The following is a 56,623-nucleotide window of genomic DNA, read 5'->3' on the forward strand; positions in this document are numbered from 1 at the left end:
CTTAGCAGAAGTTCATATCTGTAGTGATTCCTACTGCATGGCAGAGGATCTGCAGGCACATTTCCAGGAAGATCAGATGAAAATTCCAATCAATCGGAATCTCAATGGAATGGATCTTTGCCAGAGTCTCCCACCTTGCTTTACATGGGTATTAAAATGTCAGGCCTACCACCACATCAAATCTGCAGCTAATTGTGGAATGGGTATCTTTTTCTTCATCTTCTTACCCGCACGTATGAGTGCAGTGTCTTTATCTGGATGAATATTTTAGCAGGGCAGACCCATCCAACCAGTAATTCCCTTTTTGAGTCTGGTTCATCTACAAAGTTGAATAAGGCTGTTGCCTTAGGCAGTGGATTGGTGGGGGCACTAACCACCCACTGGCCTCCATTGCTCCTCACTATCATCCCACTCCCTCTTCCTTTTCCACTTCAGGGCATGCATGGGAGGAGCAGAGGCTGTCCGTCGGGGGAGGGGGGCAGCATTTGGTCCAATGCCTCAGGTCCTGAGGTGTTGGGCCAACCCTGTTCCCTTTCTCTATGCCATTCCAGTCATTTATGCAGAGGATGAGACACGGTTTGAACCATCTGCTTTGCCTTCAGAACTCACAGGCTTCTGAATTATTTCCATAGTAGGGGGCTGTCTCTGGAGGCTGTCAGCTCCATGGGTATGACCCTGCTTATTAAAGTCTTCATGAGGCAAAGATGTTAGCTACGTATTTTTCTTACCCAGGAGTGGTTCCAGGCTGCAATAGGCCTCTGGTCAAGTTACTCACTTCTAATTTGGGTTACATTGTACGTTCTGTCTCCATTCCCTGTTTCTCTTCCTTCAGATTGTCACCCTTCTCTGCTTGGAGGTTCCAGTACACATAAGCCTCCTTGCTCCTGACTGCAGTCAATCACTATTCAAGCCTATTGCATGCTCATGGCCCATGGGCAGACCAATTCTAATGCAATGTCGTGCCACTGCAGGCCTCCCTGCACTGGCTCCGAGTGTCACAAATGTGCTGTAAAGCATGTTTGCAGCTACTCGTGCACTGGCCTGCTGGTGCCAGAACAAGTCCCTGTGCTAGCCAGCACAGGTAAGTGTGTGCTGGGCAGTGCAAGTGGTGGGAAAGTTGATGGGAGGGCAGTGTGGAGGTGAGGAGGGGGCATTTATGGGTGGGGGAGGGTGGAACGGGGAAGATCAGGCCTGGGAAGAGTGGGATCAGCGGCAGAGTGCACACCATAACCTAACCCCCCACTCTTGGACCAGGCAGCCTACATGGGCTTCTTGGATGTGCACCAGCTAAGTAGCTGGCACAGATCCAAGTAGCCCCATAGGGCTGGCTGGGCATTAGGGGAAGGGGAAAAATATCTTGAGGTGACATCCTGCCTGCTCCTAACCTTCCTTGGGTACAATGCAGGATATGTAGTATTCTCATGTGTGTACCCACACTGCCCTCCCAGAGGAGATTGGACACCCATCTCTCAGTGCTGCCAGGGCACAGAAAAAGGACCTTGAGAGGTGCATGTAAATTGTTCTTCTAACCTTTCCCAGATGCCCAGAACTGGTTAAGGAGTCCTCTGAAGGAGGATCATTCAACTGCCATCCTTACAGCCAGGAAAGGAACAAGGATCTCTCTGACTGCTCCGGTCTCAGCACTGAGACAGGTATTGAAACAGGACAACTGGCAAGGTAAGAAGGGGTGGTTCAGATGCTCCTATGACAGCACTGCTTTCTTTTACCTTACTGGTAGGTAGTAAAGGGTAGCCAGGTAGTAAAGGGCAGCAGTCTTTCTGGATGCTTCTTCCTCATTAAAATTCAAAAACTGCAAAATACTGCAGTTTGGTAATACCAATAATACATAGAAACAAATAGATTTTTGAAACTGCAAAATGTGTTTTGGCCTATGGTTAACTGTACTGTTAAAGCAACCTAGAGACAGCTCTGATGTCTGTAGATGCAATTCTCATCTGATACCTGTAGCAAGCTATAAGGGCAATCCTCAGCTGTTATCTGTATACCATGAAGAAGAGAAACACCAAAATAAACATCTTGCTGCATTTAGCAATGCAATGTTTGATAAGCATACATAGTAACCAGAAATAGAGATTACACAGAAGTACACAAATTATACATATGTTTTTGCGTATGTATATGGCCGTATTGGCCATAAACTGTATTGGCCTCTGCCTTTCCATTGGACCATTTCAGCGACGTGGAGAGGGGGGATTTGCTGCATGGGTAACAGCCTATCCTCCATACCTACTTTACCCAGGCTTCGCGCACTGGAGAGGACACTCTGTTCCAGAACCACCATTCAGAGCGTGACACCATAGTCTTCCGAGACTGAAGGATGCCAACTACTATGTATATGCAACTGCATCTGTGCATATGTCATAAGAGTACATTAAATTACAATTCCAGTCCTGTTGGCTCATTACTGGTTGGTTCATACTTTGGAATCCCGGAGCAGGCACAAGGGCAGTGGATTCCCCTTACTCTGGCACATCTTCTGGTGCAAACTAGCAGCAGACATCAGTAGGGAGAATTTCCTTAAGTGGATCAGGGAAACACCTTTCACTTTTATTGATTCTGATTGGAAATCAGGAAAAAATTCCTGATGGTAAGGATGGTTCGGCAGTGAAACAGATTGCCAAAGGAGGTGGTGGGTTCTCCTTCACTGGAAATCTTCAAGCAGAGGCTCAGCAAACACCTGCAGGAGATGTCCTAGGATTTCCTGCTATAGGCGGGATGGACTAGATGACCTTTTAGGTCACTTCCAACTTTATGTTTCTATGATTCTATGATTCTGTTGAGGTGGGATGAGAGTGAGGAAGGTGAGGAAACAATATCCTTAGCTCCTGCTTTGACATGCTAAAGCCACTGGGGACAGTGCTGGCATAATGGAGAAATGACAGTGGGTGGGTTATTTTTAGGGCAAAAATGACAGATTTGCCTAGCTATGCCCAATGGCTTAGAATAGGTAGGCTACTACATTGCCCCAGGTACCACACCTTGAGGGGGTGCCAACCCCACCCTTGATGGTGGATCAGAGGCGAAAAAGTGACCTTCTGATGCTCAGGAAGGCTGTGTACGGCTTCTCTGGGCCTCAGAAGACCTCCTGGAGGCTTTAGAAAGGGACCTCAGACCACCTCCTGGACACCCCCAGGGAGTATTCTGAACATCTGGCCCCCGGGTAGGTTAATTAAAAAATTTTGTGCTAAGCATGCCAGATCCCTTGGCTATGCCACTGACAAACCTCCTTTAACTTCTAAACTAGGAAATAGACACTAGAACTATGAGACACCAACTATGTGCCAAAGAAAAAAGGAGGCAACTCCCATGCATACCAGGTGACAACAGTAGAAAAGTAAAAATGACACCTCAATTAATGAGCACCTGACAATCACCTTCACTTCCTCTTTCATCTCATGCAAACTGGCTGCGTCAGGATTTATGTCACACAGTGAACTGTGGAAGAATGACACCTTTTCCAAGTAAGGGAGACAAGGTCAATTTGGACTTCTGGAAATGGGACAAAGTGTTTTATAACAGTGATCTTAAATCATCAGAGTATACTCTTATAAGTATTTCGTTTAAAAATTCATTCATGAGAGATTGTAGACTTTAAATATTAAAAGTGGAGTATAATAGCGTCTGTCTGTGTAAATGCAGTGTAATATGTTAGACAGGCTGCTTTTTTAAAAATCCAAGAGTTGATTGGAAAAGGAAACAAGATAACTTACAGTACTTGTCAGTCTCTCTTCAACATATCTCAACTGGAGCCCTTCTTCTCCCCTGCTTCAGCGATTCGTCTTCCTACTACATCTCAGAACCTGAATGGACCACATCATTGGGAAGCCTATTGACCTTCAGCGCAGCATGCTGACTTTAATCCCCAACGGCAGGACTTCACTGCAGAAAGTAAACCGGAAATTCTTCTTTGTCAGCTGAGAAACCAGACTGATTGGAATGGCTTTGGTTAGCCCCACCTCAGGTAGTAAACTATGTACCTTTTCATAAAAAGAAAACAAATCAGGACACTCCCCGAGAGCGGACCCACGCAACACTGGAACAAAACTTCAACATTTTAATGGGCATCAGTCAATGGACATCTGCGCACATGTGCCAGTTTATGTCAGTAGGGGCTGCTGGAGTGGCATGATTGATTTAGGGTGCAAAACTTTCCTGCATTTCCACTGATTTTAGTAAAGGCACCTATGAGCTGTCATCTATCTCTGTCTAGAACTGCTTGCAAATGAAGTAAATGTGAGATCTCAAAAACCTTGTCTCATTTTCAACAGATCATTAAAATGGAATCCAGTTTGAAAAACCTCAAGGGGAGACCCAGTATTCCATGCTGTTTACTTTGCCATAGAGAAAAAGAACCCTCCTTAGCATACCCCTCATCTTAGACCCCCAACCTTTCATCAGCTGTATGTGATATCTGGTATATATGTGGCTGTTTTGTGTCTGAGATATAAAAGCTCTGGTAATGGCGTTTTCTCTTATCTGGGATGCCTATGTCAAGTATGCCAATTGTCCTCTGATGCTGTGCTCAGTGAGTGCTGAACATGCATGTGTGAACTTATACTAGGAGCGAGACAAGAGGAAGCATGCAGCACTGCCCCTGCAGCTGTTTGCCCTGCTTCCCTCCCAATCTCATATTATTGCATCTGTATCCCACCACTACTATTGCTGCCACTTCCTTCTCCTTTTCCCCCTCCTCCTCTTTCATCTGGTTGCTTAGAAAAACAGTCAGGTGGGCAAGGAAAAGGGGGCTGGGTGAGATGAGGTGAGGCTGAGCATGGCAGGGTGCGGTAACCCAGAGCTCACACCCTCACCTTGCACTCCAGTGCCACCTCCTTCCCCTATGCTGTCCTGTTTGGGAGCTCCTAGCAGGTGTATCTATTTCAGGCCTATCTATTTCAAAGATGACAGCATGGAGGAATGAGGTGGTGCTGCTGGAATTCAGGGCAAGGGCGGACTCTGGTGGACTCCAGGTTGCTGCACTTTCCCCTCTTCTTGCTTAACCAAAGGTGGTGGCAGCTGCAGCTTTTGTTTTCTTCCTCCAGCTGTCAGAAAAAGAGATGGGCTGCTGCTGGCTCAGTCAGAGAACCGACTGAAGTGGATTGGTGAGCAGTGAGCCAAAGGGGGGCAGTTGGTGGATGTGGGGTGCAGGGCACTCACCGCTTGAAGTGAGCCCAATCCTGAGCTCACACCTCCAGCACTCTGCCAGCAGTGAGTGCTGGCAAACATGCCGTAAAGCATGTTGATGGCCCTCTGCACCGGTCCAGTGCCGATGCTAGCTCAGCACCAGCCAGCACTGGGCTAGCGCCAGTGGATCACCAGTGCTCCGCTGCCTGGTGGTCATGCGGATCACTGGGTGGTGGAGAGGTGAGTGGAGGCGTGGGGGGAGATGGGAAGGAGTGGGGAGAGGCAGGGAGAGGGTGGGGAGGAGGCGTGCCGGGGGAGGGAGCGGGGCAGGTGGGAGACAGGACCAGCAGAGCTGAGCTCTGCCACATCCAGATCCTCCGTGTTGGGCTGTGGGCCCGACACGGAGGCTCTCGATTTTATGGCAGCCAAGGGTCTGCCAATGCAGAATCAAGTAGCCCCATTGCAGGGCTACTTACCTTACCTGGAGGAAGGGGACGAAAGTCCCCTTCTCCAAAGGAGCTGCCAACGCTACCTGGTTAGCGCTCAGGATGCCATGGCAACAATTTTTGGTGCCTCGCTCTGGGCAGCATAGGATTGGGCTGTCAGCCTCATCGCTAGGATGGCCCTGACTCATACTAATATCAAGGCTCTGAACACATCTGAGTGCATTTTTCTGGCGCAAGAGATACATGCCTCCAAATAAGTTTCCCCAGATATAAGGCAAGTCATCTCCCCACCCCAGATCCATAAACTGGCCGAATGGCTTCTGTACGTCAGCCAGCCAGTGAAGGTGTAACTTTTTCAAATTTGATTTGTGTAGTGCTCCACCCCATTGTTCTCTTTCCACTCATGGAGTTCAGCGATAGAATCTGTTACTAAAAGAACAATTTAATCATTAACTCCTTGCCATAATATTCTGTGCTTGAGGCACACCCTTTAACAATCAATAGCCAGTAGTGAGGTACAGAAGATGATTTGGGGGGAAAAGCAAAGCACAGACTGTTTTCTTCAGTAGTGCTTGTGCTGTAGGTGGTCCGATTTCAGTACAAATGTGCAGGGAATCAACACAAAAATGGCTGATGAGAGGAAGGGCAGCAACTACAATTTTTCATGCAAGATTAGGGTCAGTTTACCTACCTAGTAGTGCCACTAAATTCCCTCCAGGGCTGGCTTTAAGCCAAGTGGACCAATTTTTCCCAACTGGAGCCTGTGCCTAAGGGGACCCTGCACTAGGGTAAGATAGCGGGGGAGGCAGGACAGGGTGGGAGTTGGGAGGAACAGGGTGAGGGAGAGCAGAATGAGGTGGCTGAGGAGGGCAGCTGCCAAATCCTAACCTCCTTCCTGGGCCCAATCCTACAGCATCAGTTCATGCGGATCTGCGCCAGTGATTTCATTAACATAGGTCTGAGTAGACCCCCAAGCTGTGGAGGCTTACCCCCAGGTAAGGAAACAATTGTTCCCTTACCCAGAGGAGATCTCTGCAACTCCCCCCCCCCATTGCAGTGGTGGCCATTTTGGTGCTGCTGTATGGGGGGGGGGGAGAATAGGATTGGACTGCTAAGGAAGTAACCAGAGTTTCTGGAAATGTGAGACTGGCCACCTGTGCACTCAATCCTTTACCTTTCCTGGTTGACAAAAACAGCTACAGTATTTAGGTGGAAGAGGTGATTTATTGTCCTCTAACTGTGCTTAAGACTGCAGCCTATATGTCCCAGGAACGATTCCTAGCATTAAAAACCAAATCTCCAGACTGAAACTACAGTATATGACAACTTTGTTCAGATCAAGCCATTGGTATTTAGTCCACAGCATCTTCTATAGAAGTGTCTGATACAAACCTAGTTCCAAATGTGTTTGTATGAACTCAACGTCAAAGTAAATTAAATCAAAAAATGTCTATGATGTTTGCTTATCTGCTGTTTGGGTGATTTTCTCGTTGATGTTGTGCCTTTGTATGCAGAGGCTTACAAAGTGTGCCTTTGTATATTTTTCCTCCAGTGCTCCAACTGTGCCTGAAAAACATAGGTTGCACCATCAAATTAAAAATATTTATGGATATATATTTTTTAAAAGACAGTTTTGTTGTCCTGTGTGATTTCATAGGAACCATAAATAATGAACAGCTGGGGGGGGGAATACAAAATGCAGCCTGGTAGACAATAGAAACCAGGAAGGATGGAAGTATAAACAAGGAACATGGTACTTCAATAGCCCATGTTTGTTGCCTTCAGTGGAGATATGTTAGGTGACAATCTGGTTCACAGTACAGTCATAGGAATGGCTCAGAAGGAAGGAGTTTACATATTAATCTTAAAAATGGAGAAGCATCTCCTATAATTATTGTGTACAAATTAGGGATCTCCTAATTAGGGATCTCCTAATTTGTACATAGTAATTATAAAACTGTTCTGCATGGGAACAGATCCATCTTGGCACAGTGAAGCAGTTTGGGAACAAGGGGTATGACAACCTACATATATTTTGCTTCCACAAACGTATATACATGCGTACATAAACATCATGTAGTCATCTTTATTTTCACAGTTGTGACAAAAGCATCAACATCAAAGAAACGAGAAGCACCACCATGTGGTTGTGAGGTTTCTTGAGTTTGCCTGTATGTATCCACAGCAAATAGGTGTTCTTCTGCCTCCTCAGGAGCAGGTTTGCCCTGTTTCTATTTGGCAATGACTGCAAAGTGTCAGGCAAAAGGGGAAAGCCCTCAGGGGATTGTTGCTTGAGAAGTACCAACAGAGGGACAAACAAAACTTGAAGAGCCTCAGAGTGGCAGAGAAACACCTTCATGAGTTAAATGTGTGTCATATCCTTTGCTTCAGTATCAGCACCTGCTGATTTCACACTAAAGGTCTTCCCAAACAAACAACTTACAGCATATGAAATCCTTGCTTGTTGCTCGTTGGTTGCACAGGATCCAGCAGCAAGTTAGTGCTTCTGTTGCCAGTGGTTCTGCATTTCCCTAGAGCAGTGGTTCTCAAACTGTGGGTCAGGACCCACTAGGGTGGGTTGCGAGCCAATTTTGGGTGGGTCCCCTTAATTTCAATATTTTATTGTTAATTTATTCAACTTGATGCTACCATGATATGTGACTGCATTTGGGGAAATGTGACAGATCTGTACTTTTACCAGGCTACTATGTATATGCTTTTAACAATGATAGTAAATGGGACTTACTCCTGGATAAGTGTGGGTAGGATTTCAGCCTAGAATTGTTAAAAACTTTTCCTGCTTGATGATGTCACTTCCGGTCATGACATCACTTCTGGTAGGTCCCACTTCTGGTAGGTTCTTATTCTAAAAAGTGGCTTCCGGTGCTAGAAGTATAAGAACTACTGCCCTAGAGCTCAAAAGTGCAATGTCCTGTTACTGGGGGAAATGCAATGCAGTCCACAACTGGTGTGTCCTTTGCTGTTGTATGTTCACTGTGGAATTTGGTTATCCAAACATCTTACACCCATCTCCTGGCAAATCCCTGTGACATCAGCCTCCTCCTAGACACAATGCTGTGAACTTGAATGAAAAGAAAAGAAAATGAAACTTGGCTTCATATGTGCCACTCAGTGCTATCTTCTTTAAAAGTTGAGGAAGCAACAGTGGTCTGCCCCTCCACCTACCCCTTCACTAGTCAATGCAGACTTGAGCCAGCAACATCGCTGGCTCAGGTCTGAGTTGACCCATAGTGAACATAAGAACATAAGAACATAAGAACATAAGAACAGCCCCACTGGATCAGGCCATAGGCCCATCTAGTCCAGCTTCCTGTATCTCACAGCGGCCCACCAAATGCCCCAGGGAGCACACCAGATAACAAGAGACCTCATCCTGGTGCTCTCCCCTACATCTGGCATTCTGACTTAACCTAGTGGCTGTTGGGGCTTACCCTGGGGCAAGGGGACAAATGCCCTTACCCCAAGGAGACCTCCAGCAGATGAAAATCCCCTATGGGATACAGCAGTAACCACACCAGTGCCACTGCATCTCTGCGCAGGCTTTAGGTAGGATTGGACTGTCAGTAATTTAGTTTTTAATGGCTACTCCTTTGCGACAACCAAACATTTTAAGTATCTCACCAATGTAGCTGAATTAAAGCACAACAATACCCATCCAGTTTAGCTCCTTTTGAATGTACAGAAAATATAAACAAGGTGAGGGGAGTAGAGTACTGCTTTAGTAAAGAGCTTAAATAGGGTTGCTACAGTTCTGACCCAAACCAAGTTCTCTTGGTCATCCTCCTGGCCAAGAGAATGAAAACACTGTTTGCACTATTGCCCTTGAAATATTTTTAAACCTTTTTTTTATCAAAAGAGAAATGCACTTGACACATGCTCAGAGGTGCTTAATCTTTCCTTTTAAAAACAGTTTGTCCCTTTCAGGGATAGGTGTACTCTTACCATGGCCAGAGGCCCACAGCTTGATGTGCTTGATTTTTTGAGAACAAAAGGTGGCAATTGTAAGTCTAAACAAAAATATTTACACAAAAGAAAATCACAATGAATGGAAATACTAAGGAAATCCATTTTAATGAACTCTGGTACTATTTTGTGGGGGCTCTTTTTGAATCATCATAAGTCTGCATTTCCATGTGGTTTGGGGCATAGTTAAATTTAATAGTTGCATTTATAGCTCATGAAATTAAAGGCAAGGGAAAATTACAAGCTATCTCTGTCAGTGCCTAAAAATATTGCTGCCTTCGGTAGGCTTTAGGGCAGATGAATACTTAGCCTATCCAAAAATGAAAGGATAGCCTTCAGAAACTCTGAAATTTAACTCTGGAGTTACTCTGGTTAGGGACCAGAGCATGGATAAAAGTAAAAAATGGATCAATATCAAATCAGAGCCTTATTTAGCTTGCAAATTTACTTTGGCCAGCGAAAAGCATAAATCACTAGATAACATGCCAGTGCATGCAAAACTTAAATAAACAGAAATAAAAGCAAAACAAACAGAACGTTGTTGTGGAAGGTTGAATGGAATGGGACCAGAGAGGAAAGCGCGTGGACGAAATGTGAAATGTGGTTATAGTTGAAAACAGCTGAAAAAGCCGATGAAAGTCAAAGTGGATGAAAGTCCAGATGTTGCTGTCTTTGCACAGGGTGGGGAAGAGATCCCAGCCCAGTCATCACAGTATACAGTCATTAGGCTCAACAGATCATCACCCCACCTAACCTCAACCCACATCCACTGGCAATTTGACAGCCTGTCAGTGCAAGGCAGGCTGGGAAAGTGAGTGTGCGCTTCCTTCTTCCTTTGTAAGAAGGAAAGGGATCTGCCAAATAAATGGACTACACGCCCCAGAATGCCAGGCGATCTCAACCACAGGCTGCTTCCTGTTGGGAATAGAAAATATAGGCAGCATCTTTTTCAAAAACGGACTGATCTGGATGCTGCTGCTGTGGCTGCACTGAGGAGTGGAAAGCTGGTGAGTTTGGGACTTTGGGATCTCTTGGTTGTCCACGCTTGTCTCATGATGAGCTGCTCCCCTCTCCCTGCTAAGTCTGCAACAAAGTCTGGAACAATGTGGCAGCTGTCAAAACTGGGAGAGTCCTTCTCTTCCTAGTCTGTTAGCGCTCAGCCCATAAAAGGAGATGCAAAACCCAGAAGTAATCCAAGTAATCCCCCCTTTGCAAAGGCTAAACTTCTGATCCCCCCCCCCCGCAAATGGATTTCTGAGTTTCTCTCCCCCTCCCCCCAAACATTCTTCTATTAAAGAAAAAAATGAGACCCAGTGGCAATACATCCACTGCACTCTGCAGTCATGGGTGATTGCAGTTCGATGCTGGGAACACTGGGCAAAATTTTGTTGTGGAAACCGGTCTGTATACTTCTTGTTGAAAAGTGGTACAGGTGGCCCCTTCTAGGAGCTTGGGCTGGGCACTGGAAAGCATGGATTTATTGCAAAATACTGTATAAAGGTGAATTTTCCCCCACAAGAAATAACGTAACTAGAGGATTATGAGGACTGTACATACATCCTTGCCCTACATTGGAGTTAAAGAAAGGAATTTTCTCCCATAAGAAAGAATAGAATAAAGTAGTACTAGGGGCTGGAGAGAGTGGCAATTGTCCTCAACACATATAAACTGGTACACCTTAGTATGCATTTGTTAGAACCCAGAATACAGCATCTACCTAAACTCATTTTGAACCTGTAATGATTTTAATTACCCTCATAAAGAATTTTGTATTATTGTAAGCATTCTTAAAACATTTCCACTTAAAATGAATGCTTAAAAAAAACATTTTTATATGAAATGAGTCTAAACAGTATTACTAAAAATAATTCCAAACCTTGGTTTTCTGGAAGGCACTCTGCACATGCCCAGGGTTCTTCCAACACCTCATTGTTTCAAACAAACTTATCTGAGCTCTGCCTCAAATGAAAACTCCAAATTATAATACATTATTACAGTCAAAATAAACAAGCCTTGCCCCCAAAGTATCCCTATTTGGTTGACAGAATTTCTTTACCTGTTCCTATAAGAGCTGGGGGGGGGGGGAGAGAGAGAGAAATGCATTCAGGTGTGAGTATGGCTTGGTGGGCATAGAGGACTAAAGTGTAGTACCTCAAAAAGTTGTGGGTGTAAATGCAGGAAAATGTATCATGGGGAGACTTATATTGGGAAACCCCATATATGAATATACTTCAACAGCAATGTCAATAATAAAAGTAATAGGCTCAGTCTGATTACTAGGCGTTACTGTCTGAAATGTTCTGATTAATTTCCTCCCTTTGGTCAATTATATTTGGCCAGTCATAAAGAAACTGCAGAAGTGTGGCAGTTGAGAAAGGAGGAAGTGGGCAACTTAGTTAACGACAGGCCTCTGAACAAAGTAGATCCCTGCCTGTGGAGTTTGAGACCACTTGCAGCCTGGTTGTAGCCTGGTTTATGCAGAAGGAGGCTTCATTAATTTTCCAGAGCATGCCTATGTCTGTTTATTCAGAAGTAAATCCTGCAGTAGTTAAGAGGGCCTACTTCCTAATAATTGTGTTTCAGATTGCAGTGGAGCTGGGGGATTGTACCCTGTCTCTCTCCTTTACCCTGTACCCTCTCGTAAAGGAGAGGGTATGGATGATGAGGAGACTGGCTGGGTGAGGAGGATGCAAGTATGGATGAGGAGAATTCTGCTCCCAGGATCCTCCCTGACCAACCAGTTGAAAGGAATTGGCAGTGACAGCAGTGGAAGTAAGTGTGTGCAAACATGCTGGCAGCCACATTTGGCATCTTTTGGGGTGCTAGATTGGCCCAAGCTAGGCCTTCTAATGGGAGTGAAAACAGTGTTTCATTCATTTTCAATTGATTTCAATAGCGAACCACCCCATGGTTTGAGGCTTTTAACTTTGTCATTTTCCAAACAAGTTGCATGAAATTTTAGAGCTCGTACTACTCATACACCCTCAGAGCATCAGCCCTGCAAACCTGCAGAGAGATTGTAGCAAATGAAGCCATTTTATAATTGCCTTGGTTGCTTCCAACTTCTGTTTCCCATTCAGTTGGCATGAAATTTTCAAGTACAGTGGACCTCTGCTTCACAATGGCAGTCCATCTTGGAGACCCCACTGTATTGTGAAAATATTGTAACATGAATTCAATAATGCATTGTTGGTTTTTTTGGTGCTGTAGTTTGTTTCAAGACCTCGGAAGTTAAAGTTTGTGCCACAGAATTAAGCAATTTCTCTCTCCTAAAGGTGGTCTTGAAGGTGCCTACTGTGCTCAATAGGGACCATGGTTATCAGTTTACATTATGTTGTAATTGTAAAGCACAAATTACAAGGCTGCATCCTTTCCTTAACACACAACCATGATGTTAAAAATGCTGCTGGTGGCTTAGATGCTACGAAATGCTCGCATTTGCATCACTGGTTGGTTTATCCATCATCCACAAGGTCCTGTTGAAGGCAATCATGAGCCCATTTTAAAGCGAATAACTTATTGTATAGTGAACCTTATTTTACTATGGCAAGTCAATTGTAAAGTGATTTGATTGTAACATGAAGTCATTGTAAAGTGAGAGTCTACTCTTTTCTACTTCTCAAATCATTGTAGCTGGAAAAAAATCAGATATGCAGTGCAAAATTTTCTCATTTTATAGGCAATTCAAAATGACGTGTAACTCATACAAATGGTCATTGCTTTCAACTGAAAAGACTCACTTTCCCATTAAACCATTTTTTAAGAAGGGCTAGTTAAACCAATGTTCTGTTCCAAATAGAGAACTGCAAACATAACTAAGAACATAAGAAGAGTCCCACTGGATCAGGCCAAAGGCCCATCTAATCCAGCTTCCTCCTTTAACTTACAGTGACCCACCAAATGCCCCTGGGAGCACACAAGACAACAGACACAACCTGCGTCCAGGTGCCCTTCCCTGCATCTGGTAATTAGAGGCAGCCTGGCTCTAAAACCAAGAGCTTGCACATACGTACTATGATTTGTAACTCATAATGAACTTTTCCTCCAGAAATTTGTCCAATTCCCTCGTAAAGGTATCCAGGCAAGATGCCATCACTACTTCCTGTGACAAAGAGTTCCACAAACTAATTACACGCTGCGTAAAGAAATATTTTCTTCTGTCTGTCCTAACTCTCCCAACACTCTGGTGTTATGTGAGAGGGAAAAGAGCGTCTCTATCCACTCTGTCCATCCCCTGCATGATGTTGTATTTTTCGGTCATGTCCCTCTAAAGCTAAAGGACAAGTCAGTTCATTAACTAAGGGTGCAATCTTAACTCCTTATGTCAGTGCTTCCCAGCACTGGCACAGCGGTGCCAATCGGACATGTGCTGCATCCTGCAGTTGGGTATCACTCACAGAGGCCTCCTCAAAGTAAGGGAATGTTTGTTCCCTTACCTCAGAGCTGCATTGCCCTTATGACAGTTCTGGAAAGCACTGACATAAGGGGTTAGGATTGCGCCCTAAAGTTTTCAACTTTGTTTTCAACTCAGTTGAAAGTTAGGCTTTGAAGTGCATTCAGTTAGTTAAAATTGTAGGTTAAGATCTTAGTTCAGTTTAAAGATTCATCTTAAAAATCAATGTGTAGGATTAGACAAAGTGTCTTTTAAATGAATGAATGAATAAATAATTCCAGGTAAATTGCATCCTTGCATTCCCTGGGGACAGAGTCTGCATAATTTCCCTTTAGTCAGCACCCATTCTCTATTCTTCCTTTAATCCTGTTGTCCACTTCTCACCACTCCCAGGGGCTGAAACTTCCCTAGTCAAATTAAAATTTATTGTGCTAATCTGATGCAGCTCAATAACTCCCCCTTCTTTAAACAAGGGCCTCGAAGATCATTTAATTTTTAGGCCACATCTCCAGTTATAGGATAGGAGCAGGCCCCACAGAGCCATCCCTGCTGCAGGGCAAAGGCTGGACACTGGAAGAGGTTTAAGTCAATCTCCAAGGAAGAGGAACAGAGAGGTCTGGCAATTAGCCATGATAAATGGGCAAACCTCCCTCTCCAGAGGCAGTCTATCTCTGAATACTGGAGGCTGGGAAGCAACAGTGAGGGGAGAACTCTGTTTATGGGCATTCTATTGTGACATATGATTGGCCACTGTGGAAAGCAAGACACTGGACTTGATAGACCCTCTCTGGTCTGACCTAACAGAACTTCTTATATTCTTAGGCCTGTCCACCAGGATAATGAGCAGCTACTGTATTATCCATGATAGCTAAAGGTAAAGTACTGTGTCAGTACTGTGCCCACCTGCAAAGGAGGAAGAGGGCTCAGCACCAGTACCCTAAGAACCCTCTGAGACCGCCCAGCTCCCAGCCCTCCTCTAATATCCCCACAGGGGAGGAGACTCTAGTGTTCTAGGCCAGGCCAAACAAATCCCAATCTCGCTGCTTACATTGTACGATTGGCAAAACTCCATTTCCAGAGGCAGTCTACCTCTGAATAAATGGCTCTTGGTGTAGGGCAGTCTGTATCTCACTGTAAAGAGGAATAAATGCCCTTATATTCATAAGAGTTGGTAGCTGTTTTGCTTTTCTCTTTGGTTTGAGAAACATCACAGAAATCTTTCACACACAACTGTAAGACATAACAAAAAAAACCTCAACATTAAAATATATTATCTTGCACAGGATTAAGGTATGTCCTAGACTGAATTTCAGCTGAGTGTCAGTTATTCTCGGAGGTTTTTGCTACAATACTCAAGCAGTGGGTGATATTTTATTCAAGCTTTTAAGGACAGGCCATGTGTAAATGATTCATGTATCAGATGTTATTATAAGCAAGCATTCTCCCACATATGTGCATGATGCTTTCTCTACCAAATAGGAGCATGAGGGGATAGGATCCAGACTGGGATCATGACATGCAGCCCCTGCTGTAGTCCTGATCTGGATTGTACCCTGTCTCATGGCGGGGCACTCAGATGTTTCCATCTTGCTCAGTGTATGTATTTTTATTTCTATCATTTGCTTAAGAGATTTTTATCCCATCTTTTTCCCCATAATGGCTGACATAAGACATGTACATAGATGGTTGTTTTATATGTTTGTGTGGTACATTGCAGTGACTGGTCTGCAGCTACTTTCAACTTCACCAGACCAAATTCGCCATTGGCTTCTTAGAACCATGTTTTGCATAAATCACTGAAAAGGTATGTTAGCGGCACAAGTCAGAAATTTGCTGTGTGCCGCTCCAGGCTGTATTTTTCTTGTTTGGGAAAGAGATTATTCACAGATCAAGCTATGCATGTCACATAATCATTTCCATTGTGGATAAATATCACATTTTCTGCCAGCAAGTAGAATGTAATATGGTGCTTGGTTGTAACAAGCTATGTTTTCCTTTCAAGATCAGAAATAAAAGATGGCACTTCCTGAAAGCACAGTCATAAACACTAGTGTGAAACAGGTAAGGCATTTATACTAGCTGGACTTTGTCTTCAGTTGTATAATGCTTTTCTATTACCTGCTTCTTGCATTATGATTTTCAATAGAATTTTTACTTGTTTATATCCCCTTCAACTGTATCAGTTGTTCAGTCTGCCTAATATTTGCCCTGGGGTCATGGCAAGTTAAATGCATGTTGCAGTTAACCATATAGTGCTTTCCTGTTGTTCTACTGCAGAGGCCATATTGATTTTCATTGGGGAGGGTGTGTGTGTGTGTGTGTGTGTGTGTGTGTGTGTGAGAGAGAGAGAGAGAGAGAGAGAGAGAGAGAGAGAGAGAGAGAGAGAGGAAACCTATTCTTCCCATTAAGGGCTGAACAAATCAATATGATCATGTAATGATGGAACAGTTGGAGAAGCACTTCATTGCATGGCCATAGCTGGTACGTACAGCATACATTTTGCATGCAGAAGGTCCCAGGCTAATCCCTGCTGGGAAAGACTTCTGCCTGATGCCTCTGAGAGTTTGTTAGGTTGGACAGTATCGGAGATTTGGACCAAATGGACTGACTCCATATAAGGCAACTTCATGCATTCATGTGAGCCTATTTTTGTTTCCGTGTATTGACACAATGCTAAAGTATGGTTGTTCAAGCCAGTTAGGAATAAGAAAGTCAAAAAGGTAGTTCCAGTGTTGATGTTCAATATGATGCTGGTGCGTCCACTACTCCCCATGAATACAGTGCATGGTTACATGAAAAATACATTGCCATGACTAAAGGTAAGCAAACTGAGGGTGCAATCCTAACACTTATGTCAGTGCTTTCCAGCACTGACATAAGGGCAATGCAGCTCTGAGGTAAGGGAATAAACATTCCCTTACTTTGATGAGTGACACCCAACTGCAGGATGCAGCATATGTCCCATTGGCACCACTATGCCAGTGCTGGAAAGCACTGGCATAAGGGGTTAGGATTGTACCCATAGTTGCCTCAGGGCCCAATCCTATCCAATTTTGTAGGACTGGTGCACTGTGCCAATGGGGCGTGCACTGCATCCTGTGGTGGGGAGGCAGTCACAGAGGCTTCCTCAAGGTATAGGAACATTTGTTCCCTTACGTCGGGGCTGCATTTTGGTTGCACTGGTGCTGGAAAGTTGGATAGGATTGGGCCCTTAGGCTGCAACCCTGACCACACTTTCCTGAGAGTAAACCCCATTGTACAAAATAGGACTTACTTCTGAGTATTAGCATTGTGCCCTTAATTCTTTTCTGCCCAGCTCACAGGTGTACACATTTGATCCCTGTTGTGTATATGCAATGTTGGGCAGAAATGGCTTAAACTGATTGAAAAACCAAGAAAAAATATTTAATCCTTCAGGTTGGTTGGGTTTTGTGGGTTGATAACCAAGAGAAAATTACAACTGAAAGTCAGCAGGTATCTATGAAATGAGAACCAAGCATCATCTATGACTGTAGGAGTCTGAAGTGAGCAGGATGTAAGCTGCTCCAAACCAGCGTATTCTGGCCATCTTATTCAGGGGAACTGGAGAAAATACTTCACAGATACAGATCTGGAATCCCTCTCTCCTGTGTGACAAGTGACTGAGAAGTGTTTCAGGAAGAAAGCAATGTGCAAGCAAAGGGTTAAGCATTTATTTGTGTCCCAGGCCATCTCCAATGCAAATTGTTGGCAAGAGACCATATAGGGGCTTTATCACACAGGGCTGCAGTGTCAGATGTGGCTTGACTCTTATTCTTTCTTTCCTAACCTGATACAGAATGCAGCACTCAGCCTTTGTGTCCTCTTGCCAATATGGACATAGATTGTGTCCCCTTGCCAACAAGGATTATTGCAGTTCCTGATCTGGTTTGAGTCCTGATGTTTCAATTCAATCCCTACTCCAGACATCACATTTATGCTAACCACAGCGGATAAAATGCTAGCGCTAGCCTGTCTTTTGTACAGGGTTGCATGTCTTTCCGAGAATTATATAGTATTTCCAAAAAGAGAAAAGATTTATGTTGATGATGATGATGTAAGTATACAACATTGAACCACTCCAAATGCAAGTGGCATGGAATTGATGGTGGGGGGATTCTCATTTCTTTATCACAGTTTATCCTATTTGATCAATGCCAGTTGAGTCACACAAACTGTTTTTGGGTTTCTCCTTCTAGAAAGACCAAAAAGAAGCTCTGGTCATTGCAGTGACGACAAGGGCCATTTTCAACCTGGAAAAGGAGCATGAGATCTTCTTAACAAAGGGCAAGGATGAATATGTGAAGCATCAGCAAACAAATGAGAATAACCCCTTGGAGCAAGGGACAGCCTTTGCTTTTATTCAGGTAACAGGCCCAGAACTGTACAAGGCATATGTGAAATACGGACCTTGCGCCTTTTCTAGGATGTTAGAGAGGAAACTCTCATTTGAAATAAAGTAGATGCTTTGCAATGGAAGGGAGAAGATCAATGTGTCATTCCTAACAATGGTTGCTTTGCATGGAGTGCTGGTGGTACACATGCTCCGCCTACATGCCAGGCATTTGCACTGTCGCAAAAGCGATACTCTGTGGTGACCTCCAGCTGCTGAAATTCGCCTGCAGAATGCAGTGTAGCCTACACCAGTGCTGCTGCATCGGTGCAGGGGAATTTAGGTGGGATTGGGCTGGAAATGTATGTGACTTTTCTGGATATCCAAAGGACTTTCCAGCCTCCACCACTTTGTCTTTGCCCACTGTGTAGCCACCCATGCCCCAAATCCTAACCAACTTTCCAGCACTGGCATAGCAGTGCCAATGACACGAGTTCTGCATCCTGCAGTTGGGTAGCACTCACGGCAGCCTCATCAAAATAGGAGGATGTTTGTTTCCTTACCTCGGAGCTGTGTCGCCCTTATGTTGGTGCTGCAAGGGGGTTAGGATTGCACCCGGTGTCTGTTAAAGGCCAGCGTTTCGTAATGCTGACTATCACATTGCTTCTTTCAGGCAGTACAGTATGTGAATGAGCAACTGCTTAAAAGAAATCCAGAGGACAAGGAGCTCTTTGATGTAATTGTCCTTTCTAATAACAGTCCAGAGAGTGGTATGCGCATCATCAACAGCGCCAAAGAGCACGGTAGGTTGCCTATTCAGAACACCTTTCTTCCAAATTAGTTGGCCTCTTTAAAACAAACACAAACAAATGAGTGACTTTTTTTTCTGTTGAAACTAACTTGAATTGCTGTATCGTATAGCACTTAAAGAGTTGTCGTAAAAATGGCAGAAAATGTGGGTGGAGAAACAGAGTCATCCATTCCGATGCCACTCTGGGAAAACAGCAGTTACAGGCATGCCCTGGTATCTGTGGTTGACTGAAACTACAAACACCCCTAACAGCAGAGGCAAGGGCTCCCCTCACCTCCAGAGAGTCTTCTGAGCCTAGCAGAGGCCGCAGATGACCATCTGCAGCATCTGCCGGGCCCAGACCGAGCCCTAGAATGTAAAAGTCACTTCTGGCTTTTTTGTAAAATTGGAAGCGGCACTTTAAATGCCTTATAAGGCATTAGGAGGCATAGGGAAACCCCTGAGGGATTCTCCGGGCCTCCTAATGCCTTATAAGGCATTAAAAACATCACTTCCAGTTTTACAAAAAAATTGGAAGTAAATTTTCATTCTAGGACTCAGTCTGAACCCAGCAGAGGCTCAGACGGACTTCTGTGGACAGGTTCAGATGACCCTCCCTTGCCTCTGCAGGGGGTGTGCCCAGAGGGGTGAGCGCAGGGGGCCCTGCGAACACAATCCGCAGATAAGTAATTCCTCGAGTACGAGATCTGCTGGTACGGGGGGCCCCGTTAGCATGAAATGCAGTTCTCATTTCCAGAGCAGTCATAAGCGAGCACATGATGAACACTGCAGTTTGTGCAGTTGCAGTGGCTTGAGAAAAGTTTTGTACAATAGCACAAATCACAGCACTCATGGGCATAATTTCCTGCATGGAGGCACAGTATTCACAAACATACCCTGAGTGCTGCTAAGGTGGTTCTTATAGGGCTGCTTCGGTATGAACAGTGAGGGACATGCCAATTTGTAGTGGGGATTGGGGAATGAACTCGTGTAACTAGAACTTAAGCAACTTCCAAAATAAACAAGTATGCCAGTTAACACTGGACCCTAGAGATTAACCCACCAAAACTTTGGTTGCTTCATCTATCAGTTAAAGCTTCCAACTTTAGCAGATAAAAGTTTAGCCTCACTCTTTTCTCCCCACAGAGCAGCAGTTTTCAAACTCTCTTGGAGAGTTTACACCACTGTAAGTCCTTGCGGGGGCAGGGGGAGGCAGTGGGGGCGGGGGGAAGGCAGCGACGTGATACCCAGGATTGTGCCACTCAGGAGGGCTGTAGGGATTGGGATGCACTCACCAGTCCCTGCAGCAGCCTGTCAGGGGTGCGGGGAGCCCCGCGCGAGCATCTGCAAGGCTCCCCAGCTCGTTAGAAGTGGAAGTGGAGTGGCGATCATGCTCCACTTCCGGTTTTACGGAAGTGGAGAGCGATTGCAGGGCTCCCCACACCCCCAACAGGTGAGTGTAGCCCAGTCCCTGCAGCCCTCCTGAGCAGCACGATCCTGGGAATCACATCGCTGCCTCCTCCCTGCCTCCCCCTGCCCCCACCCCCTTAAGGGGAAAGAGGCCTGGACCTTCAGGCTGGGGCGTTGCAATGCCCCAGTCTGAAAACCACTGCCATAGAGAATGACAGAAGGACTGTTTTCAGGGGGTGTCTTTGTTCTAGCTGTGCAAATAGCACTATAGTGACATCTACTGGCAGTTCCTAAGTATCACAAAACAAGTTTTAAAAAAATATGTATATAGGACAAAAATACCCATTTCCAGATTCCTGTTTCAACAAAAGTCTACACCCAGCCCAGATAAAGGGTCACAGAAAGACTACCACTTACATGTGTAAACCAAACTTAAGCTAACCAATGAGATTCCAAAAAAGGGAACAAAATAGTGAGTTTGGAGGCCAATGAGTGTTGTGAGAAAATGCAAAATATTGTGCCATTGGATATCTTCACTTTAGTTGGAATGAGGGCCAAATTAGATATTATGTGCAGATACATACAGCATCACCCCAACAACACTTCTTAAGTAGAAAAGCTGCTCCTAGAGGGCAGGGCAGTGGTGCTTAACCTTTTCCCACCCACCTTTTCTCCACTTTACATTACACCAACACAAGCAGTTATTTCTCCCCCAAACTTCAAATGGATTTTTGCCTGCATTTGGATTGCTTGGGAGTAGGGGACCTGCATTGGGGGGGGGGTGCAAGTTGGTGCACAGAACTGTAGATGTCTAAACTGACAACAAAATCTTGTGATAGGCCTTACAGGTTGAGTCTCGACATTCACAAGGGTTCCATTCCCAGAACTCTTGTGGATGGCAAAAATTGCATTGAAGCAAATCCATTTAAAAAACAATGTGCTAGGCAAAGCCTTGCTTACCTTTGTAATTTAAGACAAAGGCATTAGGCAGACAATCCATCAATCATTCTCTCTCCAGGCGCTTAGAAAGGCTTTATTATTATTAATTATTAACAGTATTTATATACCGCTTTTCAACTAAAAGTTCACAAAGCGGTTTACAGAGAAAAATCAAATAACTAAATGGCTCCCTGTCCCAAAAGGGCTCACAATCTAAAAAGATGCAAAAGAACACCAGCAGACAGCCACGAGAAAAGACACTGCTGGGGTGAGGTGGGCCAGTTACTCACCCCCTGCTAAAAAGAGGAATACCCATTGAAAAAGTGCCTCTTACCCAGTTAGCAGGGGTTACACTGAGGTTACACTGAGTTATACTGAGCAGCAGTTACACTGAGCCAGCGACCCCTCCCTTCACCCAGAGCACAGCGCTGAGAAAGAATGCAAAATGATTATCATTCTTTCGCTTTCTCAGGGGGAAGGGAGGGGTCACTTTGCCTTGGAATGAAGCTGTTCTAAGTGCCTGGAGAGAGAATGATTGATGGATTGTCAGCTGGCTGCCCTCTCTCCCATTATTGAGTTGTTAAACAACTTTTTTCCTTTAATTTAAAGGGCCCTTCTCATCGTGTTGAGATTATTATTATTAACAGTATTTATATACTGCTTTTCAACTAAAAGTTCACAAAGCGGTTTACAGAGAAAATCAAATATCTAATGGCTCCCTGTCCCAAAAGGGCTCACAATCTAAAAAGATGCAAAAGAATACCAGCAGACAACCACTAGAACAGACACTGCTGGGGTGAGATAAAACCATGGGTGAAAAATCTGTGCATAATTAGGTTATACCTGTATTTTCTTTTTGCATTCTTTGAAAACTCCGTATATTCCTCATTACAATTGCCTTTGAATGATTTATTTATTCCTGAATTTAAGGTCTAGAGATCTCAAAATTTTGCTTTGTCAGCGATGAAGATTCTACCCAGTACTTGAAAACCCACAACGTGAAGCTGTTTCTCTCAGCTGACAGAACAGATGTGTGCAATGCACTTCAGAGAGGTTTGTTTCTATTCCTTCACTTTTGGCTTAAATCCTTGCTCTTACATTTGATGCCAGAGCCTTTGATTTTAATTTTTCGACCCGGGGTGGGAACACACACAACAACTACCCTCTGTCCAGATTCCAAGAGCATCCTCTTAAGAAGATTCTCTGTGCACCATCCAAAAAAGGCCCATGAGTGGACATTCTCAGTTGCTCTCCAGCTTTGACATTTTCTTCAGGTGGGTTTGCACCAGTTTGCTCCCAGAAAAAAGTTTCAGGATACAAGCTATTCAGCGTTTAATGCACTGATAGCCCAATCCAATATATGTTTACTCAGAAGTAGGCCCTGCTGAGTTTAGTGAGATTTACTCCCAGGTAAGTGTGTACAGGCTTGAGTTGCACTTCCAGATTGGTTGTGGGGGAAAGTCTGTTGTAAATTTCCTGGCATTGTTCCTCACATGTCTAAACAAGTAAGCTTCAACCTGAAAAAAGACTTCTCCTTCTCCTCTCCCCAGTGAATCTTATAACAAGGATGACAGCTGCCATCAAAGGCCATCTGTCCTCCCTGTTTCAAAGAGTGATGACAAAACCCTTGTCACTTGTGACATCTGAAAGCTTTAACCATTCATCCTGAGGAGGCTACAGATCTATAGAGAATTTCTCAAACCGTTTCTGTCTTGTATAAAATACAGCACATCTGTCTCCCTTCCAGCTCAGGAGAGTCTATTTCAATTTGGGCCTGTGCCAAGCTGTACTTGTTGTGGGTCTTTAATGAGCCACTCTTCATCACACAATATAACCACTTGTTTGTCACACAGGCATTTCAGCAGCACTCATTTTCCAGCAGGAGATACAGGCTCCCACCACCCAGCTGCGTGTTGTCTTTGATGGTGACGCTGTCCTCTTTTCAGATGAGACTGACCGTGTTTTTCGTGAGAAGGGATTAGAGGGTGCTGTTGAGTATGAGAAAAGTATGGAAGGTGTGCCCATGGGAGAGGTAAAGTTCCTTACATGACTAATAAAGTTTCCTTATCCTCAGCCTCTATCTATACCCATTTGTCTGGGTAGCTTCTTAAAAGGCTTAGGGTGCAATCCTAACCCCTTATGTCACTGATTTCCAGCACTGGCATAGCGGTGCCAATGGGACGTGTGCAGCATCCTGCAGTTGGGTGTCACTCACAGAGGCCTCCTCAAAGTAAGGGAATGTTTGTTCCCTTACCTAAGAGCTGCATTGCTCTTAGGTTAGGATTGTGCCCTTATTTATATAACTAAGGGTATAATCCTAGATGACTTTCCAGCACTGACATAGCTGTGCCAATGTAGTATGCACGGCATCCTGCATTGAGGACGTAGGCCTCAGGCAGGCCTACTCAAGGTAAGGGTATGTTTGTTTCCTTACCTTGGGGCTGTATTGTGGCTAGGTCCGTGCTGAAAAGTTGGTTAGGATTGCACCCTTAATAATTTAATTTATATAGCCTGCACAACTTATGACCGATCAAGACTGATGCAGTCCCACCTGCCACCTACTATCAGGTGCTTGATACCCCCTCCCCCAATTTCTGCAATAACAGGAAAGCTGTTAAGCCAAGTGACTAACAGCCCAGTCATAAACAGTGGCAGTCCTCTTCCCTGTGCCACCCTGGGGCAAGCCTGAAAATGCTCCTCTTTGGAAAATGCGGCCACCCCACCGGCTGCATCCGCAGTCTTCTGAAGGCCTTCTAAGGCCTCTAGAAGGTCATAGAAAGGTACTTCTGGTTTTTCCCTTGGAAGGCCTTCTGAGGACCAGAGATGCCATGTGCAGCCTCTGCAGCCCTCAGAAGACTTCCGGCCATGACCGGTGGAGGGAACAGCATGGAAATGGGTGGCATGGGAGCACTTGCACCTGCTGGCCCCCCTTAGGTAGGCCACTGGTCCTATGCATGTCTACTCAGAATTCCCATTACATTCAGTGGGGCTTACTCCAAGGAAAGCGTTTATAAGATTACATCTTGGGAGCTTTGGGAGCTGTTATATCGGGTGAATAGGCTGCATTTGGCTTGATGGGTCACAGCTTTTAAAAGCCTGAGATTCAGGTGTAGGTGATTTCACACATGTCATGTTTGTGACCCAGTAACAAATTCCATGTCAAAAACGCAACCATAAAGAGAGCTTTCCTAGTGGTTAACTTACTTTAAAACACACATACTCTAATGGAGGCAATTCATAGTTGCAAGTCTTCAAGAGATTCACATGCATGTGTGAAATGCCTGATGAACAGAGCATATTCTTAAGACACACTAGGACTTGTTTTTACCCTTGTTCAATTGCTTTCCTAACTACTGCTTGAACAATGTCACTTGGATAAGTGCAATCACCCTCCCCAGTCATTTTATTATTTTTTTAAAAGGAGCATATTCATTCATTCGATTTATACGCTGCCTTTCTCACCCAAGGCAGTTAAACTGCCTTATGCCAAGTCAGACTAAGGGCCCTTCTAGACCAAATGATGGCTACACATTGACTAGCAGCTGCTGTCCTTAGCTCAGAAAGGGATTTTGCCTGGGATTCAACCTGGAACCTTCTGCAAAGCATATGCTCTCCCAGTGAGCAATGGATCTTAAAGGAAAAATTGGGTCTCCGTTCTCTTTCTCTGAGTAGAATTCTTAGGTCTCAGTGGCGGGCCTGGGGGGGGGGGCAAAAGCCTCAAGTGCTGCCCCCGCACAGCATTGCAGACCGCTTGGAAAGGCTTCTGAGGCTTTCTTAAGCCTCAGAAGCTTAAACCGATCTTAAGCAGTACTTCCAGTTTCCTGGAAGTATTGTTTAAGACTGCACGGGAAGCCTCAGAAGGCTTTCCAAGTCATCCCTCTGTTGTGCTCGGTAGAATTCCAGATGGGGGGGGGCGACCTGATGCAGGGGCACGGCATTGCGGACCTATGCTCCAGGGTGCAACAAGGGGCAGGTTTCGTAACTGCTTGGTCTTCCTCAATTCCTGCTCTCTTAGTCCTCTCTGACCTGTTGTATTTTTCAGGGCCCATTAAAAGCCTTTGCTTTGCACCTTGGGAAGATGCGCAAGAAATTTGGTCAGGAAGACTCCCCCATCCGCACCTATTTGGTTACAGCCCGCGGTGGCCGTGAAATGGGCAGCCGGGCCATCATCACTCTCCGGGAATGGGGCTTGGCAACTGATGAGGCCTTCTTCATGGATGGTGCTCCTAAAGGTCCCATCCTGTCCAAGATTCAGCCCCACATCTTCTTTGACGATGCTCCTCACAATATCCAAAATGCTCAGGATGTTGGTGTACCCTCTGCCTTGGTCCCTTGTGACTGCTAAAACAGATGAAAGACCTCATATCATAGTACTTGAACTGAATGACACCTGGGCAAATCTTCTACCTGAGAGAACAAGCACACTGATCATGCTTTGAAAACAAAGGGGACAAAACGTTGTGAGATAATGATGATGTCAATGCATTGCTGTGATGTACCTGAGATACATCAAAAGAGATGATCCCATTGAACTGAACAGCAGCAGAAAAGTCAAAATGCTGCAAGGAAAGATGCTGAACATAACAAGACAACAGACTCATTTCCTTCTCTGCCTTAGCTTTTTATTCTCCAGTGGTGACCATTAGAAACTTCATGTCCTATTGCTACAAAGATGATTCCCAACAACATTTACATTCTCTGAAATGGAAACACTACTCTAGAACAGGGGTGTCCAAACTTTTTGACAGGAGGGCCACATAATCTCTCTGACACTGTGTCGGCGGCCAGGAAATAAAAGAATTAATTTACATTTCAAATTTGAATAAATTTACATAAATGGATACATTAGAGATGAAACTTATATGAATGAATGAAGGTCTTGTAGTAGCTTAAGGCCTATAAAAGGCCTTGCACAAAACAAGGCTGGCCTTTCCTTCACTGCCGCTGCTGCATCACACATGTGAAACAGCAAACAGGGGAGGGAGCCCTCAGCCTGCAGCTCACGCAAGAGTTCGAACAGTCACCCTCAATCTGAGAACAGTTGCATGGGGCCAGTGTGGGCTGCAGCAAGTTTCTGGAGGACCAGAGGCTCTCGTTGGAGACTGGGGGCTCCCTGTGGGCTGAATTGGAAGTTCCTGGGGGCTGCAAGTGGCCCCCAGGCCAGGGTTTGGGCACTCTTGCTCTAGAAGAACACAGGAAAAGGTCTGAGATTTAAACTAAGTCTCTGCTTATGAATTCATCTTCAGTGTTGACCTCCTCCATGTCAGTGTCTAGGTAGGACCTCCATGCAGCAGGCACAATGGAAACCAATGCTATGCTTGTCTGCTCAGAAGTAAGTCCCATTTAAGTAAATGGGGCTTACTCCCAGGAAAGTGTGGATAGGATTGGGCTGTTATTTCCTTTGGTTTCATCCTTGTGACTATTCCAGGCCACTGATATTTTTACAAGTGGATTTTACCAATGCTATGAAACAGAAGAGAATTTTAAATGAAAACAAAACTAATGACTGAATTCATATTGGTTGATAAATCCTGTTCTGCTTTACTATGTTAGATAGTAAACCCATGCCTATAAAGTCCATGCCCATAATGGGGGACCATTCAGGCTGGTTTCTTATTTAGAATTAAAAGCCAGCTAACACCTTTGTTAACATATGTATGATATTGTATTTTGATATTACACTGTTTACAGGGCTGATTTAATGTAGTGGTTAAGTGACTTAGGGCCCAATCCTGAACAGTGCATGCTGGCTTAATGCCAGGGGTAGGTCAGCGGTGGCCGGCAGGCAACCGCTGGGCAACTGCCAGAGCTCCGCGGACCACTGAGCAGCAGAGAGATAAGTGAGGGCGTGGGGGGAGGTGGGGAGGAGGTGTTCCAGGGAGAGGGGAGGCAGGAAGAGGGCAGGAAGGAGACATGCCAGGGGAGGGAGCAGGGAAGGAGGGAGGCAAAGCTCTACCGGATCCAGACCCTCTGTGTCAAGCTCACCACCTGACACAGAGGCTCCTGATTCACCTCCAGCCTTTTGTGAATCAAGTAACCCCATTGTGGGGCTACTCAGTTTACCTGGGGGAAGGGGACAAAAATCCCCTTCTCCCAAGGAGCTACTGGTGGCTGCCCGGAGTATGCAGGATGCAGCGGCAGCCATTTTCTGCACTGCTGCAGCCCTGCATCCTGGGCAGCTCAGGATTGGGCTGTAAGGGCCCAATCCTAACTTGTACTAGAACAGGAAGGTCAAGTGGCCTGTGCCATATCCAGCGCAGATTAGGAGGTGGCTGGAGCTCAATTTGGAACAAGGGGATATTTATTCCCTTACCCCATGTCACGCCCCATCCACCCCTATGGAGCTACTTGGCTGCAAATTTGAGCAGCTTGGTGTAACACTGGGCTGGCTGGGAGGGGGGTTAGGATGAGGCCTAAGGTGCCAAGGCTGGCCCTACACCCTCCCTGGCCCAGTCCACCCACAGGCCTGCCTTCCCCCACCCAAAAACACCACTGTCCCGCCCTCCTACCAGCCTCTACCACCCCCTGCACTGGCCTCCCATGGCTGGCGCTTACTTACCATATCTGCTGCTGGATCTGGCAAAGGGAGGCCACTGCACATCCTTGTGACAGCTTGGCCAGGTCATGCGTCGTCACGAATGTGCGATATGACACATCTGCAACACTCATAGGCTAGAACAGGGGACTTGTGCCAGTCAAACCAAAGGTTTGGGTAGTGCCTTGAGAGCCCAATCCTATGCATATCTACTCATAAGTAATTCCCATTACCTTCAATAGGGTTTACTTCCAGGTAAGTCTGGATAGGATTGCAGTCTAAGCTGTGATTCAAGACTTCCCTTGGTTCAGTTCTCACCTCTGCCATGAACTAATTAGGTGGCCTTAGGCAAGCCACTCATTCTCAGCCCCTGCTGCATCAGGAGATAATAGTACTTACCTTACATGATTAAAATAAGTGTTATGTCAAGATAATGCATTTGAAGCACTAGGCATGCTCAAAAGGCACTATTTAGATTGCAGTCCTTGCTATTTTCCCAGCAGTATAGCTCTGTGTTGTCTACTTGCATTGCCAGTGGCTCCCAAATTGGGATTTGGGAGATTCCATATCAGTCTCAGACAAGCGCTAGATGAATAGGCCCCAGAATTTCAACAGTGTTCATTGTTGATTCTTGTCTCAGGTAAGAACAAACCCAAACTGGGCCACATCTTATCCTGAAATATTGCTTTCCTGTTCTTAAGGAACATAAGAACAGCCTCACTGGATCAGGTCATAGGCCCATCTAGTCCAGCTTCCTGTATCTCACAGCGGCCCACCAAATGCCCCAGGGAGCACACCAGATAACAAGAGACCTCATCCTGGTGCCCTCCCTTGCATCTGGCATTCTGACATAACCCATTTCTAAAATCAGGAGGTTGCGCATACACATCATGGCTTGTACCCCGTAATGGATTTTTCCTCCAGAAACTTGTCCAATCCCCTTTTAAAGGCGTCCAGGCTAGACGCCATCACCACATCCTGTGGCAAGGAGTTCCACAGACCAACCACACGCTGAGTAAAGAAATATTTTCTTTTGTCTGTTCTAACTCTCCCAACACTCAATTTGAGTGGATGTCCCCTGGTTCTGGTGTTATGTGAGAGTGTAAAGAGCATCTCCCTACCCACTCTGTCCATCCCCTGCATAATTTTGTATGTCTCAATCATGTTCCCCCTCTGGCATCTCTTTTCTAGGTTGAAGAGGCCCAAACGCCATAGCCTTTCCTCATAAGGAAGGTGCCCCAGCCCTGTAATCATCTTAGTCGCTCTCTTTTGCACCTTTTCCATTTCACTATGTCTTTTTTGAGATGCGGCGACCAGAACTGGACACAATACTCCAGGTGTGGCCTTACCATCGATTTGTACAACGGCATTATAATATTAGCCGTTTTGTTCACAATACCCTTCCTAATGATCCCAAGCATAGAATTGGCCTTCTTCACTGCCGCCGCACATTGGGTTGACACTTTCATCGACCTGTCCACCAACACCCCAAGATCTCTCTCCTGATCTGTCACAGACAGCTCAGAACCCATCAGCCTATATCTAAAGTTTTGATTTTTTGCCCCAATGTGCATGACTTTACACTTACTGACATTGAAGCGCATCTGCCATTTTGTTGCCCATTCTGCCAGTCTGGAGAGATCCTTCTGGAGCTCCTCACAATCACTTCTGGTCTTCACCACTCAGAAAAGTTTGGTGTCGTCCGCAAACTTAGCCACCTCACTGCTCACCCCTGTCTCCAGGTCATTTATGAAGAGGTTGTAAAGCACCGGCCCCAGGACAGATCCTTGGGGCACACCGCTTTTCACCTCTCTCCATTGTGAAAATTGCCCATTGACACCCACTCTCTGTTTCCTGGCCTCCAACCAGTTCTCAATCCATGAGAAGACCTGTCCTCTAATTCCCTGACTGTGGAGTTTTTTCAGTAGCCTTTGGTGAGGGACCATGTCAAATGCCTTCTGAAAGTCCAGATATATAATGTCCATGGGTTCTCCCACATCCACATGCCTGTTGACCTTTTCAAAGAATTCTATAAGGTTTGTGAGGCAAGACTTACCCCTACAGAAGCCATGCTGATTCTCCCTCAGCAAGGCCTGTTCGTCTTATTGATCTTTAATTTATCAATGGAAGGATAATATCAATGTAAGGATATCAAATGGATAAATTCTATCCATTTATCAATGGAAGAACAAAGGAAGTTCTTCTGCGTCACACAACGTTTAAGTCTTAGAGGCAGCCAGTTTGTTTATCTAGACTGCCTTCTGTTATCAGAAGACCACTTTTTCAAACAGCGAAAAACCATGTTTTGAGTGCTTTACCTCCAACTTAGGTACAGTTTAAATTTGCATGTGACTTGTTGAAGCATAATAATAAATTCAGATGTGATAGTAAGAAACCTTCCCCAAGAGCCATCGCATTTGGGGTTGACAACATTTGTGGTGTTTGTGGTGGAATCTGGCAAATAGAGAATATACCTGCACCTATAAATGATGCAATCAGCTAATGAAACTTCTCGTAACTAATGTTAAGTGGAAATAGATCCGCTAGTGATTGCGTAAAACTATCTGCATACAGGACTAGAAATCATGAGATGAGAATCTAATTGGTTACATTCTATTACTCTATTAAAATAACATATGGACTGTCATGATCAGCATGAATGGTTCCTAGTATGTTGCCCAATTCCTCCTAGATTTCAAACAAAAAAATCCCTTGCCCATATAAATGTAGATATTTATATGCAGGCATACCTTGCACTTTCTTCTGGTTAGGGATCAGAGCATGGATAAAAGTCAAAAATGGATGACTGTCAAAGCAGAGCCTTTAGCTTGTAAATTTATTCTGGCCAGTGATAAATGTGAACAACCAACAATATAATACATGCAAATACATGTGAAACCTAAATAAACAGAAATATAAGAAAAACATAAGAACATTGGTGAACGTCATGAAAGGTTGGATAAATTGGACAAAAGAGGAAAGGATGTGGACAAAATTTGAAATGTAGTTATAATGGATCATATTTGATTATAAATTATATTTATAATTGATTATAATTGTTTAGTCATCTTACCAGGGCCAACGCATTCATGATGTGAATGAGCCCATTCACGTTGGGTGGTGTCTTGGGGCCGAGCAGATGGGTGGCAAATGGACTCACGCCCTCTCCCCCAATTATGCCACTGCGGACAGAATTCAAGACCTGCCACCTACCTGCTCCTCTGGAAGTCTTTCTTATGCAAACAGAGCTGCCTATAAGCGGAAGCAGATTTTCTCCCTAGCTTTTCACTAAACTACTCAACAAAATACAAGGCAATGTTTTCTGGGTTTCTGAATAATCAGGAGAGACAATTGCTTTTTCTGGGACTACAACTGCAATCCTTGCTATCTGCCTGTTTTTTTTACCTTTCCCCAATCCTGTCTCCTGTACCTTAACATCAGCTTGATCTGCAAAGGCTAGCAGGTGAGTAGTGACATGTTGTGAAAAACTTCACCTGCTGGTCTCTGCCAATCAAGCTCCCATGAAACCAAGACTTTTTTCTGGTCAGTTGGCAATTTTGCCATGCACTTGGAAAATACAGGAACCAATGATTGGTCACTGAGTACTTCTTGAAATGCAAGAGGGTTGAGAGTATGCATCTAGTGCATTGAAATGATCTATAGATTTAAGAAATAAATGCATCTTTTGAAAATAAATAATAGATTTCTCATTCATCAGTAGATGGGCAAGAGCAATTAGTGTTCTGTTCGCCAAGTTTAAGTACATGCCACTGGTTTCTGCCAAGGAATGCAAGAGCCCTTAGTGAATTATCTGGATAAGGAGAGTACTCCTGTGTTTTGTGGCTATGTTACAGGTACAAATTCAACAGGTGATCAATACAGTTTTACTCACCACACAGGTTGGTTCCGAACATCAGGGCTGTGGAGAGAGTGGGGTTGTTGGGGATAATTCCCCAGGGTCGGGTCATTAAATGGGATCCCAAGAAGCAATGCTACCCAAACTTTGATTATTTCTGGGGGTGGACTTGCCCTACAGGAACAGAGTGGGAACAGCCTGCACTTCAAAGCATTTCTGGCTACCGGGACATTTCATCTGGGAGGAATATGAGGTGCACATTTTGTAGGATAAAAGTTTTCAGCATCACCTCATCTGAATGTGGGGTGAGAAAACTTTTCTAGTGAGAAAACTTATTTTTAACAAACTTTTTGCTAAATTTTTGCTAAAAATCTGGATGGAATTTCTGAAGTCCACTCCTCCCACTTTTTGAGTCCTTTAGCCATAGAGACTGAACATATTAAGACCATCCCTCTTTATCCATATCAAGATTTTCAATATAAGGTCCTGGAATGGGAAGGGGGAGGACCATGTCTCTTGTGGAGGAACGGTCTACCTCTCATTGTACCCAAATGTACCTCCCATTTAACTTCTAGTGGAACAAGTTAGAATTTTTTCTCATTGAAATTATTTATTTTATTTATTTTTTCACATTTTTATACTTTTATAAATTAATGTAATAACTGTACCTGTTGTTCAGATTTTCCATATAAGGGCTGTTTTAGGAATGGATTAGGTATGTATTAAAAGGGAAAGGTGTAACCTCTGGGACTCCCATGCATTTCTGTGAAGATCAGCTAATAAATGGTGGGGAAAGGGGATCTCAGCATCAATATTAAGTCGAGTTATAAAGTGGAGGACCCTTTTTCCTGAAGCAACGCACCAACACCTCCCCCTCACTAAACCACTGCTGAAAATAGGGCAGAGGCAGAAAAAAATGTTTCCAGCATTTACAGTACAGTACTCACAGTTTAAAGGAAAAACAAGTACATCACTTTTGTAGTTTGCACAGGTCCTAAACTTGTGGATCCTAAAAGTGGTCCCTTTGCATGTGTGTGAAAGTCCTCATCATGGCAGTTCCCACACAGCCAGGTCCACAGAGCACAGAGAACAGTTCATTTCATTGCGGGAGTGAGAAAAGAAGGGGGAAGAAAGTCTGATAGGGCCACATCTCCCACCTCTCGCAAGTCAAAGAGGGACAAAAAAGGTCTGGGACAGGCAGGTTCTGGTCTTCTGAACAATACACTGCCAACAGTGTTCTGCAGGTGGTGCTGTACCTATTTTCCAACAATAAGCAGAGCCTCCTTGAGGAAGACACAGCATTTCTTATCTACCTGGTTTCACTGGAGTGCCCTGCAGAGAAGGCACCACCCTTTATGGCAAGCAAACCAAGTACTGTAAGCCAGATTTAATGCAAGACTCGGAGCACCCAGCCTCAGAAATGGGATGTGCTGCACTGAAACTTGCCCGTTCTGCTATTCTTTTCTCAACTCCCTCACTCAGCTCCACAGAGAGCAAGTTAGCCCCGTCTTACATTCGGACTTGGTACCGCGTGTCGAAGCAGGATTGGTTGGTTGATATGAGGTGTGCGTTTTCAAGCAGGCTCCATTTTGCTTTTACCTCCTCATACCTTATATTCATTTAATGCATTTTATCCCACCTTTTCACCTGCCTTTAAAGCCTTAAGGTTACTTGTGTTACATTGCAAGTCACATAAAACTTAGAATTGTACTGCTTTATTTGGTCATCAGCAACAATGGGCTAAAGTATGTTATCTGGGTCATGTGCCTAGTGAATTCTGGCAAGTCTCCCACAGAGGGGAGTGATAGGCTGGAGCATCAGAGACTCTCTAGCCTAGTACTCTGCTCTCCTCCACACTTTATCTTCCACTTTGCCCCTTCTTTCTTTTCCAATCCAGGGAGTGGGAGCTGCAGAGACTGGCACATCACCAAGTTAGGGTAGGCAGCATTTGACATACCACATCAGATGCCACATCTTGAACCAGTGTGGGTTCCATATGACTGAAATCAGTATACTGAACTCTGCTGAAATTACTGAACAAGAACAGGCACCCTAACAGGAAAGTCTCTACTGTAGCCCACGGGTTCTTGTTAGAACCTTTTGAATTTCTTTTTCCCAGCTTTTTTCCTTTAGTTCTCTACCTCTCATGGTTGGGAGGTATGCCTGAATATGTGATAGCAAAACTCTCTGATGTCGTTTTCACTGAAAAAAATAGTTGCTTGACTCAGAGTCAAATAACTATCAGCAATAACATAGGCCTACAAAATTGAGGGTCAGAAAAGTTTTTCCCAAACTTTATGGTGGTTTGGTATGAATTTGGGGTGCCGATTCCAAAAATGGCATCCGTTTTGCCCGATCACGTCTAGTTTTGGAGATACAGTATAGCCTCATTAGGGAATGATTCAAGCAGCTTCCTCATGAGGAAGCCATGGTGTAGGCTTCCTCATGAGGAAGCTGCTTGAACCGTTCACTAAAGAGGCTATGCCGTGTCTCCAAAACTAGATGTGATAGGGCGAAACGGATGCCATCTTTGGAATCGGCTCCCCAAATATACCCAGGAATTGGTGCAACGTTTAAGGAAGCAAAATGTGTGTTGGCCTGTGTAATTGTAAAACTGCAATAATTGTAAACTGCAAAAAAAAGTTACTATGAAAAGAAGTGTCAGGAGGTCATTGTAACATCAGTGTCAAGTCAGTCCAGTTCAGGGTCAGTCAGTGGTATTGGTTAGCGACAGTCAAACAGGTACATCTGCTTTGCCTGTGATTTTACACTTCCGGCACTGGCCTACTGAAATGTTCTAATTTTTTTTAACAAAAAACAAACCCAAGGTAACAGAAATTCACATTTTCTCTCAATCTCCAGTGACCAATCTGCCTATGCCCAGCGGTGTCCACCAGAGGACAGACTAGAGCTTTTCACCAAGCCAGGCATAGTTGATTGCATTTGTGTTATGTTGGATGAGGTAAAACTGGGGGAGTTGAGATTTTCATTTTGCTTTATTGGAGAGTGCTTCTGCAATGGACTGTCAGGTGTAAAATGTCATAAGCCCCTTCAGGATACTGTGTATAGGATCTTAACCACTGTACAGTGTGTGCCTATTGATATGAGCTGGACAGGGAGTCTGGAGCTTGAGGTAGATGTATGGATTTTAGGCAAGGGCAGAAGTGGCTACCAATTCTGCATGAGTGGGTACCCTACTCTGCTATAAATGGTTGGAAAGCAACAATTATGTGAGACTATGTGACCATGGCCCAAATCCTAACCAACTTTCCAGCACTGGCATAGCAGTGCCAATGGGTCCTGTGCTGCATCCTGCAGTTGGGTGGCACTCACGGAGTACTCCTCAAAGTAAGGGAATGTTTATTCCCTTACCTCAGAGCTGCATTGCCCTTAAGTCGGCGCTAGAAAGTCGGCTAGGGTTGAGCCCCATGTTAGTGTGTGAAGGAACAGCCACTACATCCTCTATCACCCTGTTATGGTCTCCCCATTTCACTTGTTACCAGTGAGTGCAACATAGAACCTGATCCACTTGAAGTGGTCATTGTGATATAAATATGATACATGAGCTGAGGAGAGTGTTTTTGTGACTCTCCTCAAGCATAGCACTCTGACATCCAGTTCAAACATGCAAAAAAGCACTGTCCTTTCCAAAGAGTAATGCTTTAGAACAGGGGTGTCAAACCCGTTTCACACCGAGGGCCAAATGGCATTCATGGTGCCTGCTGAGGGCCAGAAGTAATGTCATTGAACAGGTCATAACCAAAAGTAAGCACTTTTTCTCACTTAGAAATTCATTAGCTGCAAATGACAGAAAAGAAAACACACAAATCTTTATCATATTTCAAGATTTGGGGGATCCTAAGTATCATGTGGGCTACCCTTTCAACAGTAACACCTCAGCATTGCTCAGCAGCTGAGGGCCAGATAAAAAGCTTCCACAGGCCGCATCTGGCCCCCGGTCTTATGTTTGACACCCCTGCTTTAGAATGCACATGCACATATCTGTGCGAGTGTGTGTGTGTATGATGTGTCACATGTCTGAAACCTATTCCCTGAATGCAGAAAGGAAATTCATCCTGAAGCCATATAGACTAAAACCCTTTCCCTTGACATGCTAGTACTCCATGTGCATTGAGTTGTTGTTATTTTTAATGTGGTGAAGCAAACATACCTATAGGTACTAGCTCAAATCTGCCTCGGTTGACCTAGGTTATTTCTGGATTAGCCATCATTTTAAAAAAAATGACATATGAATAGGACACCATTTGGCACCAACGCTTCCACTTTCTGCATGGCACATATGATAACTGAGGAATGGGTATCAGTTGGATCTTTGCCGCCATGCTTACAAGAATGTAGTCATAAAAAAGGGCACAGACTGAATTATAAAACCAGAGTTACAAACAGAGTCCTTTGCTTCACCTATAATCAATACACATGACCATAACCATATAATTCATGACCTGATTTGTGGGGAGGCAGGCCAGAAGATGGCCACCATGACGTCAGCATTATCAGTCAGTTCTCTGGTCTGGCATTAAAAGAGACTTCACAGCAGGAAGCCCAACCTACCGCATAGCAGCATCAAATGAAGCTTCTTAATTAATCCCTATTCCCTAAGCTTTCCCATCAGTCTTAGTGGCTGAGTCAGTCAAATGTCTGAGGAAGAGAGGATTAGCCAAGAAAGTGGTGCAGAAACAAACCTCTGGCCAGTGGAAAGACTCTGGAGGCAGGAGAGGTAGAGCCAAACAACCACCCACAGTCCTAGAATGTTTCTCACCCTGGCCAAACAGGAATGCAGAAGTTTAATTGCTGTGGAAGAAAAAAATAAGTCATGTGCTTTGGGGCGAGTTGCAGCGACGCTGACAATGATGACTGACTGTGCAAAACAATCTAAACAGGACCATGCCTTGTTTCTTTACCCACCAGTCACTGAAAATGGACTGATTCAGGCTTTTAATTTCCTCTTCCAGTTTTTTCATGTATTTTCAAGACAGTCCCCTGGCCCCTCACCCCAACATGATTCAGCTGTGTCCATTCCAGCAGTGAAAACAATGTCTCACATGCTACTGTTTGGCAGAAGCTATGCCGTGGGTTGCGTTCATGCTTGCTGAATAGAGGGTGTGTGTGTGGATCAGAGAGCAGGGCTGCACAGCCGGCAGAGGTTATTGGTCACACCAACAGGTCAGGGCAGACAGGGTTGCAACGTGCTTTGAAGGAAAACTGTGAGTTTTCTGGCAAAAAGATATGTGGCTGTGCAGCTGAGGTCTTACTAACCAGCTGCCTGACAAGACTGGGACGCTAACCAAAAGCAGACAGCACTGAACTCTTTCCAAGTACAAGGATAGATCCGCAGCAGATGTAATGTAACCAGTGTAACCTGACTGGCCTTGCTGAAGTCATGTTGATCTACACCAGCTGGGCATCTTGCCTGGAGGACTGCTGAATAGGCTTGTGGAGTTGTTTCCGATTAATAATAGGCATTGGAAGGGACTTCTTCTGTCCTGTCATTCATCTGGGCGAGTTTGTCTTGCATTCTCTGTCTTATTTTTGCATATTCCCTTAAGGAATAGTTACCATTGCATTGCCATACATTAAGCTGGCCTTCTTCCTGGGATGGATTCAAAGCCGCCCTTCAGTACCAATAAGGAGTATCCAGGAAATAGCATCAGCCAGCATGCAAACCCAGATAATTACAGATAGAATGAAAGGCAGGCAGCCACAGAACGATAAAGGGCAACAAGCAAGAAATAGAAGAAGGATCTTGTGATTGAAAAACTGGGATCTGGGAAGCAGGGTGGGAGAGAAGATGCTATTGGAAACAAAGATCAGTGGCTTGGCTTGGAATTTAAATTCAAGCTAGGAGCAGCCCATGTTGAGAATCAGTCCTCATAAGAAATGCTGACTGCTATTGCTTGTTAAACATAGAATGAATGAACTCAGCCTGATCATAGGTCAAGTTCTAAGATTGCTTCTTGGGGTTGTTCGCAGATTTATGGGTGCCACTGATTTAAATGTGGGCTGTTTGAATCTGACTTCTTGTTCCCGTTTCCCAGATTCACCCAGAATTATAAATTGTTTTCACATGACAATCAAGGCCTTATATTCATGTGTTTTTCATAGAATGTCAGATATATCAATCTGTACGTGCAGATAAAATTCAGTACATGTTTCTGGGTTGTCAACAAATGTATAATCTGAAAAGATTTGCAGGTTTGAGGGGTGGGCTACCAGAGGAGATTGCATGCTCTTTCCTTCCTCTTTCCCCTATTCACTTTGTAGGCTAATGGACACTTTTGGAATCTGAAGATGTGTGCTGGGGAGACTAAGGCTATTGTAACCTCTTTGAAGAAGGTGTTCCTGTGGATGCCACCTAGTGACAATTTCTTCCAGTTAGCTAAGTCCAAGCTAACTGGTTCCTTCTGTGTTTTTCTAACCATTGTTCCAAGGGAGATCAAGCTCTCTCCTGCATTATCAAAGAACAGAATAAACTACTGTTCCTGCTGTCTTAGTCACTGTATGTCATAAGAGGGATCGAAAATTATGCACCTTAATATTCATTGTGTATGGTTATATAATGTTAGTCCTTTCCTTCAGTGGATTAAAAAAAAAAGTGGGGTGCTGTTGAAAACAGGATCAAAACCACAGTGGGAATGAATCTCCATATCCTGCTGTGGTCTTGCCATGTCTTGCTGCCCCCACTTTATTAATAATAATATATGAATCCCACTGAGCCATGTTGCATATTTAAGCCTGTACCTCGATACAATGCCAGGGATTGTATCTGGGACTTTGAGCACATGATTCATATGTTTTACCCATGGCATTATGGACCTTCCCATTAAACCCTGGTCTTCTGAGTTCTCTTCCAAATGCTCTGATAAATGTTTCTCATTCATGTGTCTGCCTCATTAGCATATAACGTAGCGGTAGAGATCTAAGTTTTATAGTCTTTATGAAGTCTCTTCTAGAAGTCTCTTCTTGATGTGTGTGCTCAGTCAAAAAAAGATGCCTTTGGGGCTTTTGTCCCTAGCTCTTAATGTTATCTCTTCAGTCACCTCCAAGCCAGAATATTACTGGCCAGATAAGAATTCTTCATCAGAACTGCCAAAAATGGAGAATTCAAAGTCAGGAGAAAAAAAAAAATTCCAATCAATACATTGTTGCTATTATGCATCTATGTGGTCTCATAGAACATAGGAGTGTGCTAATGCACCATATCCCTAACCCTATCTTGCTGGTATGTTTACTTTTTATCAATTCAGATTCCTTTAGGAAAAGTCCATCACAGGTTACAAGCCATGATGGGTATGTGCAACTTCCAGATTTTAGAAGTAGGCTATCTCAGAATGCCAGATGCAAGGGAGAGCACCAGGATGCAGGTCTCTTGTTGTCTTGTGTGCTCCCTGAGGCAGCTGGTGGCTACCGTGAGATGTAGGAAGCTGGACTAGATGGGCCTTTGGCATGATCCAGAGGGTCTCATCTCATGTTCAGATTAGGTTTTTTTAGTTGAACTTTTAGTTGAAAAGTGGTATATAAATACTGTTAATAATAATAGTAATAATTTTTAAAATTAAAACTTTACTAACATATTACATGGGTGTATGGGAGGGGGGAGTTGCAGCGTAGCACAGAAAACAAGCTTGCACAATGTGTGCAAACACATGCAGAATGGGCTGTTCCGTGCTGCTTTGCCTGAAAGTATCAAGTGGAGAGCTGGTGCAATTCTGCAAGGAGAGAGTGGATATACAGGTATAACCTAATTATCCATGAATTTTTCAATTGCGGTTTTATCGCAACGCAATGTGAAAGGACCTAAATCATCATTTAACAATAGCCTTGCTAATGCAGGAAAGGGCAGCCGGCAAACAATCAATCAATCATTCTCTCTCCAGGCACTTAGAACAACTTCAGTCCGAGGCAAGTGATCCCTCCCTTCCCCTTGAGCACATTTAGAAAGCAAAGTGGAAATGATTATCACCACCTCTTTGCTTTCTTTCCCTGCACTCTGGGTGAAAGGAGGAATCGCTGGTCGTAATACTTACCTTACAAATATATTGTAAGGACAATATCAAGAACAAAACCGGAGGAGCTTTGGACACCCACAAAGTGCTACACAAAATGTTATGTATTATTAGCGTGCAGACAAGTCATCTAACCTGAGTGGAGCCCAGGCCTTTGAGTTCAGTGACTGCTTGTCACCGTATCCCATGTCACCTCTCAGGCAGCGTAGAGCTTGCAAAGCAGATGTAGATGGAACCCAGTACAGTACCACAGGTTCCATACAGCACACCTGCAATCTCCACACAGGTCTCTTCGTGCTCAGGGGTAATCTGCCCCTTAAGGCCTGGTTTGAAAGAAAAAACCAAAAACCCACATATTTCACTTGAGGGAAAGGGACTCTGCATGTGCTCTAGGCTTGCAATCGAATGTGGCAGGATTTTTGTAAACAAAGGGTGGCAGCCCTGTGCAGGCTTCTCATAAACACAAAGGTCATAAATGTGACTGGCACCGAGGACTGACACAGAGAGTTCAGCAGGTTTTTTCCACTAAAAAGCAACTGCCAATAAAAAGCGACAGTCAGGTTTGGGGCTAATAATAACAATCCTATCAGTCCTTTTTACTCATGGAGTGAACGTCCCCATTTCCTGGCTTAAGGTATGGCCCGAGCAGATTGCTGCATCTGGCTTATCAGCCCCGGGTCTGCTGCGTTCAGTGCCAAGCAGAGATTGTCGCCTTTCCAGACACACACAAATTAAAAAATCAAAAAGAAAAAGCTGCAGCGCTGTGAAGGCTTGGAAGTGCCCCAAATATTTTTATGCTCACTGATAACTGTGTTGAAGCTGTCCAAGAAATGTTTGCTTTATTAACTTTTGGCTGAAACTTGAGCCTATTTTGAAAAGAGAGAGAGAGAGAGAGAGAGAGAGAGAGAGAGAGAGAGAGAGAGAGACTGCCAGGAACAAGACTTGTTTTGAGTTTAGTTTGTTTAGTTTTTATTTTGTTTTTGTACAGGAGCTTTCCTCCTAATTTTCGCAAACAATAGAAGGTTCCTCAGTTTGTGACCTGAAGATCCCTTTTCTTTTCATTGTTTCATCAAACTCCCCACTTCCCCATGCAAGTCATCCCGCAGTGTGCTTTGCCCAGCCATAGAGAACAGGGTTTGGCCCGTGTTGTTTTATATAATCCACTGCTGTCAAGTCTGGCTCATCCATGAAGCCAACTGAAGCAGTCACCTCAGGCAGCTCTTCCTGTCCACCTGCTTGCTCCACTGCTTCTCCTCCTCCATCCACTTCCTAGATAGGAAAAAATAGGAGGAGAATAGAGGAAGAGAAAATGTGGGGGAAGGGGAGTGCTGAGCTAGAACATTGGAGAGTGGGAGGTGCAGAGGCTGGCACATCATTACGTAAGGGGGAGCAATGTGAGGCATGCTGCCTCTGGTGTCAGGCCGACTCTGACTGTTATCAGTGCCGAACCCAACCATTTATGTTGTGGCAGGTCTGCAAATATCTCAGGCAGCTGCACGGCCCGTCTTGCATGTGAAACGACACAGTATGTTGAATGCAAGGCTGTTGTAACCGTAAGTGGCAGCCCTGAGTCAAGTTCTCCCACCTTTCTCCCCTCTATAACATGTAATAAAACGGAGCCATGTTATTCCCTGTCTCTGTCGGAGAAATCAATAATACTGAGTGGAGGTAAGGAAGCACACAGCCTAATGATAACAGGCTGTACAGAAGAATTAAATTCATGTTGTGCCATTTTCAGCAGCAGTGCAGTTCTACTGCACGTGCAAGAATGTGTTTGTGTGTGCAAAGAGTAGTGGTGAACATGCACCAAAAAGGATACACAAAGAGTCTGACATTCTGAATTTTCTGATATACTTTTAAAAAACATTTTATTTTTTTCAATATTTTGATAAAGAAAGGTGAAAGCAAAGCATGAAAGAAAAAAAATACAGTCATAAAAATACACAGTCAAGTTTATGCTAACCCTGTGTGGCTACTGGAGCTTGGCAGTTCAATTCCATCAGACCGCTGCTCCAGCAATGACATTAGCTGCCAGCTTGCTTCTGGACCCAATTCAAGGTGCTGGTTTTGACCTTTAAAGCTCTTTACAGCTTCAGACCAGAGTACCTTCGTCCCATATACTCTGGCCTGCACCCTCAAATTGTCAGAGTAGGTCCTCTTGTATGTGCCACCCCAAACAGAAGGGGGCAGCAGCAAGAAGTAGGGCCTTCACAGCTGTGGCACTAGTTATGAGACAGCAACTGTTACCCTGCACATGCCTGATCTTGTCTGATCTTGGAAGCTAAGCAGGGTTAGGCCTGGTTAGTACTTGGATGGGAGACCGCCTGGGAATACCAGGTGCTGTAGGCTTATACCATAGTCTTTCCAGACTGAAGGTTGCCAACCATCACTAGTTATGGAACTTCCTCCCTTGTGAGTAATAAACTGCTCCCTCCCTTGACGTGCCTCCTTCTGGCAGAGGCTAAAAATATTTCTGTTTGGATTGACATTTGTGTAGTGCTGGTTTGTGGTGGAGACTTTTTATTATATTGTGTTTTTTTAAATTTTTAAATGTCTTGTGTCTACTTTTATTGCCACCTTTGATGGATGTATTTTGTTGTTTTATTATCATTTATTGCTGTTTTTATTTTTCTATGCCGCTCTGTTTTTATGGTCCTATATTTTATATTTTTACCTATTGGTGATTTTTAATGAATTTTGTGCTGCTGCCTCAGGCTTTTTTTTTTTTTGCTTTGTTTTATTGCTGCATTGTTTTCATAATGATGGTTTTTATGTAAGCTGCTTTATGCGCCATGGTAGTTGTGGTTAGGCAGGGTTAAAAATGTATTAAATAATTAAATATATATTCAGCTATGCCAAATCCAGGATAGAGTTGCCTCTTTCATAACGGAGATGGATATTGATATTGAGTAGGTTTTAACATTTTGGGAGGGACTCCAAAAGGATAAACAATGGAAATCAAGAGTCCCCAAAATCAGATTATTCCCTTTGATTTAAGATGTGAGCTAGTCTCTAGATGTTAAAGAACATAATCACATCTTGTGGCAGCAAATTTCATAATAGTTGTGTACTATGCAATGTATTTTCATGGCATGGTTCTGAATTGGCGGCCTATATTTATAACTGGGTGGTTTCCCCAAGTTAAGTAATAATTCTGTTAGTAGAGATGCCAAAAACCAAAGACTGCCTCTTTATACCATTCATCCTGTTAGAAACCACTTTCTGCAGGATGCTGCTTCCTGAGTCATTACAAATTCGGTGATTGCTCATGAAGTGCAGAGAAATCCAGGATTTCTGAGCTAAAGGTGAAGTAACTGGGAAAAAGAAAGGTAACAAAATGTTACAGAGATACCGAATATGTTCTGTTCAAGGAGATGATAAAACTTGTGTAGATAAGTTGAAATGCAATTCATTCCCCTCCCTCACCTTCATCCTCACCCCATACCAATTTCCCCTGGGAGGAGGAACTCAAGAAAACTATTCGGACAGCCAGAAACACGGGCACCCTGAATCTCTAGGTTCCACAACACCTTCAGGTCTTTCTCAAAGGTATTCCCAACCAAAGTCATTTCCCAGCCGCCCAGGGACTCACTGGCCAGTCTTTCAATTAAGGCATCCTGACAGGGTGCTCAACAAGCCCATGACTGTACAGTTTCAAGGATTAGTCTGCTCATAAGAGAAAAACTTGCTAGAGTCACTTTCAAGCCTTTGTGAGTCAACCCCAGAGAGAAACTACACCTCATACTTTCCTACTAAATTAGCACCAATGCCAAAATTAGGGTCATAGAGGGTATACCTTTAGTTACACGGAATTAAGGTCATTCCATAGTACATTAAATCTAAATATCTGTTCACTAACTAACTGCAGACAAAGGTCACAATCAAAAGTAGGTTATAATTTGTATTCAACTATCCCAAACACTTGGGAAGCCCAATCCTAACAAAAGTCCCATACTGTGATTCAGCAGTGCCAGTGCAGCCTCCATTGCATCCAGCATGGGAAGAGAGGCTGCTGAAAGTCTCCTCAATGACATTCATTGAGGGGGCATTCATTCCCTTCCCCAAAGGTAAGCCCCAGCAGTCTCTATGGGCCTACTTTGGTTTGCACCAGCACTTGCATTTTGGTGCAAATCTGAGGAGGCAAAAGAACATAAGAAGAGACCTGCCAGATCAGGCTAAAGGCCCATCTAGTCCAGCTTCCTGTAGTGCACAGTGGCCCACAAGATACCTCAGGGAACCCTTTGTCTGGAAATCAAGCCCAGGAAGAGGGATACAATATGGTAGTAGCCACTGCTGCCATTTCTGCCCCCTCCAGGGCCTGATCCCCACCCTCCCCTGTCCCATTACACCCCATCCCCACATTTGCGACAGCATGCATGCAATACGTGCAGTATCCAGTTTAGGATTGAGCTGTTAACTACCTAAATTCTATTATTAGGTGGATTTGCCTGTGTTTGCAGCATTTGAATAAATTGTTCTGGTTGAAGGTTTGGGTAAGAATTAGGATTTTTCTTTTTTTGCCAGATAGGAATTGGAAAAGAAACACTGGCACCTGAAAGCCCTGTGGGGCAATGACTGTGTAGCAGTAGGAAATGATTAGTCTTTAGGGCAAGGGTGCTCAAACCCTGGCCTGGGCGACATTTGCAGCCCTCAAAGACCCCCAATCTAGCCCATGGGGAGCCCCCACTCTCTGATGAGCCTCTGGCCCTCCACGGACATGCTGGAGCCTGTACTGGCCCAACGCAACTACTCTCAGTGCGAGGGCCAACTGTTTGACTTCTCAGGCAAGTTGTGGGCTGGGCGCTCCCTGCACTGCTTGCTGTTTCATGTCTGTGAAGCAGCAGCAGCAGCAAAGGAAAGGCCAACCTTGCTTTGTGCGAGGTCTTTTATAGGCTTTGAGCTATTGCGACACCTTCATTCATTCATATAAGTTCCATCTCCAATATACTCATTTACGTAAATTTATTCAAATTTTAAACGTAAATTAATTCTTTTTCCCAGCCCCCAATAGAGTGTCAGAGAGATGATGTGGTCTCCTGCCAAAAAATTTGGACAACCATGAAACTTTAGAGGGAGGGACGTATGCTGTGTTCACTGCACCCAGAACCTCAGCCCTGACCCAGCAGAGGGTAAAACAAGCAACTGTAGTACAAAATTGTATGTTTAAAAGCAAGATTTAAATGGGAATGCTGATTGGATGTGATGGGATAGCATAGATGAATGAAGCATCAGCTTGTTACTTGAAAATCTTGGACAGCATTGTACAAAGGGCTGGGTCACACATTCATTAGAACACATGCTTTGTCTACACTTGATAACTGGTTACTGAATGTGTGAATGGACTCTGTCTAAAGCAGTGTTTCTCAAACTGTGGGTTGGGACCCACTAGGTGGGTCATGATCCAATTTTAGGTGGGTCCCCATTCATTTCAATATTTTATTTTTAATATATTAGACTTGATGCTATCATGGCATGTGACTACATTTGGGGAATTATTACAGACCTGTACTTTTAAAAGGCTACTCTGAAGATGCTTTTAACAATGATAGTAAATGGGACTCCTGGGTAGGCATAGGTAGAATTGCAGCCTAGGATTGTAAAAAACTTTCTTGCCTGATGATGTTTCTTCTAGTCATGATGATAGAAGGTGACAGAATGGCCAGGGTAATATGCCATTAGAGCAAATGCTTAAAAGGTAATATGCCATTAGGGCAAATGCTTGGAGGCTTAAAAAGCCACCCCATTTTCATTTAGGGGAAAGCTTAAAAATGAAAACTGGCTGCTCTGCTGAATTGGCAAGCTCTGCTAAATGTCAAGGTTGCTGGAGGCATCTTGCTACTGGCAAGAGATAAATTTTAGAAGAACAAAGACAAGGCTTATTCCCTTTGAAAGTAAGGAGGAGATGGGAGGAGGAGGAGGTGGAGAATGCTAGGGAGGCTTCAGCCTTTGAAGGCTCTCTGTTTGAATGGCAAAACAGATAACAACGAGCAGATGGGCATTATTTGGCAGAAGAATGCCCATCTTAGCAAAGGCAGTTTACAGTTTTAAAATTATTATTCTTTCATGCTTTTTAGAGCAAAGGACAGTGTAGCTAGAAGCCTTACATTATTTTAGAAGCTGTTTGCTGTTTTCACAGAAGTCTCACAGAAGTGCCAAAGATATCACCAAGTTGGCCTGCCAGTTATTCTTCCAAGCTTTAAATTAGTCTTTGCCCTTAAAGTGTAACCAACATATATAGAGACATGGTAGCTATTATAAGTAAGTTTAACTGCCTGATTTTATTAAAGGTTTGATTAAAGCATAAAGTCACATAGAATAGTGAAAGCCATTTCAAACTAAAAATCATGGTCAGTCTCACAGAGAAACTGCTTAGAAGGCTGTTTTGCTAGGTTCACAGACCGTGAAATTTGGAAAAGGGTATTGAATCTCAAGCAAGATAAACTCCTTCTTGGCAGAAATATATGGCCAGCCAAGATGGGGAAACACACAGATATGCAACTCTGTAGTACGAAGCCTTAGTATTACAGGGAAAGTTTATCAGTTGGAAGGCTGAAATAGGGTTTTAGCTAGTGGGACACAGACACCTGCAGAGGCGAGTTTAGGAAAAGAATACATTTAATGAGATAAGCAAGAACCTTCTTGTGAAAGCCTGTGTTTGAGTTGCAACTGAAATGGAGAACATGTAATGTGTTTAAAGGCAAATAAGAAAAGGATTTCTTAAGAGAAATCCTATATACAGTGAAAGTTGGACTTGTTTTATGTTAAAATATATGAAAAGTATACCACTATAGGCTGCTTAAATGTACTCAAAGTACATAGAGTAAAACTGTTAAAGGATAGTTAAAAGGACCTTGCTTAACAGAGTTTAGCAGAGAGCCCCAGTGTTTTGCTGAGAACAGGAGAAAAAATGTAGGAGAGATAAAACAGGTGGCTCAAGCAAGGCCATCCTATTCAGGAAAGGAGATGTATGCCAAGAAATAGGTCAGAAGTCTTGCCAAAAAGGCCAGTTCTGAATAAAATAAGGTTATAGCACACTCTACTGTTTCTTGAAAACTCTGTATTCAATATGTTTAATTGTATAATTTTACCTTATTTGGAAACCTGTAACTTGAAGCTCACCTATCAAGTGTCTCTAAGGCTATCTACAGCCTATTAAGAGTTATTCCCATCTATGATGTCAAACTTTGGCCAATGGGAAGTTCAAATCTTCAAACAAAGGACCCAAAATGTTTAAAAGGGTCTGGTTAAGACTGATACTCGCTCTCAATGCTTTGGACAGGAGCCCCTTGAGACGCCCGTTGTTGGCAACGTAATAAAAACTTGCAGACGATCACCCTTTACTGAGTCTTGCTTTTGAACCTTGCAACACCTTGCAACAATGACATCACTTCCGGTGGGTCCTGACAGATTCTCATTCTTAAAAGTGGGTCCCGGTGCTAAAGGAGTGAGAACCACTGCTCTAAAGCATTACTTTTAAGGTGACAAGAAGTAGTATGAACACTGTGATGTTATATTTGTGGTGTATCTTTCAGACAAGAGCGCCATCACTCAATGTTTAACATGCAAGTGATAAATACACATGAGAATCTGTCACAATAATCACACCTAGTTGTTCTACAGTTTCTGTAGTTTGATTATGAATGGGTGTATTTGGCTAAATATATGTCCCGCCATTCCCTGTAATTGTCAGTAATATTGTGTGCTTCCCCACTAGAGGCCCTGTACTTTGTTGTCTACAATTAGCTGAAGGAGAATTTAAACAGAGACTCCACATAATACACTGTATTAGGTACAGTGCCATATTAATTAGCAATGGCATCTCATGGCCAAGGGGATGTCGACTCACAAATAAGGTATATTCATCAATAGTCTCTGCCAACTATAAAAAAGTACATTAGCGACAGCTTCAGCCCATTTTACTGCTTCTGTTGATTGCAACTGAGGAATCAGGAAGCAATTACTCCACATCTATTTCTGGAGAGGAGGAGGATCTTTATGAGGAAATAATGATTTTGGGTCATTTTTTATTTTTTCCTTATTAGTGAAATAGTGCTAAAGTAGTGTTATGTAACTACTAAAAATTAAAGGTTCCTCGCCCCTCATAGAAGCAGAAATAGTGTTTTTTTTCTTATTTAAAAAAAATGAAAACAAACGAGAGGAAATCAGTAATTAAACAATCCCTGCCCTTACCATCCTGCAGGTGCAGAAACTGTAATGGAACCATTCAAAGTGCACTAACTAATAAACTGCTGGGATCAAGAGAATCCCCAAAAAGCAATAACATTTACTTTGTTGTATTTATTTAAAGGGTGTCTATCCCGCCTATCCACTTAAGATGTAGGTCTCTCAAGGTAGCATGCAAGAAGAAGCGATTAAAAAAAAACACATCAAACAAAATTGAATGAACTTGCAAAAAGGGTTTAATGTTTAAGGCAAGGGAGCCCCAAAAAGTCTTCATTTGGCTGTCCATGCTGGAAATGCAATTGCATTTTATTATCAAACAAACCACCACAAATCTGGGGGAAAAATTACATAAGGTGAATTTTAAAAACACTCAGTCAATAATGTGGAAATGACATCATATGGATACTCCATAACAACTGAGGGAACAAGGGAGGCAATGTCAGAGCAAAGAGCTGGTGTGAGAGGACCCATTGTCTTGGAGCCCTTGATGGAAATACCCATAGACTGGGTGAAATGAGTCAATCAGTCATAATATTAGTCAACTAACACCATGCAAAGAGGAAAAGTTGGCAACATGTGTTACATTCTTCAGACAGTTGTGCAAAAGTTCAGAATCATTCTCCATAGTGCCCTTTGCTTGTAGTAATTTACTACAATTGTGAATGATACTTCATACGACTTTAACAAACTAATACAAAGATATTTGTAATACAAACATATTTGTTTTGTTATAGAATTTACTATTGAATCTCTGCCTAAGGTATAATCTAACACATACTAGATCCTGTGTTATGTCAGAGAAAATAAACACCAGCCTTTGAAAGGGCAGACTCAAAGAAAAGCTACTCATTAGCCCCAGCTTGGTGGTAATCAACCATGGCCACAATTCAAGGCAGAGTTAAATATACTTTAAACCCATTTATTTCAATGGATTTATGCACTTAAAAGTCTATTTTGGAGTGTGGAGCATATGTCTGAATTGTAATGTCATCATTTATCTCTCAGCTTCTTGACTTTGATCTTTAATAAGGGAAGATTATAGGGCAGCTATCCTTATCCCAACTACATCATTGAAGGCCTGAAACATTCTTGACCCAGATCTATTTAGTATTTTAGATCTGGCAATAGCATGAAGCTTTCACAGGACTCACTGTCCTTCCATATGGAGTTGTCATCCTTAAGTCCAAAGTCTTTGTTGTACCAGGCTGGCATGCATGTTATTATTCTATTTATACTAGTCCATTCTATACTTATTTCTTAGTCTATGTATAGCATCTACATGAGATCCAGCTAGGTTATGTGTCCCAGGAAAAAGAAAGAGGGAGCATTGATAGACTGTGTTGTTGGCAACCTTCAGTCTCGAAAGACTAGGGTATCGTAAGCAACCAGAAAATGGACAAAACATTCGAAGTTGTGAAAGTTTTAATCACTTCTGCTCTGCAATCTACAGCACTTGCCTCGGAAAGTTCCAGAGGGTTACAGCAGTGACCTGGAAGTCTATTTCAAAGGGTGGGGCCCTTGCCATTTGTGGTAGTCCACATCTTATTAAGTCCCTGGCTGTTCTGGCTGTTCCTGAAAGGCAGGACTTTACAGATGTCATTTGACCACAATCATGTTTAACTTTTTGGCTACTGGGTCATTTGGAAAACAGGCATCAACAACCTGCTGCTGGACAGGAGGAAATAGCCCTACCCAGTATTTAAATTGATATGACTCTTGTCATTAAGCACACTAGGAAATTTCCCGCCTCTTCTCAGAATACTGTGCTATATAGTCATTTATTTCACAAATGCCCTTTGGTGCTGAGGGAACAACTTCAAAATAACTCAAGTGAATAGTTAATGTGCTGAGGGATCTTCTGGATCTCCCCCATGTACCCTTTTCTCAATAACAGCATGTAAACTAATGTATCTGTTGGCTTGGTGAAGGGAGATGGCTGTATGCAGACCGATAGACACAAACACAGGTACTTCTACCATCCATATATGTTTGATGGTTCTCTCTGCAGAAAGGAAACCTCCTGAACTTTCAACTGGAGGAGGATGTGCATTTTAAATAGGTTGCAGGTCTGAATAACGTTAATTCTTCTCAATGAATATGCTATAAATAGGAGCTGAACTGAAACTAAAGGGAGGAAGGAATGCCCAGTTGGGGGGGGGGGGTCTCTAGCAAAAGAGACTGTGACTCCAGGAAACAGACCTTCCAGTTTGGGCCCTCCAGTTACTAATGTTCCAGAGTTAAGACTGGCCCAGAGCTGAGTAAGTTCTACCACAAGTGCAGTAGTCTTCCAGAACCCAAACCAGTGTCAGCAACCTGGAATGACAGTAAGAGGCCTACAGAAGTACCCCTGATAGGAGAGCAGTGGTTTGAAATTTTATTTTTTTTAGGCTGAACTCCTGTGTCCGACTTACCTGGGATCGACAGTTGAATGACAGACCAGGGACAGGGTGTAGTTGAAGAGCAGTGAAGCAGCAAAACTTCTTCTGCAGCAGAAGCAGTGATGTCATCAGCAGGAGGGCTCAGGTGCTGCCTTGGACACTTCTTGCAAAAGGACCCAAGCAGAAAAGGAGCCTCAGGCTCCGCAGCAGTTCAAGTCTAGGCCATCAGCCTTCCCAAGGGCTACCAGAGACACAGTATGAAGCTCCTTGTTCCATTAAGGCAACAGTCCCAGGCATATTTATCTTAAACATAGTGGAACTGACTTCACAGGAAGGTACATGGGCTGGCACTGTAATATATATTTTATATTTATTTGGAATATTTTCTCATCCATTTTTAACTTTCTACATTTGTTTTAAAACTTTTACTACCCATTCCAAGAGTCTGAGATTGACAGTGCAATCCTAACTTGTGTTGGAACAGGCAGGCCAGCATGCCTGTGCTGTATCCAGTGCAAGTTTCAGCAACCAGGGGCAAGGAAAAATGTTTTCCTTTACCCTGGGGACAGCCACAGCAGTACCAATGGGGCTACTTGGATCTGCACTACTTCCGCAGGTGGTGCAAATCCGAGCAGCCCGGGACTGCCCTGAGCCGCCTTGGAACGGGGTCAGGATCCAGCATAACTACTGACCTGGCCATGCCTTTTGCTCCCCGCCCACGCCTGGGAATGCCTGCCATTCACCCTCCCCCTGCCCTGAAACACCTCCCTCCCACTTCCTCCCCACCCTCCCTACGCCCCCCCCCCCGACCCATGCACCAGCCTGGAAAGGCCAGTGCAAGCCTACCCCACCGTGGCTGGATCCAACATGGGAAGAACGACAGAAGTCCCTTGCACCAACCTCCCTGCAGTTGCATTGTCACGAAAGTGCTTTACAGCACTTTCACGACAACGTTGGGCAGGCGCAAGGCACTTGGGTTGGCCCACCTCAACTTTAGATTTCGGCCCTAAAAGAGCTAAAGCTTTAAATTAGGTATAATGTTTTAAAATGTGTGGCAGGAGAAGAAAAGTTTTTTTTTCTTTTTTGGTTATATTCTTAATTGGGCACGGCAATGGGGGTGTGACTATGGAGGCTGTCATGGCACTTAAATTTACCATTGCACAACTGGTGACAGCACCTGCCTTGTATGAAGAAGTAGTTCCAATCAGTCCTTGGTGTCTCCTGGTAGGTAGGGCTGGGGAAGAACCCCATCTGAAACCCTGGAAAACCATAGTCAGTAACTGCCAACAGTACTGAGCTAGATGGACCAATGTTCCATCTTGGTCTAAGGCAGCTTTACATGTCCGCACATATATGTTCAAGAATAAATCCTAATGAAATCAGTGGACATTACTTCTAAAGACAAATGGATTGGAATCAGACTGCATTTTTCTGTTATTACTTGGTAGCCATAACCTGACCTGGATTTCTTAATTACCATTAATTTATTTTGGTTTGATTGAATCTCAAGTTTCAATCTGATTTGGATATTTGATTAGCATGATAAGAGTCCAGCTCACACTCTTGTCTGAGAAATGCTGCATCCTACAAACATTTCCACAGCTCAGCAGGACTTCTGAAGAGTAAAGATGCACAGGATTGTGCTATATCTCTACCATCTCAACTAGAGCATTCACTTTTGAATTGTTGGTCCTTAAACAGCAAAACTCATATTTCTTGGCTCTCTTTAGAAGGGAAGAAGTCAATAAGATTTAGCCACCTGACAGTGAAAATTCCCAATACCCCCTTTTGCCTATTTTTTTTTTCTAACTGTTTTTGGGGCTTCCTTTCACTTCAGAGGCTCCTGCAATGCTTCAGCACCCAGAAATAGTACATTAGGCATTTTTGTCCTGTTATTCACTGTTTCTCCATCTCCAGCTAACTGGTAAACAAAGGACCTGATTTTGAATCAGCTCATCAGACCATGAAGGCTATCCAGTTCCCAAGAGCAGGAAAGTCAAACAGTTCACCCGGCCCCAAATATTCAATCCCACAGATAAAAACTGGGTTAATGCTAGAATGGAAATGTGTGCCAGTAACTAGGCCCCATGTCCATCCATCTGACTACTATACACCCTATAATGAACTTGTTGTTCTATGACTGTTTCAAAGTGACACTAAAAAACTAAACACCAGATCCGTGAAAAAGTTTCAAACATTCATTGAGCTGACAACTTTCTGTTAGCAATTTGGAGACATGTTTAAGCAATCCTATGGCCTATGCACCACTTACTAAGAAATAAGTCCTATTTAGTTCCAATAGGGTTTACTTCCAAGTTTGTGTGGCTATAACCACAGCCTCAAATTTATTCTGTACCCAGGGGTGAAGTTCCATCTCTAGTGAGGAAGAGCTGCTAGCCCAAAACTCATCAGCCCTGCAGCTGTGTGTAGCATTAGTTGTAAGTTTACATATATCTGATCTCCGATTGTAAGAATTTAATTGTTCTTCAGGTATCAGTGAGGAAAAGGCATGGTGGGGATGTATATTTGCTCTGATTAAAAACAAGCAAGCAAGCTAAAAGTTCATGAAATGTAGGGACTGTGCTTGTCTGGAAGGAGATAATGTTGCTGTTGAAGCTACTTTAAAAAACTATCCTTTTTAAAAGTATCCTGGAAGTATCCTTCCAGCAAGGGAATGCACAGGAGGGAGGCACAGCCCCACTGCGCTTTATTAGATGTATCTAATAAAAATTACAGGAAAATTTCTTTTTAAAAGCTATTGAACTATACAGACACAGGGAGTGGGGGGGGCGTGCCGTGTTAGGGCCCAATCCTATCCAATTTTCTAGTGCTGGTGCAACTGTGCCAATGGGGCATGCACTGCATCTTGTGGTGGGGCAGGAGTCACAGAGGCCTCCTTAAGGTATGGGAACATTTGTTCCTTTACCTTGGTGCTGCATTGCGACTGCACCAGTACTGGAAAATTGGATAGGATTGGGCCCTTAGTCACTGGAAGTATCTGAGAAGCACTATCCAATAGGAGCTCATGACACTTGCATAATTATATTTTATGCAGCACCCACAAATCAACAGCCCCATATACACTCGTTAAAAGAAAAGGCATATTTTCCCTGTGACAAAGTGTGATTGTGACAGCAGAGAATATTATCTGCAGCTGAAGTACTGTTTAGAAGAAAGGCACCTCAATCTTGTGCAGCAGTTAAATAGAAGCAGAGGATTTATTATGCAAGAAGAGAGAATGTGGAAAACTCCCTGAGAGTAACAGATTTCTTCCTGATGATGCCTTAATAGAACCTAATTTCTTGGCCGTTTTTGGCACAGCATCACATACAGTATTCAGCAATACTCTGACCTGTGATGCTGGTTACAGCAGTACTAACACTCAGCCACTTAGCCCTCATCTTACACTCATGGAATTGATTCCACCTTCCAACATACAGCATGTGCTAGTCACTTGTTCACATGGACATTCATTTAGCACCATTAGCCCAACAAACTGCTTGAATTTCAAGTTATTTTGTATTTTAGCAAGTTTGTGCACTTTGACTTCCTCAAAATTTTGCACCCTCTGCAAAGTTGGGAAATGTACTGTCCCCACAGTATTGCAGTCCACCAAGGAATGTGTTGAACAGCACTTCTATTCATTTTTCACCCCTGGCCTTCTCTTTGACTGCTCTATTCTCTTCCATGATACTGCTTTTTTTAAAAAAAAAAAAAATATGTCAATATCATAAGCAAGCCACTTGGTCATTTTCGTTCACATTAACAAAGCAAGACGTGCTGCATGACAGCTGATTTAGATGCATGACATGGCAAAAATAGGATCAAGCAGCAGAGGAAGCTGGATGTCCTTTGATTCTACAGCAGACATAGCACTTTCAGCCCCAGCTCTTTTGTGACTCAGCATTTTGAAACCCAGATGTGTCAACAGTGTATAGAATGATAAATATAATTCTTTTCATAACTTTAGCTCTTTTCAAATAATTAGAATCACTGTGTGGAGGGGATGTCTGGGATCACGTCCATAGATACCCATACTGCAACCCCCATAGGTTAATTGGGTCTTCTGCACCAAGCCTATGTTTGTGTAGCATCTCTATGCATGATCTGTACCCTGCCAAAACAAATGGAGATAAGACAAATGTAGCTAATAGAAAGCTTAATTAGTATTTTGTCCACAATGCCAATGTCCAGGTCTGCAGCAGGTAGGACTGCCAGTATGAATTGGGTCACCTTCCTTCCAACAGGAACAATGACAAGTTTAGGACCACCCTTCAAGCAGCTGAACAAATACTGCAAATTCATGGCAGGAACTGAGTGTTCTAGGCCAGTGTTTCTCACTTGAGGTGGTGTCCAGTGGTAATTGTGGGACCCCCAGACCTCCTCCACCTGGCCATGCAATATGACAAGCAGCTGTAGGAGTCTTGGCTCAGCAGGCAGAACTCCAGCATGCACTTTTCGCACACTCAAAAAGCCATCCTGTCTGCCCAGAGCCTCTGACCAGTGTTTGTTGTGTTGCGCCTGGTCTCCCAAACCAGAAGTAACTGATGATGACATCATTGCCAGTTACTTCTGGTGGTACTTCCAATAGGTAGACCATGCAAAGTAAAACAGTGGAGGATGAATGTTGAGAAACACTTATCTAGGTCTATTTGTGAGGGAGAGAGGCTTTTGTGCCCATCCCTCCCCAGCTGCTTGGAAGACTAGGAAGAGGAAGAAGGAACAGCAAGCTGGGTAGGGTGAAGAACTGCATACAGCTGGGAGGTATGAAATACAAGCTATTAATATGCTGATGAGGAGAAAAAAAGGCAGTTTAGCTGACAGTGGGATGGTATGTCTCTCTAGAGTCTCTCTAGAGACTGCCTTACAGAGGTGGATAATCACCTCTGGGGCACCAGGGGTGGCAATAGCAGAGAGACCTCTTTGGAGAGCATGATCTAGTGGTGTGGGAAGTTCCACATTTTTGCTCTCCTGGTCCTTTGGTTAAAGAGGACCCCTCCACTCAGCAGCATGCTGGCCGAATAAGGGGGTATATATATAGAAAGCAAGACTTCCTTGCCACAGCCAATCATATCACAAAGCAATCTGAAGCAGATCTGCAGAACCAGAGAGAACCACTGCAGAACCACTCCAATCCCCATTTTTAATAGAGTTCCACTCCAGAGAAGGGGTATCAAATTGGTCACCTTCTCAGGGACAAACGTGCCCATACTCAAGAGACTAGTGATCAGGATCTTTCTTAAAAAGAAGATTAACAGCAGCCATGGTCTTCCCCCTTCCCAAACTGGATTGGTATAACAATGATGGGGAGAAGTTAACCCTTCCTTCTACACACAGTTTTCCTGATTAAAATCACACACACATACACACACACGCCAAACCCTCTTCATAAACATTTCCTAGACAATGTTATCAACGATGGGGTTACAATATTATGATGGGGTTGGTGGAACATATATCAATGAATATAATGTTAATGTGTGACTGGACCCCAGACTCAGAACACTGCACCTGGAAAATGTGTGGGGTTCATTTCAATAAACTTTCCTACAAGCCCTTCTTTTTTATTTGCACTGCTCCTCATTTTTTTCTTCCAATAGGCCAGATGGAGCAGCAGAACAGAGTTCATTCCTTAGGGCTTACTCACCATGTACAAATTTTCACTTTAAATGTTCTAATAATCTAAGCAGTGCTGCCAGCTGAACATGGAAGTGACTGTGCATTCAGCTGGGGGCACTTCAGTAATGTTTGAAGCTGGGCCAGACACATGCAATTTTGACCAGATCCTCTCCAGTTGTTCATAATGTGCAGATGCTGGGATCATAAGGGGAGACACAATCCCAGGGGCATATTACCTTAATTAATACATATGTCAACAAATGGTTGGCAACCTTCAGTCTCGAAAGACTATGGTATTAGCCTACAGCACCCGATATTCCCAGGCGGTCTCCCATCCAAGTACTAAACAGGCCTGATCCTGCTTAGCTTCCGAGATCAGACAAAATCTGGCACGTGCAGGGTAGCAGTTGCTGTGGGCTGGGGGATAAGAATAGGTCCTCAGTTTGGCTGTACTTGTTGTAAGAGGTGACTAAACAACTACTGGGTAGATGGGACTCGATAGCCTGGGAAGGCAGCTCATCTGAGAGAAGGAAAACTCTGATCCCAAACCTCCACTGCCTTGTGGCTACATC

At 43.8% G+C, this 56,623-nt stretch overlaps 1 protein-coding gene and 2 pseudogenes across 2 annotated transcripts; 2 read left to right on the top strand and 1 right to left on the bottom strand.

Moving 5' to 3' along the window:
* Positions 1–10,498: 10,498 nt before the first annotated feature.
* Positions 10,499–26,265, top strand: LOC136659617 (cytosolic 5'-nucleotidase 1A-like). Of its 2 annotated transcripts, none has more exons than XM_066636711.1 (7): positions 10,499–10,579; positions 15,968–16,026; positions 18,183–18,350; positions 18,990–19,119; positions 22,386–22,508; positions 23,309–23,487; positions 25,498–26,265. In XM_066636711.1, exons 2-7 carry the CDS (start codon positions 15,982–15,984, stop codon positions 25,798–25,800), a joined length of 948 nt encoding a protein of 315 aa, XP_066492808.1. In that variant the 5' UTR covers positions 10,499–10,579; positions 15,968–15,981; the 3' UTR covers positions 25,801–26,265. The 2 variants fall into 2 exon arrangements, with proteins under 2 accessions (XP_066492808.1, XP_066492810.1); XM_066636713.1 differs by having other exon boundaries at positions 23,402–23,487.
* Positions 26,266–42,102: 15,837 nt separating this feature from the next.
* Positions 42,103–42,219, top strand: LOC136637301 (5S ribosomal RNA; annotated as a pseudogene).
* A 14,130-nt stretch (positions 42,220–56,349) lies between these two features.
* LOC136637378 (5S ribosomal RNA) lies at positions 56,350–56,469 on the bottom strand (annotated as a pseudogene).
* Between the last annotated feature and the right edge of the window lie 154 nt (positions 56,470–56,623).

Source organism: Tiliqua scincoides, chromosome 1, assembly GCF_035046505.1.
Source record: "Tiliqua scincoides isolate rTilSci1 chromosome 1, rTilSci1.hap2, whole genome shotgun sequence".
NCBI lineage: Eukaryota > Metazoa > Chordata > Lepidosauria > Squamata > Scincidae > Tiliqua > Tiliqua scincoides.

Excerpts from the sequence above, each read along its gene's own strand:
- LOC136659617 (XM_066636711.1), top strand. The coding sequence starts at position 15,982 with ATGGCACTTCCTGAAAGCACAGTCATAAACACTAGTGTGAAACAG. Across the intron at positions 16,027-18,182 it reads TAAACACTAGTGTGAAACAG|AAAGACCAAAAAGAAGCTCT; the intron begins GTAAGGCATTTA and ends TTCTCCTTCTAG. Across the intron at positions 18,351-18,989 it reads CAGCCTTTGCTTTTATTCAG|GCAGTACAGTATGTGAATGA; the intron begins GTAACAGGCCCA and ends TGCTTCTTTCAG.